Source organism: Tiliqua scincoides, chromosome 1 (genome assembly GCF_035046505.1).
Source record: "Tiliqua scincoides isolate rTilSci1 chromosome 1, rTilSci1.hap2, whole genome shotgun sequence".
NCBI classification, from domain to species: Eukaryota; Metazoa; Chordata; class Lepidosauria; order Squamata; family Scincidae; genus Tiliqua; species Tiliqua scincoides.
Window position 1 is genome coordinate 15,990,061 of NC_089821.1, and position 57,864 is coordinate 16,047,924.

General features: G+C 44.7%; 1 protein-coding gene across 1 annotated transcript; it reads right to left on the reverse strand.

The window, feature by feature from the left end:
- Positions 1–5,855: 5,855 nt before the first annotated feature.
- Positions 5,856–47,179, reverse strand: LOC136640522 (cytosolic phospholipase A2 epsilon-like). Its single transcript, XM_066615705.1, has 19 exons — positions 47,101–47,179; positions 45,178–45,314; positions 40,023–40,154; positions 33,524–33,564; positions 30,175–30,217; positions 26,857–26,914; positions 24,741–24,910; positions 24,542–24,628; positions 22,868–22,905; positions 21,731–21,866; positions 18,522–18,658; positions 17,439–17,661; positions 14,730–14,844; positions 13,812–13,949; positions 12,127–12,234; positions 10,770–10,961; positions 7,617–7,786; positions 6,862–7,048; positions 5,856–6,082 (listed from the first exon to the last, which is right to left on the reverse strand). The coding sequence occupies exons 1-19, from the start codon at positions 47,177–47,179 to the stop codon at positions 5,856–5,858; spliced, it is 2,418 nt and encodes an 805-aa protein (XP_066471802.1).
- Positions 47,180–57,864: the final 10,685 nt, after the last annotated feature.

Genomic DNA, 57,864 nt, shown 5'->3' on the forward strand with positions numbered 1-57,864 from the left:
TGGAGGCCAGGAAGCAGAGAGTGGGTGTCAATGGGCAATTTTCACAATGGAGAGAGGTGAAAAGCGGTGTGCCCCAAGGATCTGTCCTGGGACCGGTGCTTTTCAACCTCTTCATAAATGACCTGGAGACAGGGTTGAGCAGTGAGGTGGCAAAGTTTGCAGACGACACCAAACTTTTCCGAGTGGTAAAGACCAGAAGTGATTGTGAGGAGCTCCAGAAGGATCTCTCCAGACTGGCAGAATGGGCAGCAAAATGGCAGATGCGCTTCAATGTCAGTAAGTGTAAAGTCATGCACATTGGGGCAAAAAATCAAAACTTTAGATATAGGCTGATGGGTTCTGAACTGTCTGTGACAGATCAGGAGAGAGATCTTGGGGTGGTGGTGGACAGGTCGATGAAAGTGTCGACCCAATGTGCGGTGGCAGTGAAGAAGGCCAATTCTATGCTTGGGATCATTAGGAAGGGTATTGAGAACAAAACGGTTAGTATTATAATGCCGTTGTACAAATCTATGGTAAGGCCACACCTGGAGTATTGTGTCCAGTTCTGGTCGCCGCATCTCAAAAAAGACATAGTGGAAATGGAAAAGGTGCAAAAGAGAGCGACTAAGATGATTACGGGGCTGGGGCACCTTCCTTATGAGGAAAGGCTACGGCGTTTGGGCCTCTTCAGCCTAGAAAAGAGACGCCTGAGGGGGGACATGATTGAGACATACAAAATTATGCAGGGGATGGACAGAGTGGATAGGGAGATGCTCTTTACACTCTCACATAATACCAGAACCAGGGGACATCCACTAAAATTGAGTGTTGGGCGGGTTAGGACAGACAAAAGAAAATATTTCTTTACTCAGCGCGTGGTCGGTCTGTGGAATTCCTTGCCACAGGATGTGGTGATGGCATCTAGCCTAGACGCCTTTAAAAGGGGATTGGACGAGTTTCTGGAGGAAAAATCCATTATGGGGTACAAGCCATGATGTGTATGCGCAACCTCCTGATTTTAGGAATGGGTTAAGTCAGAATGCCAGATGTAGGGGAGAGCACCAGGATGAGGTCTCTTGTTATCTGGTGTGCTCCCTGGGGCATTTGGTGGGCCGCTGTGAGATACAGGAAGCTGGACTAGATGGGCCTATGGCCTGATCCAGTGGGGCTGTTCTTATGTTCTTATGTTCTTATGTTCTTATGTTCTCTGCCGGATGGCAGGAGGCATTCCAGGGAGGAGGGAGGTCAGGGGAAGGCAGGGAGGGGCTATTCCTGGGCAGGGGGGTAGACTGCCCACAGGCCTGGGGGAGGGGCAGGGGCAGGCTGCCCGCTGATCTTGTCCCCTTTCCCACACCTGAAAGCCCAACATGGGCTACTCAATTCTGCACCAGCTATTAACACACACACACCTCCACCCATTAAATAATAAATAAAAGCCAGATAAAATGGTTTTACTTTTTCACAGATTTTGGTTTTCTGTTTGTTTTTATCAAAACAAGAAGTGCAGAAAGCAGTGTTACGTGTTTTTATTTTGTTTTACCATTTCCACCCACCTCTACCTAAGTCATTTGAGAACCCAGTTCTGGGCTCTGTGCCCGGAGCCCGTTGCGTTCCCAAAAGGTGTCTCAAGATGGTCTTCCAGCACATGCATGGAGTCTTTGAGAGCCCCAGAGCTCTGGGATATGCACAGAGTGGCAAAGTACAGAGCCCAACACTGGCTTAACGCCAACACACACAAATGTCGGTGAGTAGACCCATAGGGGCACTGCATACAGTAAGTGAACTGGTGTTCCCTTACCCCATGAAAACCACTGGCTGCTTCTCCTGCCCTGTAGGATACAGCAGCTGCCATTTCAGTGCCGATGTACTGCGGGGTGAGCAGGCAGCATAAGATTGGCCCCTAAATGTTATCAGCTACACAGCTACCATTTTCCACGTGCGCTGTACATTATCAGAAAAATTTTTTGGGGGGTGGAGTTTACCTATTTCTTATTTTTTTTAATAAGGAGTAAACACTGTTACTAAGATACCAACCTTACAAAAGGGTGGTGAGAAGAACTGTAGTAAGAAAATCAGAACCACAACTAGATAGTAAACTCAAGATGAGATAGTAAAACAACTGTTTTACTAAACAAGGAGCTCAGGGAATCAGCTGCATACTTTAAGAGATATTAAACCATGCTAGAGGGATCAGAATCACAGCTGATTAGCAGATTCTCATCAAGGACAAAAAAACCGATCCTGAAGTAATTACAACCCAATCCTGGAGCTGGCGCTGAGCCTCAGTGATGGCTCCAGGTAACACAAATGTGCTGTAAAGCATATTTGTGGCACCTGGCAAGGAGTGATTGCCAGTGCTGGGCCAACGCATCAGTATCAGCCTCTCAAAGAGGATGCCATGCCATCTGCCATCGCCAAAGTCAAGCGAGACCACCAGGCAGTAGCGCGGCTTTTGGGGGCAAGGGAAGGCATGAGGAAGGCAGAAATGGGCATGGGGAGGGAAGGATCAGGCCTGCAAAGGAGGTGGAAACAGTGGCAGCATGTGCCGCCACATCTTGAACTTCCCCTCCATGAGCCAGATGACCTGACACAGGCCTCTTCAACTCTGTGCCTGTTATCACACAGGCACAGAGCTAAGGAGACCCATTGCTGCTGGGTGCTGTCTGCCTAGAGCAAACACTCCCATCTCACAAGGAGACCCTGGCACCCACAGGATCCTGCAGTTGCTATTTTGGCACCGCTAGAACCCTGGGTGCCACTGGCTTCAGGATTGGGCCCTTAATCCACAAGATCTATTACCTGCAATACACCCAGATTGATAAGAAAAAGGAATGGGAAAGAACGTGATACATTCTCAGCAAAACAGACAGATCGAAGAATTTTATCAAGAGGATTAGTTGGTTATAATATGACCAATAATAGATAAACTAACAAAGAAAAAAAAGAAACCCTAAAAGAAGGTCTTAGAAGAGAAAAAACAGAGTCTCATCTGCTTATTAGATTCTCTGCAAAAACACCAAGTCAGATCCAGAGGCTCATCTAATTTGTAAACTTCCAACAAGAACAATAAGGAAGTCAGAATCACATCTAGCTAATTAAAAAAAGTTGATTACAACTGCCTGTGTAACATATATAAAGGATGAAAAAAAAATTCATGTTGAATAAGTAAGATGAATGTGAGGGGTCGATTTCCCAGGTTTTAAGGCCACATTCACCAAGTCCAGGTTTTAACCCAATGTTTTGCCCTAAACTCTGTAGAGCAGAGGTTCTCAAACTCTGAGGGAGCTTTACTCCCTCAGTAAGTTCTTGCCGGGAGGGGCTGGGGCAGCGACGCGATGCCCAGGATTGCGCCACTAAGGGGGAACGAGGGGGGTGCTTGTGAAGGCAGGGCTACAGCAGGCTTCAGGAGCTGTGGGGAGCCCTGCGCAGCCTCCTTAGCACTCCCCGAGGCTTGGAACTTTCCCTGAAAGCGGGCACAAAACACCCCCTGCAAAACGGAAGTACTTTGCGCCCGCTTTCAGGGAAAGTTCCAGGCTTCAGGGAGCACTGCGGAGGGCAGCGCAGGGTTCCCTGCACTGCCTACAGCCTGCTGCAGCCCTGCCTTCACAAGCACAAGCAAGTCACAAGCACCCCCCTCGCCCCCATATGGAGGCGATCCAGGGGATCAATTCCCTGCCTCTCCCCTTCCCCTGCCCCTTAAAGGGACAAGGAAACTTCACACAAACTGGTGGGTCATGACCCACCAGTTTGAGAACCACTGCTGTAGAGCATTGTAGGGACTAAAAATAGAATGAAAATTAATTAGGCACAGGAATGTTAAAGCTCCACTAAGTGGAGACAAAAATTGAAACAAATGTCCCTGCCAGAAGTTCAATTAGACCCCAAGTCTAGACAATTGTGATCTGACTTCTGTAAAGCCAACTCCCATCTGAGTGTCAGGACAGTACAAGGGTATTGATAGCCAGGCTTTTCTGAGCCAAGAAATCACAGCTTATCAGCTTCCTAATTGATCTGGTCCCACCCCTAATCACCTTACCTGTTCCATCCACTTGTTGTTCAGTTCCCTTTTTCTTAAAGGCACCTGCTATTTCACCCTGCTCTCTATTGAATTTTAAAATTCAGATGTTTCAGGTGTCCAAGCATGGCTGAGGCTAAGGGTCTCCTCTTTCCTATTCATGTTCTTATAATGCTTTTGGGTTTCTATGGCCACTTTATAGATCTGTGTCTGGCAGTGTGCTCTCTAACCAATACCTCTAACCAATACATCAGATATCGCAAAGCAAATCTGATGTCCAGTCCTGAGAGCATGCTCAGCTGCTGTGGATCTATCAGCCTGCTCCAGCTGGCAATATCTTTGATGTTCTTTGAGTCTGGTGTTGAAACACAGGAAAAGAACCTCTCACTATGTGATAGTTAAATGTTAAATACCTATGTTAAATAAGGTATCTGACTAGCAAACTCCTAACATCAGCACCTTTAGTAGAGTGTCAGCAAGATAACAGCCACTCCTGGCAAGGCTGATCACACAGAGATGGATAAATTAGGGGTTATTGGTGAGAGTTCTTAAACCACAGTCATAGTATCTTCTACATGTTCCAATAGTTAAAATATAATTTCTGGCAGGTGGCAAGCAATCAAGAGAGTAGTGTTGCTTAATTATTTTATTTAAATACTTGATATGTGATAGTGGTGCTGGGTGCCTGCCAGGAGATTATGGCCCAGGCAAGTAAAATGACTTTGGAGCAGGACTGATGGCGAGACACCTCAATTTGCACACACCTCAAGAAGGCCATACTTTTAATTTGTCAGAGCAATCATACCTCCCCCCCCCCCCCCCACACACACCCTGAAGTAGGTTAACTTGAGAAAATCTTGCCTGGCTTTCATTTTGGAAGATTCCATTTGCAGTAGCACCTTGCTTGCATGAACAGAATGACATCCTGGAAACTTCCTGACTTGGAGCAAACAAAGTTGTTAGCAACATGAAAGGAGGGTCCCCTACTTTAATCAACTCCATGGCTAAATTCAGTAAAGGAGTCCATGCTAATGGAGCCATTGGGCTCTAGCTGCCGCACCCTTGGCAGGGTGCAGAATAGAAGCACCCATTTAGGACTGGGAATGAGTAATTAAGGGCTAGCAAGTCACAAAAGAAGGTTCCTTGATGGGCCCACCCCATAAAAGATCCTATAGATTTCTATGATAGAAAAGGGGTATACAAGCTGGGACCCCTCATCTTTGTTTTTGGTTCCTCCTTCCGCTGTCTTGCTGTTGGCATTGTTGTTTGTTGACCTGTTGGTGCTATGTGAAGCACCCTGCCATTCCATCCTGATGAGCAAGAGTATCTCTGACACTCCAGCCCACCATAGTCTTCTCCTCTGTCTTCAGCACTGTCTCCCTCTTCATTATTTAGGAGGGCAATGAGAAGCAGTGGAGGTGAGTGGGTGGATAGAGCTGGGCACCCAAAGCCAATCCGTTCCCTGAGGTGATTGCCTCAGTCATCCTCATAGATGAGCTGGGTCTTGGTTGAAATTCTTTATATAATGGATTTTGCATGGCAACTGCTGTTCCCCTGAGCAAATCTAGTGGATACAGGTGGACTTGCAGTGATCAGCAAGATGGAGTTGGCAGAGCTAGTGTCTGGATCACAAGTGTCTGACTTGCTGGCTCAATACCAGTCAGTCACAAAAGCACAACAACTTTTGTTGTTGTGCACAACTTTGATTTTTGTCAAAGCACAACTTTGACTTTTGTTGGTGGTTTAAGTTGGATTCCTCGGATTATGAGGTACAGTTCCTTATGCTAAGTAAAAGCGGAATTCAGTTAGCATTCAGGAGCATTCATCAAGTCCACATGCAAACATCTTGTTCTATAGTTCAAGATGCTTGGTAAGAAGGATTATTTCTTCGTATTTTCCGTTCTACTGCTGTACGCAAGGCCTGGAGGATCAGATGCTCATTATTCAGAATATTGTATTCGCTCAGTTCCACCAGTTTATCATACTCTTCGCTGCTGAATGTCAGTGAGTAGGTAGAGTAAGGGGTGCAGTTACTGGAGGTGTCAACTTCGCCATCTTTCATTTCTGATGGAGACCGCTTCACACCTAACATTGCAAGAGGCAAAGCTATTAGAATGGGATCTGAAAAAATAAAGTTCATGTATGCACCTTTAATAATGGCATGTACACATGTACCTTGTTCTTGTGAAATTTTTAGAATTAACAGAAGAAAGCTTTAAAGATGAAATTCCCAAGTTTAGGGTTCAGTAACCCATGTGGAACCATTCAAACTCATGGATTAGGATTATAGGTTTATGCCACAGAATAGCCAAGTATCTCTTTGCCACTCATGGATTAGGACGGTGATGAGTGGCAAAGAGATACATGGCTATTCTGTGGCATAAACCCATGAGATAAGGAAACTCATGTGAGCTCTGACCTGTTCTTCCTAACATGCGCTCATTCCATGGAAAGTGCCCATTACCAACATGGATTTCTGCATGTGTGATTTGGATCTCAGGCTCTACATGCTTTTCTGGGAGCAAGCTCCATTGAACACCATGAGACTTGCATAGGATTGCACTGTAAGTGGTGAATCCCCAGTTCAAACCTTGCTTCTGCCTTGAATTTTCACAAGGTGACTTTAGGCAAGCCGTTCCTTCTCAACCTCAGCTGCAATATGAAGACAGTAATAACCTTACTGAATTGTAAAGACAATATCAAGATAATACATGTAAAGGCATTTGCATACTCAGGCTGCAATCCTAGACATGCTTACCTTGGGGTAAGTCATACTGAACTCCATAGGAGTTACTCCTGAGTACACATGCATAGGAAAGTGCTATAGGGTGATGATAATGAACAGAATAATATTAACAGCATACCAGGTGCTTTGTAATAGCGAAAGGTGTCATTCACTTGTGGAAAAAACAGCAGTATAGGTGCCTCTGGACTCTCTGCCCCTTTGCATACATAACATTCCTTCAGATGTTCCTTCTCATTGTCACTCAGCTCAAAGCTGGGGAATGGGATTCCTTGTTCTCTGCAGTACTTGCACATTTGCTCCAGGGGCTAGATGAAAACACAGCGGTCAATACGAAGATGAGATGGCCAAGTATGGTAGTGCTGGAGTTTCAGTAGGACAGAATAGCATGGGGGACACACACGAGGGACTGAGTGCTAATATTGAATCTGGGCAGAAAACCAGGTTATGGGGATAGCTTTGTAAAGGGAATGCTAATTTAGAATGAAGAAATCAAAATCAGGTCTGTACCTTCTACAGATCCTAGTTATTAAAGTAATTTGTGAAAGTGAGAGACAAACTACAAGTTACCGCAAACTTGAGAGTTTGGTCCTTTGTTGCTGTGTTTCAGAGCATGTGCAAAATGCTGTGAAACCACAGCAGAAGAGAGGAAGGCTTTTGCTCTTAAACCACATCACAGTCTGTACCTGTGAGTTTGTCCAACTAACTTCCAGAGTTTGTCCAAATTCATGTTCATTGCCTCCGTGACACTATCTAACCATCTCATCCACTGCCTTTCCCTTCTCCTTTTGCCTTCAATTTTTCCCAGCATCAGGGTCTTTTCTAAAGAGTCCTCCCTTCTCATGAGATGACCAAAAGGAAGACTCAATTTCTCACCTCTGTCTGTGATCCAGAGTTGTAATTTAAATGTAGGATAACATCCACTTTCCTCTCTTGCCTCAGGAGGGGTGCACAGCTTGAATTGATGAAGAATCCAGTGTCTTCTAGAATCAAATATTCTTCCGATTGGGTCAGCTGGTTGGGAGATGAAGAGTCTAGTACAGTATCTTAAAAGGCAAACAGAAACTGGGTAAGTGGATCCAAGTAAGTCTTCATAACCATCACGTATATGTTGGCTTCTTGAAACTGCTGTGTTGGCTCTGGTGCTATGTTGGCTCTTTCATGCACCAGGTCAATTCTCATGTCATGCAAAACAATCCCACATGTCCCTTTATTTTTTTGATTGGTGGGCGAATGCAACCAGCTCTCTCCAAGCAGAAAAATGATTTGTGCAACCTTTTCAAACTGCTGCATTGCACTTGATGGATGTGATGTTCATCTCCAAAAGCATGCAGATTTGAGAGTAACTGGCTGGAAAGAGTGCTGCAGGATATTATTTTTATATATTCACATTTCTCATTTCATTGAGGAATTCTTACCCACTGCATCAAGAATGATATAGATCCTGTTTCCCTCTAATTGCTGATCTACCTGAACTTAATTGTTAAATGAATAGAATGGAACGGAATGTGCATTAATCTCCTTGTGCTGTTAAATTGGAAGCTCACTGAGATAATCTATGTAAAGTGTTTTCAATACTAAGTGCTAAGAGTATTCAGTTGCACCATACATCTGAATAAGCAAGGCTGTACTTGTTATATGCCTTTACATTTGTACCGTATTTTTTGATCCATAAGACGCACTTCCCCCCCCCCCCCAAAAAAAAGTGGGTGTGTGTGTGTGTGCGTCTTATGGAGCAAATACTGCAAAGCTGCAGGCGTTCTCAGGGCAGCAGAGCCTCCTTGGCAGGTGCTTCTGCCCCTGACCAGGGTCCTGCCTGTGCTCAATGGCAATGCAAATGCAAATTGTAATGCAAATGCAGGCGCTCAAAGGTAATGCAAATGTTCAGCGCTTAGTGACAATGCACTTGCAGAAAAATACTACAGTACCTCATTCTACCAGTGCAAGGATGATAAAGCAGAAAAGGCTAGCATATAAAATTCCTTTTAAACTAGAGGTAGTAAAATATCCTAAGGAGCATGGAAACAGAGCATCGGAGAGACATATTTTATTACACTATTTGGTTCAGAATATTTTTTTTTCCTGTTTTCCTCCTCTAAAAACTAGGTGCGTCTTATGGTCAGGTGCGTCTTATAGAGCGAAAAATACGGTAAATAACATTGAGGCACTTCATATAAGTCACTTGAAAGTCAGTTCAGTGTAAGAAAGTTGATCTTTTATGAAGTGGCAGCTTGTCTTTCCTTCTTCTGGTTCTTTCAAAACTTCAAACACTATCAGGTATGTGGTAGTTAAGCTCAAAAAAAGAATAGTATACACAGTCCCATCTGATGGACTGTGAACATGCCCCTGATTAGCAGGACAATTCCAGGATGGACTGGACCCTGAAATACAGAACCTTGCAACCCTACTTAGAGAGGAATCAACAGAAAATTTTATGAAGAACTGGAAATCAATCATTGACATTGAGAGAGAATAATGACTTTTGGATTCGAAGATTAGATTGAAAGGAATAGAGAACATTAATCTGAAATAATAATCTGAAATTGAATACTTACAATGAGTAGATAAGAGGGGCCGTTGGAGATATAATGTATATATGGATGGAAATTTAGATTATTAAGATATAAAACTGCAATTAGAACATTCGACTTCACCTGTGCTACATAATTAGAAGTATTCTTTGTATTTTTTAATGTTTTGATATACCTTTAATGTTGTTGTTTTTAATTTTTTCTCTTTTACTGGGTTTTTTCCTTTCTTTTTCCTTTATTATTATAAATAAATTAAATTTTAAAAAAGGAATACAGAAGCTTTGGGGCTCCTGTGTGAGTTCACCCCTCCAGGCCTCAGCCAGATCCCCAGTTCCTACTCCATCTGGTCTACCAGGCCACTGGCAGTGGCTGATGGCAGGTGGAAGAGCAGAAGCTGCCCCTGTTTGCTAAAGTTTGCTCCCAAGCTATGGTCATTGTGATAAATGTAAGGCACTGCATTCTCCTTGCCCCCCACATCCTCCTGGCCATTTAGGCCTGTTTCAAAGATGTCCTATGCACTTATTCCGATAGCCTAGTTTTAAAAAAGGATCACATATAGAGGGATGAAAATATGGTCACTCACTCCATAATGTTGCATATTTTTCACTAGACTTCTAGGCTGCCACAACTCATATAGCAGTTCACTGTAGAGGTGGATTGTGCCTGTGTGTACCTTTGTGTGACCTTGGCTCATGGACACTTCCCAAGAAGGCCCCATATGTGGATTTACCCCTGCAGATCAGTCTTGCTGAAGAACAAACCCTCTGTTCCCTCCCTGTTCTTCCCAAAGAAATCTAAACATTAAAACATAGACCCTCCAAGGCCTCATTACTATGTCACTGTTGAAAACCAATGAATTAAAACAGGTATCAATGATGGAAAACTCTGCACTAATATCTACCTCACAAATACTACACGTTTTTATTTTTTTTTTGTTCCTGATATTCTTAGGGTCCAATCCTATGCAACTTTCCAGCGCTGATAAAGCCATGCCAACAGGGTGTGCACTATATCCTGCGGAGCGGGTGTAGTCATGGAGGCCTCCTCAAGGAAAGGGAATGTTTATTCTCTTACCTCGGGGCTGTGTTTTGACAGCATCGGTGCTGGAAAGTGGGATTTAACTGGGCCCTTAATCTTTCATTGTATTTTATTACATTTTTACATTATCTTAGTCTTTATTTCACTGATCCTCATAGAATTGTCACTTACCCTGAAAATGTATGTATCGAAGGATGGTATATAGCTTACAGAGCAATCCTATGCTTGTCTCCTCAGAATGGAGGCCTATGCTTGCGGTCAAGGGTACTTACTCCCAGGTACGTGTGTACAAGATTCCGGCCTGGGTCGTGCACACTAACAACACATGTTATATACCCACAGATTTGCCATTCTGGTGGAAAAGTAGAATGGGGAACCTTTGCAGGCTTTTTGTAGCCTGAGAATCATATCACAGCTATTCTTATGCTAAAAGGTTCATTCAAAGAACAAATGAAAATACCTTTCCATCTACGAAACATGTCGTTCTCTAGATAGCTATTGTCCAGCTGGAGGCCCCTGAGAAAATTGTGGTACTGGGCAACGGAGAAGCGATCTATAAGCATATCTCTAAAAGCACTAGAGAAAGGTCCGGCAGGGGTATACAGCTGCGTTTTTAGCTCGTGTGGCCTTGAAGGTAGTGGAGGCTCTTCATCTATAAAGGAAAGGAGCAAGAGTGAAATGCTTTTTTGGTCTAGACTAGACTCCAGATCTAGTGTAGCCAGAGAGGGAGCCTCATCGTGGCGTGGAAGCAGACCCTCCCCCTCCCCTTTGGAGCCATTTTGGGTCGCTAGAGCAAAACGGAGGCAAAATCTGTAGCTACTGGCAATAAAGATGCTACTTCTTCAGGATCCAGTAAAACACACTTTGTTCTTATATCTTTCCCGATTCTTAAATTCACTCAGTGAATTCTGTCAGCCTGCATCTTACGCAAATTCAACAACATGCTCAGTAGACAAGAAGGTAGCAAACAAAAACCCAGAGAAAACAACACTTTACATAGTGCAGGCAATTCTGCCAGCCCTTCCACTTACTAAATACATGCCCCAGAGTGAGCCTGAGACCAGAGAGAGAATCTGCAGTTCACTCACCTCAGTTGCTCTCAGTTTCCTTCTGTCTCTTATAGTTGGTAAAGAGTCTGTACAGCAAGTCCTCATTTAAAGTCATTTTGTTGTTATAAAGTTGTTGAGAAAACAAAAAAATTGATTCCTAGTCAGGGCCACTGTCTGCGTAGAGCTTATGCATTGTTCCCATGTCAGTGTGGGTTTTCTTTGGCTCACATTTTTTTCAGTGTTTAATATTAGAAGTGTTTTGGGTTTTTATTTAGAAGTTTGGTGATTTTTTTGTAACCAGAAACATGCTGTAGGAACATAACTCTTGTTTATGCATACCAACTAGCCAACAGTGAAATTGGTTTCATTATAAGTCATTTCACTTAAAGTTGCAGTTCCAAGAACCTATTGACAATTTTCAGTGAGGACTTGATGTACTCATTTTCTTGGATGTAAGGGATTTTCAAGGTAACTTTAAATATACTGTACTTGATTTTAGCTTTACACGCCGACTCTAGAATGCAAATCTTGCATAAGATGCAAGCTAATTGCACTCCAAAGCATAATGCACAAGAACTTGACTACAACTATAATCTTAAACACACTTATATGGAAGTAACTGTACAATCCTATGCATGTCCATTCAGAAGTAAGCACCACTGAGATCAATGGGGCTTACTCCCAGATAAGTGTGTAGACAACTGCAGTCTAAATGCCTCTGTTAATAATGAGGAAAAGTCCAAGTCTGAGGACTAACCAACAACTAACCAATGTCAACTATATGGTCTCGAGTCCACTTGTGCCAGAAGTCCTCTGAACCATGAGACAAATTCCAGAAATACAGCAGATTGAAGGAGAGTATACTACTCCACATGCCTATAAAAGGAGAGAAAATTTGACAGGAGTTAACAGTACAATCAAGACTTGGTGAAAAGATGTCTCATCATTGTTCTAGTTAAATAATTTTTATTTCTATTTTTATTTTCTATTATACTTAGTAAACACACATGACCTGCTTCAGTGCATGCAGCATGTGCGTATTTTGAGGGATCAGGGACCACAGATACCCACAATCCTATAGTGCAGCTGCGCTGGTGGAGTGACTGTTGGATCGTTGGGGGGGAGGGGCAGGTAGCAGCAGTGAATGCTGTATCCTATCTCCCTTCCCAGGCCAGATCTGTCAACACAGATCCACTTGGACTAGTGCCAGCAATCAAGCAGGCACAGATCCAAGTAGAACTGTTGCCACAGCTGGGGCTTACGCGGGGCAAGGGAACAAATGTCCCCTTACCTCAAGAAGTCTGCCAGTGTTCCAACATCCCCCATAGGATGCAGCGGAGCCCAAGCTGGTGCCCTTGCATCAGTGTGGGCGAGGTTGGATAGGACTGGGCTATGAGATAAATAATGAGAAGCATTCTGAACATTCTAACATGCCATATAAATACTAGTTATAATTAAATTCATAAATAACAATAGGCTGAACTGCTGTATGAAGGCTGTTCTCCTTAATATTAAAAACAGTTTCCCTTTTGTTTCTCATGGCTAAACAGAGATCTAATAATACAGAGGGGTCTACAGTATCCATGAAATCCGTGATGAAATCTATGATTTTGGCCCCTTTAAGCCCTCTGGAGTCCTCAGAATGCCTTATAAGACATAAAAACATCACTTCCTGGAAGTTGCTTTTCATGGCCGTTCTGAAGCCTGCAAAGGCCGAGACAGACGTGTGCAGCTTCTGCGGGCTTTAGAAAGCTCTCTGGAGGCTACCGGAGCATAGCTCTGGTCGCCTTCTATGGGCCCAGGCTGGGCCAAGTCTGACTCAGCGTGGGTCCTGGGGACCCACATTGAACCAGATCTGCAGATACAGACTCTGCAGATACAGAGGCCCCTCCTGTACTGAAGAATTTCTGTGGGGCTGACTGAGAGAAGTCAATAAGAGCTGAGGGCAAAGTGCACTAAGACGTCCAACCATCATTTTCCTGTTTGAATCCAATCCATTCATATGAAAATTCTTTAGTAATGCTTCTTGTTTGGGTCTGACACACTCTATTTGCTCACATATGACATGAATGTGATCTCTGGCAGATAACTCTGCTGTCTTACTACCAATCATACAAATAGGGCTTGATTGTGAAATCAGTTATCTTGTTGCAAGTTTAATAACAGACCATAAGAACATAAGAAGAGGCAGAGTTTCCAGCCCTATGGGATGAGATGGAGAAACAGAACAGAATGGCCTATATGTAAAACTGTGTTTTATGGTGATAACGAAATAAAAACTCATAAAACCAAGAACATAAGAACAGCCCCACTGGATCAGGCCATAGGCCCATCTAGTCCAGCTTCCTGTATCTCACCGTGGCCCACCAAATGCCCAGGGAGCACAGAAGACAACAAGAGACCTGAATCCTGGGGCCCTCCCATGCTTCTTGCATTGACCAAAAGGACATCACCTTGCAGGTAACAGATTCGAGATTCTGGAATCCTCTTCATCAGGCGTCCCATAAAGAATTCACTTCCAAAATCCTCAGTCCGAACAAAAACTCCATATTTTAGTATTCCCACTTCATAGGGTGTAAATTCTGCCCATTCTGCAGATTGAATCATATTTTTGCACATATGTGAAACAAACTCTCACTGTGCTTCTTTAAGATGCACACATTTATATAGTCTTTATAGATTGGTAATTATGTTATACCTTTTACAAATGTTACTTATTACAACAATTGTGCATTAACAGGTGGGTGCCTTTGACCTAGTACTAAGAACATAAGAACATAAGAACAGCCCCACTGGATCAGGCCATAGGCCCATCTAGTCCAGCTTCCTGTATCTCACAGCGGCCCACCAAATGCCCCAGGGAGCACACCAGATAACAAGAGACCTCATCCTGGTGCCCTCCCTTGCATCTGGCATTCTGACATAACCCATTTCTAAAATCAGGAGGTTGCGCATACACATCATGGCTTGTACCCCGTAATGGATTTTTCCTCCAGAAACTTGTCCAATCCCCTTTTAAAGGCATCCAGGCCAGACACCATCACCATATCCTGTACTTTGGCACTAGCTACCTGATTCTTGAGGGGGATGCCAAAGATGGTTTCCCCTTTCCTGGTGATGGGCCACCCCCTGCCCCTTCCACTCCCTGGATTGGACAAGCAAGAGGGGCAGAGTGAAAGTGGAAGGATGGAGAAGAGAATGGTGGGCTGAAGTGGAGCGCTCAAATTTGTATCTCAAGTTCCATGATGGCATTTGAAGTGTAAGACCTCACACCGCTATTATTGATTCAGTTCTCCTACTCCATGAAGGCATCAGGACATGAGAATCTGGCCACAGTTTTATAACCAGACATGTCTATGAATTACCACTACCTTTGAAATCCAGAGTGCTGTACTTCTTTTTCACATTGATTGCAGAGTAGATTGGCAAAGGATTCTGACCTTCATTCACTGCTTGCTGTTGATCAGAGAGTTTATGGCTGTCTTTCTGTATTTAATTAAAAAAAACAAAACATTATTTATTTATTTATTTATTTATTTTATTTAGCGTATGGCATAAAATACATGGACTTATGGTAAATAAATATTTTTAACGTATGTGTTTTTGAGATATGTGCTGATTTTCAAGAACATAACCCCCATGTAAAATCGATCGTATTCATCTCAACTTGGATGCCACATTGACAATGTCTGACGATGTCCCCTTGGCAACTGCTTGTCCAGTGTTGTGGGATTCTTTTCAGTTTGTACAGCCTGAGGATGTGGACAGACTCCTTTGGAGTGTGAGGCCGTCTGCCTGCCTGTTTGACCCTTGCCCAGCTTGGCTAATAACAGCTGCCTGGAGTGGACTGGCTGAGTGGACGGGGAGGGTGGTTAATTCTTCCTTGATGGAGGGGACGTTGCCACTCGCTTTGAAATGGGCGGTGGTTCACCCCCTCCTGAAGAAGCCCTCCCTGGATTCCACGGTGTTGGATAACTACCGGCCAGTCTCCAACATCCCGTTTCTGGGCAAGGTAATTGAGCGGGTGGTGGCGGCCCAACTCCAGAGGGTCTTGAATAAAACGGATTATCTGGATCCTTTTCAATCTGGTTTCAGGCTGGGCTTTGGGACGGAATTTGCCTTGGTTGCCTTGGTGGACGACCTAAGCCGGGGACTGGACAGGGGGAGTGTGCCCCTGTTGGTCCTGCTGGACCTCTCGGCGGCATTCGTTACCATCAACCATGGTATCCTTCTGGGCCAATTGGCTGAGTTGGGAGTTGGAGGCACTGTTTTGCGGTGGTTCCGCTCCTACTTGGAGGGTCGGTCCCAGATGGTGGTGCTGGGGGATGCCTGTTTGACACCCTGGCCTTTGAGGTGCGGGGTGCCACAGGGTTCAATTCTGTCCCCCATGCTATTTAATATCTACATGAAACCGCTGGGAGAGGTCATCTGGGGGTTTGGAGTGGGGTGTCATCAATATGCTGATGACACCCAGCTCTATCTCTCCTTTCCTCCAGACTCCAGGGTGGCAGTTGAGGGCCTGGAGCACTGTCTGGAAGCAATGAGGATCTGGACGGGGGCTAATAAGCTGAAATTAAATCCGGATAAGACAGAGGCTCTCCTGGTTCGGAAATCCTCGATGGAGGTGCTGGACTATCGGCTTCCTCTGAATGGGGTTGCACTCCCTCTGAAGGAGCAGATCCGCAGCTTGGGGGTCCACCTGGATTCGCAGCTGCTCCTGGATTCCCAGGTGGCGGCTGTGGCTAGGGGGGCCTTCGCTCAGCTTCGGCTGGTGCGCCAGCTGCGGCCATACTTAGATCGTGCAGACCTGGCCACGGTGATCCATGCCACGGTGACATCGAGGTTAGATTATTGTAATGCGCTTTATGTGGGGCTGCCCCTGAAGACGGTTCGGAAACTGCAATTAGTGCAGAATGCGGCGGCCCGTGTGGTCACTGGAGCTAGGCGGTTTGACTCTGTCAGCCCGCTTCTCCGGGGGCTGCATTGGCTGCCCATTCGTTTCCGGGCCCAATTCAAGGTGCTGGTTTTGACCTTTAAAGCCCTATACTGCTCTGGGCCAGGGTATCTCAGAGATTGCCTACTTCCGTACAATCCGGCTCGTCCTCTTAGGTAATCAGAGAAGGCTTTTTTACAAGTGCCGCCGCCTAAGGAGGTACGTGGGGCGGCGGCAAGAAATAGGGCCTTCTCAGTAGTGGCACCAACATTATGGAACTCCCTTCCCCTTGACTTGAGAATGGCTCCCTCTCTTGAGATTTTTCGGCGAGGCCTAAAGACATTTTTGTTTAAAGAAGCCTTCTGAGTGCATGGCCTTTTTAAACATCTTTTCTGTATCTTTTAGTATTTTTACAGGCTTGATTCCTCTGATTTGCTACGTTTTGCTCTTTTTATCTGACTTTTTATCTGACTATGGTTTTTATGGGTATATGTTAATGTGTTTTTAATATGTTTTTATTTGTGGTTAAATTATGTTTTTAATCTGTTTTTAATATGTTGTGAGCCGCCCTGGGTCCCTTTGGGGAGAAGGGCGGGATATAAATAAAGTTTATTATTATTTATTATTATTAAAACAAGAAGTGTCTGTATTGTCAGAATAACATACATGGTATCCAGAGGGTGTTCTGAGTCCTTTGGGTGGCCTTAGAAGGTCATGTCCGTTGTTGTTTTTTTTAAAACTGGTAGTGACATTTAAAGGCCTTAAAAGAACTTCAGAGAGCTGGGGGAACCCTCCAAAGGCCTTTTAAGGTTTTTAAACATCACTTCCACATTTTTCTGAAGAGCCAAAAGTGACCTTCTAAGGCCTTCCAAAGGCCTCAGAATACCCTCTAGATTTGGTCTGATATAAATACCCTCTGGAGGTGACCAGAGGTGGATGATCAAATCTGCAGGTCCAGAATCTGCAGGTAATGTATACAGCCTATATACAGTATATACACACTAGTCCTCCCCACAAGGTATGCATGTTTAAAAAATGTCTAATTTCCATTTTGCCTGGATAACAATTGTTCATGCATGATGTAAGGACATTGATGTATCCCATTTAATGGGCTTAATGAATACAGGAAATAGTAAAAGTACTGTACCCCATCATTCAGCAAATATTCAATAACAAGTCCCCATAGATCTATACAGGATGTCTTTTGTCCTTCTTGTTTTCGCTGATGCAGTTGCCTGCTATAATATTTTAAACGCTCTATGGAAAAGCAGTCCAATTTGCTTTTGGTCACATGTCTCTTAGTCTCATTGATTTGTTCATTCAGATCCTTTCTTGACCAATAAGCATCTTTGTACAAATTTCCCATAGTCCTGCAGCAGGAAATATGTAGAAGAAAAACATAAGAACACAAGCAGAGCCCTGCTGGATCAGACCAAGTGTCCATCTAGTCCTGTTTACAAATCTCTGACTGGCAGTGCAATCCTATAGAGGGTGACACAATGGATGACCCATTGAGTTTAACAGAACCTACTCCCATGTATACATTTCACTTTCTCATATACACATGCTCAAGTTTCACACTCCTCTGAAAATACAGCATGAGAGATATGGGGAAACCGTAGCCCTGAGTAGAGGACTACAACAAGGTTGTATTCTAACCATTCATACTTTGGTGCTCTGTGGCTGGGAGCTCATTCCATGAATGGAATGCAAACACAAGGACTATTCTGGCTCATTTTTTAAAAATTAATTTGGAAGGGTTTTTAAAACATCTTTTAAAACATAGCAGACAGCCTTGGTCTAGAACAGGGGTCTCCAAACTTTTTGGCCAGAGGGTCGCATCAAATATCTGGCATGGTGTGGAGGACCGGAAAAAAGACTTAAATATAAAATTTAAATAAATAAATTAGAGATGGAACTTAGATGAGTGAATAAATGAATGAATGGGCTCATTCATTCAACCTCTCTGACCCTCAGAACACCCTCCAGACACAATCAGAGCCCAGTTCTGGTCATGTTCAGCTGAGTGGGCCAGAGGCTTTCAGGAGATAAGAGGTTGGCTGCGGGCCGCATCTGGCCCCTGGGCCAGGGTTTGGAGACCCCTGGTCTAGAAGAGGATGAGCCCAGTTTTCCATTTTCTACAGTATTTAGTGAAACCATTTGGCAACCTACAGATAGATCAAAACTAAACATCTTAACTACACATTTTACCTAATGTCCTTTTCATTACCATGTTGTTCCAGACAAACCAGACAGGTATGAAGCACAATCTATGAGATTTAACTTCTGAAGTCCCCGTAGGCTTCCATAGAATGCAGTCAGTGATCTTGTACTGCCCCCGGTTGTTACAATTGCCACGACTGGGATCTGAAATAGAAGCAAGCTGAAATAGAAACAAGCTAAGAACACAAAGAGGTGAGACACAGGGGTGGGACAGAAGACAAGTTCAAGCTATATAGTTCAGCTGGCACTTGTCCTTCCCTCTCCCACTTCCTTTTGCAAATGCCTCCTAGTACCAAGAAGATAGGAAATTGTATACTTCAGTGAGTAATTTGAGTGTGATGGGGGAGTGTTCTACATACTCTGTGATGCTCCTTGTGCAGATGGCCGTGATCTAATGAGGCATTTAGCTGCCCGAGTAGTGCAGCAAGCAAGGGCAGGGGTGGTCCACTTGGGTAAGAGGCCAGAAGGGGATGCTGTGTGAGGCCCAGCCAAGATGGTGGCACTTCAGAACAGATTTAAAGAGAAGTGCCTAAGGCTGAGTCATGGAATTGGAAGGGCTGAAGGCGGCCAATGCTGCAGAAGGGCAACACTCCTCCCTATGAGGGGTCACTCTAGCTTGGCCTCAGACACCTTTGGCTGCGCTGCTTCCTGTTTTCACAAGCACAGCTCAGCCAAGCTTGAAATGGCTGCTTCTTCATTCCACTCCGAGTTCTGCAGTGGTTCTGAGTAGTTCTGAGGCTACTGCAGAACTCAGAGCAGAAGCGGCTATTCCAAGCCACAGCTCGCAAGCTGGAAGCAATTGGTGACAACAGCTTGTGAGCTAGAAGTCACTGGCAGTGACGTTAACACATCACCGCATCACTGCCAATTATATCCACATCTGTGCACCGAGAGCCCAGCCTGAGTTCAGCGCGCTGGCTTACCACTGGTGTTCACTGTGCACCATAAGGCACAGTTGCGAGCACTGACACTGGGCAAGTGCCCGTGCTAGCCCAGCTCTGGCTGGCACTGGACTAGCAACGGGCAGGCACCCAGCCTCTGCCAACCATGGACCGCCAAGCTGTGAAGAGGAAAGCGGGGTCGTGGGGGGAGGCAGGGAGGAGGCGTTCCGGGGAGGGGGGAGGTGGGTGGAGGGCAGGGAGAGGGCAGGGGGAAGGCGTGATGGAAAGGCAGGAGGCAGGGAGAGGGTGGGGAGAGGCATGCTGGGGGAGGGAGGAAGGCGGGACCAGTGGAGGAATGCTCCACCAGATCCCAAACCTTCATGTCAGGCATGGCACCTGACATGGAGGCTTTTTCCATTTTGGGCCTACACCCTTCTCCCGAGATGCCGCCTGCAGCTGCCTTGGGTGCGCAGGATGTGGCGGCAGCCATTTTCGGTGCCGCTGCAGCCACATGCCCCGGGAACTCAGGCTTGGGCTCTGAGTGGGGTGACACCATGACTCACTCCCCCAGGTCAAAGAACAGGTAGCGACGCCGCTGAGCTGCCCTGCTGCGGTGCAAACTACCACAGCATGTGGCAAAATCAACCTGCAACAAATCTATTACTGGGACCAAAACACGGACAGCACAGAAACATGCTGAGAAGGCATTGGTAGAAAAGGAGCAACAACACACTGGAGCAACATGCTAATTGTCAAAGGCTGAAATTCTTTGTTGAGGAAAGGAAAAAACAGGAGGCATCGCACATGATGATTTAGGGTGGAGAGTGGATTTGCAGTATTATAATGTCACTGTTGATCTTGGATATGATACTGCACCTTGTTTTTGGGTGCTTCAGAAATAATACTTACAGATATAATTATTAGATAAACAATATTACAAATAAATAACAAACTGTAGACAATGAATCAGCAGTTCTTTGTAGTGACTAGTACAGGCCACACAGAAGTATTATCAGTACAGTGTTGTCTCAAACCTAATTGCACAGCTGTCCTACACACCACAACTTTCCATTATCAGGGCCTTGAAATTTCCATTATCAGCTTTCCAGTACAGTGTCCCATTCTGTCATTTCCGTGCTGGCACAGATCCAAGAAGCCCCACTAGGCAGGCTCGGGCTTTACACAGTGTAAGGGGACAAGAGTCCTCTACCCAAAGTAGACCTCCAGCCTGTTTTTTACCTGCACTGGATACAGCGTAGGCCATGCAGCCTCCCTGCGCCAGCACAGGTTAGCATTGGGCTGTGAAAGAAATACGTGTGTGTGTGTGTGTGTGTGTGTGTGTGTGTGTTTTTACTGTGGTGGGAACATTAGAGCTGATTAATAAGTTGGGTACTGAATATGTTAGATAACTACAAATGACTAAATGAAGCATGTTAGTGGCACAAAGCAGCTGAAATCAACCACTTTAATTAGGAAGGTCAACCCATTAAAGAATTTGTAGATAAGGAACCATCTATCTATTAACCAATTAATCAGTTCAGGTCAAATGTGTTTACATATTTAAAGAATCCTCAGTATGGGTGCCTTTTTGAGATAACAAAGGAAGTATAAGATAATTTCGTAAACGAAAGCTACAGTTCATTAGATACGAGTAGATCGTAATTAATAGTTGTAATAATTAGCAGATCGTAATTATTAGTTGTAATAATTATTATATGTAATCATTATTAGATTATAGTTCATTATTAGAGGTTAAAAGAGAAGATGTTTCAGACCTAATTGATAAATTAAAGATCAATAAGTCACCAGGCCCTGATGGCATCCACCCAAGAGTTATTAAGGAATTGAAGAATGAAGTTGCTGATCTCTTAACTAAATCTTGACTTAAGTTGCTGATCTCTTGACTAATCTTGCCAGCCTGGCTGGGCCAATGCATGGACTGAAGGTTCGAGGAGACCCATAGGAGCCAGCGGCCCTTACACAGGGGTAAGGGGGAAAGTTTCCCCGTGCCTCTGGCTAAGCCAATTCTAGCCCCTATCCTGCGCTAGATACAGCACAAGCCTCTTGGCTTGCCTGTTCCAGCGCAGGATAGGATTGTGCCCTAAAGCTTTAGGTAACTGATCTGCTAATTTCAACCAGTCACACTTGCAGCTTTGATACATTTTGTGGATTTCCATGGTTGAGTTGAGATGCTCAAACAACTACAATACCCATTACTTAACTGCTTAACCAAATACTTGGGTCTCAAACCTGCTAAGCACTACCTTATTAAGGCAATTATGATAAACAACGTTGATCTTGCAGGGCTCAGCAGGGCCCATTTTGCATCACGCACCTCATGCTCTTGCAGATCCTTTTCTAGTCTAAGAACTTTCTTCAAAGCCCCAGCCACAATGTTCTTCCTTTTGCGCAGGAAATCTTGCTCCTGTGGACAAAGGTCGTACCCCAAGCGCACATCAAGGTTATTCTGACTGGAAAACCAAGAAAGAGAAATACCGGCATGCAGAATGTCATTCAGCAATTTGAATTCTGTTTCAGAAATAACTGAAGCGGTGCATCCTATATTCATTTTCCTGGGAGTAAGCTGCACTGAACACAATGGGATGTACTTCTGGCTTGCACTGTGAGCAATCGGATAGAGACATCTTTTCAACAGTTCTGCGTAACGAACTAATAGTGCATGATAGCATAGGAAGAATAATGCACCATATCATAATATCTTCTTTAAGCAGGAGACATTGTACTGTAATTTGACACAGCATCTCTTTTGAATTATAGACAGCTCTAAACAGACACCATGGAAGTGTGACTGATTACAACTCTTCAGTTATTAGGTGCATCAGTTCTCGCTCTTGCTCTCTTTCTCTCTCCCCCAAATGTATCTTGTTAAATTTAGGCAAACATCCAATGAACACTATTGGTAATGGCAGCAGTTCTCAAAGTGTGTGTCACGATGCCTATAGCTGTTGTGAGGCACTCAATGGGGCACTGCCCAGCAGCGAGACCATGGTGTGTCTCCAAACTGTACCAGGAGGTTCAACACGGTTTGCAAGTCTTCATCATACAAAAACCATGTCATGGGAAAAGCCTTCCCATCCATCCTAACCCTCTCATTGCTATTTTGAGGCTCGCATCTTGCCTCTGACCCTGGAAGTGACTTCATTGCATTACATGTTTTGCATCATCGCCACTTACTTCCAGGTTCTGAGGGCATCCCAGGGTAGGATTGCTCCCTGACACTGTTACAGCACAAGCCTATGCATGTCTACTCTGAAGTAAATCTCACTGAGGTTATTGGAACTTACTCCCAGGTAAATGTGCACAGGATTGTGACTTTGGTTTTCACTAGAAATTCTTTGAACAGACACACACATAGCTGACCTCCATTGGATACATCTCCCCCATAGACAGACAAGGAAAGGAATAGCTCAAAATTATGACCATTACTATCTAAGAAAAAGATATCTCTTACCAGTCTTCCGTCTTCACGTGCAAAGCAAATTTATTATTCTGAAAAGTCCGGAGAAGAAATAAAAGTTTGTGTTAATTGTGTTACTGATGTATTTCACTCTAGAATCCATTGCATATGATCTTCCCTAAGGCCTGTCCAAAGGTGCCTTGATCCATCTAAGGAGATCCACGTACACGGAAAGTTTGTGTGCACATATCTCTTCCTGGATGGAGAAACACAGGTATAAATTACAGCCCAATCTTATTCAACTTTCCAGCACTGATGCAACTGTAATGCAGCCCCAAAGTAACGCTGCTTTGGCACTTGAAAGGTGGTTAGGATTGGTCTGTTAGAATCTGAAATGCAGATTCAGGTATGCCACCAAAGGAAGGTTCGGTATGTACAGCATGTATTGCTTTGAATGGGGTACACATTTGAATAGGGTACAAATGGGGTATGCACCTCTCCAGGCATAATGTCCTGTGCCTTGGCAAATGTTACCACCTTCCTTTGGTATGACTTATTTATTCTGCTGCAGCAGACAAAACAACAAAGTAAATATATAACAAAACAACTGATTAAATATATACACATTTGCATAACCAATTCAGGGTCCAGTCCTACCCAACTTTCCAGTGCCAATGCAGCCATGACAACAGGGCATGCACTGCATTCGGAATTCTAGCAAGGGAAGATCAGCCTGCCTTCAATTTAGTGTCTGTTGCTTCCCAAAGGCAACTGATTGACCATTGTAGGAAACAGGATGCTGGAGTAGATGGCAGTGGTGATCCTGCCCTCTGTGCCACCTAGGACCAGGATTGCAAAATGCCCCCCCCCCCACTGGTTGTGTCTGGAGGCCTCCTGAGAGCCAGAAAGACTGTGCGTGGCCTCCCCAGTCCTCAGAAGGTCTTGTAAGGCCTACAGTATGCCTTAACATGTCACATCTGGGCAGGAGGTCTGGTCTAGAGGGTTGAGCCTCTGTTTGCCTGAAGATAACATCCACAAGGTCGCCAGTTCGAGGCCACCGGCACTGTGCGACCTTGAAGCAGCTGACAAGCTGAGCAGAGTTATTCCATCTGCTCTGAGCGTGGGAGGATGGAGGCCAGGATGGAGGTCAGATCAGAACGAAACATCTGAATTGTTGTAGCTCTTGAAAGATAGTCTTCTTTCAATCGTAAAAATCCCTACGGGGATTTAAATTAGCCTGCCTATGTAAACCGCCTTGAATAAAGTCTGAGGAAAAATCTGAGGACCTAGAAAAGGCGGTATATAAATACCTGTATTATTATTATTATTATTATTATTATTATTATTATTATTATTATTATTATTATTATTATTATTATTATTATTATTATTATTATTCAGTGGGGGGGAGGGTGGGCAATCATGGAAGCTTCCTCAAGGTTAAGGGAACATTTATTCACTTACCTCAGGGCTGGATTGCGGCTGCATTGGTGCCAGAAAGTTGGATCAGACTGGGCCCGCAGACTGCCAAATCTGCTTTACAATGGTGAACATCATAAATGGTGTATATACAGCATTGTCCAAATCATTACTACCACAGTCACAGTGACAAATCTTCCTTCATTGGCCCTTGTTCTACAGATGATGGGTGAAAACCATTTAGGCCATTTCTCTTCCAGTTGAAGCAGTCCAAAGGCAGTGCAGAAAACGACACCAGGATTTTCTTACCTCTGCTAGTGTTATTTTCTTGCTGTTCGGAAGTGAATTGATTTCCACATTTAGGGATCCTTCTTCTTGATTATGGGAACATGGGCCCTAAAACAATAAATATTGTTTCCTTGTAATAGAAAGAGTGAAAGTTGACACCTCTGTGAAGATATGAGTACATTTTTACAGTTGATGTTAAGAAGGCTGATGAACAACTTACAAAAACATAATCGAGACCCTTCTTTGGTAGTTTTACTTCCAGAATTGGGTGTTTATATTTGGCATAGTGGAATATAGATTGACACAAGGGTCTAACACAATTGTCAGAGTCAAAATCAAACTCCTGGTGTGCTTCATGGGATCCTTTCACCATCAGGGATAGTCCTTTCTCTAAAAGAAAGAAGGGGTAAGTGAACACAAAATATTTATTTAAAATAATTATATCACCCTTTAAAAAACATTCTTTACAAGGATCATCACTAAAGAACTAGAAGTACTAGTGGTGATAAATGCCCTGGTTTTTTTTTTTTCTGGAACATCCCACCCCCTTGGGGCTACTAGTCTGGCTTGGCCAAAGACTGCAGAGGTTGGAGGCCCTTTCAGATGACTTCAAAGGGCGAGAAACCCTAAGCAACTACCTAGTTCCCTCTGCTGAGCATTGCTAGTGACTGCATCTAATTTGGTCCAGCAGTCTTCTGGGTCCATCCAGTCAAACGCAGGTATTTTTCATTGTTTGCTTATTGCACCGTTTCTGTCCCCCATTTCTATTTTGTTTAATCTATGTTTGGGTGGATTTTAACAGACCAGGTAAAATCTGGATTACGTATATGAGTTATAACCAGTTTATTAAAATCCATGCCAAAAAACAAAATGGGAAAGGAGGGTAGAAACTGTACAATAACCGGTTACTGACTGTACGGTAACTGCTAATATATTGACTCCCTACCTGCCTTAGTCCATGTTCGTGCCTAATTCTGTGGTTGTCCTGTCTGTTTGCCTGCATGTGCTACTGCAATTTGATTTAAAACCAGAACCTCTGGGTATTGGCTTCTCCTGTGAGGGGAGGCTTTTCCCAGACAACTGCTCCTGCCTGGTTTTCTTATGGGCCAATCTCTCCAAACTCCCCACGCAGTGATGTGGCTGTGTCAATGTGGCAACTGCCGAATCCTGGGGAGCAGTTTTGGCCTTGGAAGGGCTCCCCAGTGGAAAAGAACGTTTGTTCCCTTCCCTCAGAGTAAACCCCTGCCAGTCCGGTGGGTCTACTCGGGCCTCACCAGCAATAATTATGCAAGTTCGTGTTGACTCATGAAGGCGGATCAGGCCTGAGAAAGGGGTGAGGATTCAGTGGCTGCTGCCGCTACTGAAGCTGCTCCCTTTGCCCCCTTTGCAGGCTATCCACCCCCTTTTCCAGTCACCTCCCTGTTCCGTCCACCCCATCCCACCTTCCCCATCATCCTACCTCTGTTGGCAGGCCTCCTCCAGTGGCACTGGCACATGTGAGGAGACTTCTGCTGGTGCTCTCCGTGTGCTGCTGGAAGGCTTTTTGTGACTGCTGTAAGGCAGTTTACACTGGCAGAACAAGGGGCAGCCTCATAGGACTGGGCTGTAAGCCTAGGATGGTGGAAGCAGATAGATCTACTGGGACCTACCCCCACACACACATTCAGCTGCTGACCCACTAAATCTAGGAAATTAAAGACAGAAAGGGGTGTACTGGGTGCTAACTCCAAGATACTATTCCCCGGGCAGCCCAATCCTATGCTTCTTGGTGCTTGGAGGAACAGCGGCACCAAAATAGTGACTGCTGTATCCTGTGGGTGCTGGGAAGCCGCCAAAGGTCTCCTCAGGGGAAAGGGGCATTCATTCTCTTCCCCCATGTAATGGAGAAGCCCTGCAATGGGACTTCTCAAGTCTGTGCCAGCTATTTTGCTAGTGTAGACTGTAGTAGTGTACACCAGCTATTTTGCTAGTGTAGTGTAGAATCTCCATGTTGGGCTTTTCAGCCCAACTCGGAGGATAGGATCTGGCGGACGCCTCTGCCAATCCCACTTCCTTGGCCCCTCCCCCATTTCTGCCTTCCCCCACCCCCGCCCTGAACAGCCACCTGGTCAACCAACATCAGCTGGTGGTTTCACTCATCTCCAGCTGGCTTCCTTACGGTGCTGGCCCAGTGCTGGCGCTCCTTCCTCCCATGGTGCCATAAACATGCTTTACCGCACATTGACCTGGCACTGGAATTTAGCACTGGCACTATGGCCCAATAGGACTAGATGCTTAGTCAGCCTCCAGCTATTCCTTGATAACAGCGTATCCATTTATTGAAATAATAATCTTACTCATTTTTTTTGCCTTTTTCTTCTGCACTTCAAAATTCAAACAGCAAATTTGGCGAGACTAAAGAAGACAAGAAACCACAATCAAAAGTTAAGAATCTAATCCAAATCCTGTGTTATCGTTCTCTGCACTACCTGAACTGGATATAGCCCAGTTTTGCTCAGGTAGTAAAAGATATTATCTGTAAAACCAAGTTGTTGAATGCAATAACTTCTTGGCCTAATCCTGCAGTTTTCAAATTCTCCAGGAGTTTTTCCTCCAGAAACATGTCCAATCCCCTTTTAAAGGCATCCAGGCCAGATGCTGTCAGCACATCATGTGGCAAGGAGTTCCACAGACCGACCACACGCTGAGTAAAGAAATATTTTCTTTTGTCTGTCCTAACTCTCCCAACACTCAATTTTAGTGGATGTCCCCTGGTTCTGGAGTTATGTGAGAGTGTAAAGAGCATCTCTCTATCCACTTTATCCTTCCCATGCATAATTTTGTATGTCTCAATCATGTCCTCCCTCAGGCGTCTCCTTTCTAGACTGAAGAGGCCCAAACACCGTAGCCTTTCCTCATAAGGAAGGTGCCCCAGCCCAGGAATCATCTTAGTCGCTCTCTTTTGCACCTTTTCCATTTCCACTATATCCTTTTTGAGATGTGGCGACCAGAACTGGACACAATACTCCACGTGTGGCCTTACCATCGATTTGTACAACGGCATTATAATATTAGCCGTTTCGTTCTCAATACCTTTTCTAATGATCCCAAGCATAGAATTGGCCTTCTTCACTCCCGCCACACATTGGGTCGACACTTCATCGACCTGTCCACCACCACCCCAAGATCTCTCTCCTGATCTGTCACAGACAGCTCAGAACCCATCAGCCTATATCTAAAGTTTTGATTTTTTGCCCCAATGTGCATGACTTTACACTTACTTACATTGAAGCGCATCTGCCATTTTGCTGCCCATTCTGCCAATCGTGCCACTCAGCGGGGGATCCTACCAGTCCCCGCAGCATCATCCTGGGGGTGCGGGGAGCCCTGTGTGACTGCCTACAGGGCTCCCCAGCTGGTTCAAAGTGAAAGTAGAATGACTGCGCTCCATTTCCAGTTTTGCCCCTGAATGGGGCAGAGGCCAGGGCTTCAGGCTGGGGTGTCGGAATGCCCCAGTCTGATAACCTCTGGCCAAATCTGTACTGAAAAATTAAGAGTTCTATAAACATGCTATATGCTCTTTTAAAACAGTATTTTTTAAGAGTACATATTTTAGATTCTAGATGAAAAAAGAACAGAAAGAAGGAAGGGAACACCCTGAGACTTGCTCATAATGTTTAGTGGATTGCTTATATTTCAGAAGCTCCATCCATCAAAACTAGAAACTGTATTATGAATTGAATTTGCCTAGATTTTTCATTATTCTGAGTGTAAGTTTACAAGTGCAGAGTGGAAAAGAATAAACGCCACATGAATGATAACTCACAATATACATCCCAGTTTCATTAGATAAATAGATATGTCCTCTACCTTTATATTGCCAAATTAGTGACTGTTTTTCAGCTTCACAGTAATCAATAATTGGCACATTCCTATGCATGTCTACTCAGAAGTAAGCCTTGTGTTCAGTGGTGCTTACCTTCAGGTAGTATGTATAGGAGCGCAGCTTCAAAAAGTTAAAATGATGTCACTAAGGACCAAATATCAAGAGCTTTCAAATCATATCAAAGTCCACAATTCAACATATCTTTTGTGAGAGAGGGATGGAATATACACAGCATGGTTACTGTATGGGGAGAAACTTGTAAACTACTAATTCTTTCTTATGCCTGAAAGATCCTACCAGATGTACAAAGAAAGAACTAGATAAATATCAAAATTAAAAATATGCAGAACACCCACAAAAACTGTTATCCATGGCTCAAAAGATGTTTCTTTGTTCTGTTTTGAAACAGAATGGAGAAGAAAGTACTTTGGAGAGGCTTACAGAGCAAACCTAGGCATGTCTACCCAGGCGTAAGACCTCTTGAGTTCAGTGGAACATATTCTCAACTAAATATTTATAGAATTCTAGCACTAGTTCTCCTACAGTGCAATCCAATGCATATCTACTTAGAAATAATCACCATTAAATTTAACAAGGCTTACTCCTTAGAAAGCATATGCAAGATTGCAGTTTTAGTTTCTGCATGGAATCGTGATATGTCTACAGGAAATGGAACTGCTCATAAGAAAATTCTAAAAGGCTGTTCAATTATTCATCCCATCCCTACAGAGAACATGTCAGGGTAAAATGTGACCATGTTCATTGGCCATGCCTACTAACCACAGAGTGTGTGTTGGCCGCATCCGCTGCTAGTCATATATCAGTCATTAATTGGAAAGGGTTGTAGAGGACACACCCTGATTGGGGGGGGGAATGACCAACAGGAAATGGTCCAATTTCTGCTCTCCTCACATGGAAGGGATATGAATGATCAGCTTTAAAGCCTTAGAAACACCTAATGCAGAAAGTAGGGTGGAAACCTAGTTATGAAAGTGATAAAATTTAATCATTTGTATTCCTGTATTAATTTGTCCAACGATTGTTATGGTTACTTCACTTGTGGCTTCAGACAATTATGTATCCTGTGTAGGAGACAAATGAGATGGTTCAATAGTTTCATTTTGTACTCACAGCTATTTCTGCCAGCTCATAGCATGTGGTGCTACTGATGGAGCATGTGCTGCATGCTGATGGAGGGGAAATGGACAACCCAGAGAAATAAGTAAAAAAAACATTTTTTATTTACCTCCACGTAGGTGCCTGGTCTCCAATGGTACAACTACAATGGGCCTCCTTAGACCTATGCCAGCTATTTAGCTGGTGTAGGTCTTAGGAGAGTTAGGAGGCATGCTGGGCTGGGTAAAGGGGGACAGGATCTTAGTGTGTGCTGCTGCCACTGAGGTCCTCCCCCTCCCTCCCCTTCCTGCCCCTGCTCACCCGGCTCCCTCCCATGATCCTCCCCTGCTTTACCCCTTGCTAACTTGCCAGTGGCAGCACATGACAGAGGAAGTTCAGAGCAGGGAGGCCTATGCGTGGTCTCTTTCTGTTTGCCCTGGTAGCTATGGCCCACAGAATGGCAGAGCAACTCTCGCACCATCTTTCTGAACTTGTACTGATGGGTTGTGAGATCCATCAGCAAAAACTCTGGACAGGATTGGGTTGTCATTCCATTTCCCCTCTCTTGCAAAATGTAAAATGCTAGTTGCTGACTCATAGAATTTATAAGCTCTCAATTTAGATGACACTAGGTACCAGAAGTGTAAGAAAGCATATCGGAAATGAACTTTACCAGGAGAACTCCATTGGTCATGATGGTTTCAGGAGCACTTGAACTAAAAACAAATAGAATACAGATTGAGTCTCCTTAGTCAGGAGGGTTCCATTCCCAGAACTCATGTGGGTGGCAAAAACTGCATTAAAGCAAATCCATTTAAAAAACAATGTCCCTTTGCTAAGCGATTTAAAAACTGCCTTGCTGACCTTTGTGAAGTAAGACAGAGTCATTAGGCAGACAATCCATCAATCAGTCTCCTTCTAGGCACTTAGAAAGGCTTCAAGAAACCCCTCCCTTCACCCAGAGCAAAAAGAATGCAAAGTGATTATCGTTCTTTCATGTGCTCTGGGGGGGGGGGGAGGGTCACTTGCCTTGAAGTGAAGCTGTTCTAAGTGCTTGGAGAGAGAATGATGGATTGTCAGCATTAACCTCTCTCGCATTAATGAGGCTTTTGTTAAATGACTTTTCCCCCTTTAATTTAAAGGGCCCTTCTCATCACATTGATAATAATAATAATAACAGGTATTTATATACCGCCTTTCTTGGTCTTTATTCAAGACTTTATTCAAGGCGGTTTACATAGGCAGGCTTTATTTAAATCCCTTATTAAATAGGGATTTTTACAATTTGAAAGGAGGTTCTTTCTTTCAAGAACCACTACATTCAGGTGTTTCACTCAGATCTGGTTTCACATTCTGGCCTCCATCCTCCCACGCTCAGAGCAGATGGAATAGCTCGGCTTCAGCTTGTCAGCTGCTTCAAGGTCGCACGGTGCCGGTGGCCTCGAACTGGCGACCTTGTGGATGTTATCTTCAGGCAGACGGAGGCTCTACCCTCTAGACCAGACCTCCTGCCCATGATAAAACCATGAGTGAAAAAATCCACGGATAATTAGGTTATACCTGTATAGTATATGCCTTTTAAGATGCATAAACATAACACAGTAAGAGATTACTGTAACTTTTTCATGGGCTTTCTGATCAGAGTTTCAGGGCCACTTCTGGAAATGTTGAGAAAGACATCAACCAGTTAGTTTGGGAAATCTAAAAGATAAGCCTTCTTGTATTTGACAAGTGCAGTCCTGAAGTATTTATTTACACTAAGAATGTTCATGCTTCTTTTCATTGAGAAGAGGTCCCACAAAGCAGTGCACAATATAATAAAATGGCTCTCTAAACCAAATGTAAGCAGTAAAGACAAAACATTAAACATCAATTTGTTCCTCCCTTTGTCATTGGAAAAGGTTTATGGTGTCTGCCAAACTCTCACAATTAAATCCATTTCATGGATCAACATTCTGAGTGTCTAGGAGCAGCACTGCCTCCCCCAGTCTTTCACCCATCAGCTCCCCCCCCCCCAGGAGTCAACCACCCTCCCATACGTAGCCATTGAGCACACTACTCAATGCGGTGATGCAGGTAACCAAATAGTACACGATCAACTAGCCTGCATTCAATTTCACTGCCAGTGCTTCAGCCATGGAGAAAGCCACAGTCAGATCCTGTAACTACTTACACCTCTACAGGGGCTTCTAATGCAGGCTTCCTGGTTGCTTGGGGCAATAAGAGCACTGGGAAGCGGGCTTTGAATTGAAAAATGAGTGGACCAACACATTCCCATAAGGCAGGCTTCAGGACAAAAGCTTCAGCCATGCCAGTATTGATGCTCTAGTGATGGTATACAAGACTGAGGACTCTGCCTCGAAAGTCACTGGGAGCAATTCAGGGAAGCTGTCTTGCAAGAGGAGAAAGAGGACACAGCAAGTGGTGTATAACTCTCTCTGCTCTCATAAGAGCATGCTGGATCAGGTCAAGAGTCCATCTAATCCAGCTTCCTGTATCTCACAGTGGCCCATCAGATTGCTGTAGGAAGCACTCAAGATACCTGTATCTTAATGCTACTCCCTTGTGTTCAGCATTCTTGAAAAGACTGGGTGATGTTGATTTAGAGATTCTGTGATACCTTAGCATTTGACAGCATTGGGCAGGAGGGTTGGTCTAGAGGGTAGAGCCTCCATTTGCCTGAAGATAATATCCACAAGGTCACCAGTTCGAGGCCACCGGCACCATGCGACCTTGAAGCAGCTGACAAGCTGAGCCAAGTTATTCCATCTGCTCTGAGCGTGGGAGGTTGGAGGCCAGAACATGAAACCAGATCAAGAAAGAAACATCTTGAATGTTGTGGTTCTTGAAAGATAGAACCTTCTTTCAATTGTAAAAATCCCTATGGGGATTTAAATCGCCTGAATATGTAAACCGCCTTGAATAAAGTCTTGAACAAAGACCAAGAAAGGCGGTATATAAATACCTGTATTATTATTATTATTATCAGTGCTTTTTTGTGAAAAAAAAGGTGCAGGAACTCACAACTTGTTAATCTTTTATTAATTTATTTATTTATAAACCATTTTTTATTGGAGAAATAAAATATTTTTATGTGCTTCCCCCCTAAAGATGAACTTACTTCTGAGTAGACATGCATAGGATTGGGCTGTCAATCTCCACATCCCCTTCCCCCTAGCTGTTTTTTCTACACATGGGGAAAAATACTATACAGGTGCACTTGTAGCATGTAGTATGTAGTGTGGCACTACTTCGAGGAGAGGAAGCAGTGAATGGATTCCAAAAAATGGCTTACATGAGTTTCATGTAGTAAAATTACTCTAAGCAACTGTGGGAGTAAGAACAAAAAAGGAATTCTTACACGAGAGGGGTCCTTAGGTGCACATAGAAACAGCTACGTTTGCAAACAAGCGATTAAATATGGTTTAATTCAGGTATCAGAATACTGTGTCTTTGGGAAGGTGCTTGGCATGCAATTGTATCTTCTCTGCTGCCCTGAGAAGCTGCTGTGCATTGCTGGAGAGGAGCTGCAAACGCTGGCTGGCTGAGGGCATGCTTGTGGGGGAAGGACGAGGAAGATCTCTGGCAAGGCTGGACAGCACGTTGTACACACGTAGAAACCCTTTTCACCTGCCCTTAGCATGTGAAAATGGGTGCAGATATATATCTCTGCCAGGATTAAGAGCCCAGTCCTAGGTATGTCTACTCTGAAGTAAGTCTTGTTCTAGTCAATGGAGCTTACTCCCAGGAAAGTGCCTAGGATTGCAGCATAAGAGCCCAATCCTATGCATGTCTACTCAGAAGTCCACTTTAGTGAATGGGGCTTACTGTGGATAGGATGGCAGCCTTAGAGTCCAATCCTGTGCCTGTCTATTCTGCCTCTGTTTTGCTCCCCGCCCTCCTGGAATGCCTCCGAAAGGGAGGGGCCCCTGCAAAAAGGTGCCGGAACTCCGTCCCCCCGCGTTCCATTAGAAAAAAAGCCCTGATTATTATTATTATTATTATTATTTGACGTTACTCACCTGTTATGTAACTGGAACTCTACCTCCAACTCCTCATGATACTGAAATGAAAGAAAGTTCAGAAGTTGACGCCCCTTTACCAAAGGATTTGGAACATCCGAATACAAAGCATTGCTCTTTATTACTGCTCTGCAAAATATGAGACTGAAGTCTATGAAGGTACATCAGGTTGCACATGCCACATACTCATCTTTGCTGTCATGGCAAAAATGAACTGGAATGGGAAATTAGAAGTAGAAATGAATGAATAGGGGAAAAGACAGGATTTCTTTTCTTTACCCCAAAACAGCCAACCTTTCTGCTGACAATGTTTTCCAAGTCATTAGCTTATTCAATGCAATCTGGATTCATTCAAATACGGAGCACCTGCCACAGATTTCACTGTAAAGAGGTTATAGAAATGAATTGCTTTGGTCTAAAGCAGGGGTGCCCAAACCCCGGCCCTGGGGCCACTTGCGGCCCTCAAGGACTCCCAATCTGGCCCTCAGGGAGCCCCCAGTCTCCAATGATACTCTGGCCCTTTGGAGACCTGCTGGAGCCCGTGCTGGCCTGATGCAACTGCTCTCAGTGTGACAACCAACTGTGCCCAGTCACTGGAGGAGAGATCATCGTACCCAGAGCGTGGGAGTTGCCAATTGCTTTTCTCCTGATTCAAGCCCCTTGGTGCTGCCTTGTGCTAATGAGTTAAGGTCTGCAGCTGACTCTCTTGGAAATGCTTTGCTTCACTTGAAGTCTTCACTGCACAAGCCACAGGCTTTTGCTTTCTCCCAGCCAGTTAATTCAACAATTGGCTGTTCAACTGGTGCAGCTTCTAATAGCAAATGGCAGGTCCAGCCTTCTGGCACTGGCACCGAACCTCAAGCACCAGACCAGGCACATTCTTCGTTGATTTCTGAGATGATGGGAGCTCAGTCACCCTCTGTCTGCATACCCCCCCTAACTGGAGCAGATGAGTCTATGGATAGCTCTCCTTCTGAAGCCTTTAAGCCTGTGCTGATGAATGAATCAGCCAGTGAGGTGGACTATCTCAATGGAGTGGGTTTGCAGTGCCATTCAACTAACACGGAGGAGGTCCTGCATCATGTTGTGGCTATCCAACAATTGCCTAGAGACTCAGCCCAGGTCTTGTCATCTTCCCCAAGCTCATCACAGCCTAATATGAACTCCTTATCTAAAGCCCTGGATGGGGTACCATCAGGGGCAACATCTGCTGCTCCCTGCGATGAGGAATTGGAATCAGCTCTTGTGTCCTGTAAAGCTTTGCCAAAGATTCCTGGCTCCCACCTACCCTCCAGGTTCCTTGGGGACATAGAAGTGAATGACCAAAATTCAGGTTCAGCTAACGCAATTACTACTGCCCTCCCAATGCATTTACCTACTGACGACCATTCACTCATTGCAAGGGCGCTCCCAGCCCCCAAAGGCCCCTTGTCAACGGAACAAGGCCCTAGGGCAGATCCTCCTGCATTGTTGGCTAAAGATCTGATAATGGAATTACAGCTGGAGGGGGATGACATTGTGGAGGGTGCCATCAGCGCCTTTAAGGAACTCACAAGACCAGAACAAATAAATATTATCAGATCCCTGGACAGGGTTAAAGCAGAACTTCTCAATTATAATACGGAAACTTCGACCTATGAAATCCATTCTCTGACCCTTCCAGTGCCAGCATCTGCTCATCAATCTGCTTTAGAAGTAGCCACTGAGGCAATTCCCGTCCCTTATTCCAGGGATTCTACACCTTCTCCGGTGACCAACTTAGCCCTGAGTAGCTGCATGTCTCATCATCCTTCTGGTGCTGAGTGTCCATCAGGAAGCAAAGATTGACTAATTAATGCTTCTCCAGCCCCTGCTACTTCTTCCCAACTAAAAATTCTTTCCTGGAACATTGCAGGGTGGAAGAATAAGAAAAATGACAGTGGTTTCTTAAGCTATCTTAGAACCTTTGACATTATTCTGTTGCAGGAGACATGGGCTTTGGACCATCTGTATATCCCTGGCTACAAGGCTTTTGTAGTACCTGCAACTAAATCCACCTCTAATGGTCGTCCTTTGGTGGGCTTAGCCAGCTTTGTACTGAAGCAGTTTAAGTCATGCCCTCTAGACATCATTCCAGGCTGTTGCAAGATACAAGCACTGAGGGTGTCTTTTGCAGACATTGACTTAATTTGCGTCAACACTTATATCCCTCCTTTGCTTAATAGTTTACAAAGGACCCAGCTCTGGAATGATCTATCATCATGTATGAATGACCTCAAGAGGGCCCACCCCCATGCTGAAATTCTTTTGCAGGGCGATTTAAATGCCAGGGTGGGAAATTCAGCAGATATCTTTCGCAGAGCCTGGGATGTGGTTGATGACAGCTCCCTCCCCCCCATTTGCGCATTAAGCAGGCGGTCCAAAGATGCATACTATAATGCTAATGGTATGGCCCTTGCTAAGTTTTCCATCAGCTCTAACATGATCTGGCTCAATGGTCTAAGAGAGTTCCCCAACGCTGATGAATTTACTTTTGTATCCTCTCGTGGTGCCAGCGTTGTGGATTACATTTTAGTTTCCACTAAAATGAAACATCATGTGAAAGATTTTGCCATTGGGGACCTAACCCTTAGTGACCATCTACCTTTAATCTTGGTCCTTGACCTCCATTCTGGGAGTGTTCCATCACAAGCTGAGATGGATACAAATCCAGAGGGTAGGTATAAAATTGTGGCTAATAGCGCCCTTTCCCCTAATTTCCATCGTCTAAGTACGGAACCAGCAAGCAGAGATTTTTTATCAGCCATTCTACAGGATCCGGATCCCCTTGTTCAAATCAAATCCTTTGAAGGTTTTATTGGTCACGTTTTTAAGGTTTTGAGTACGAAGCCTAAGTTGGTTGAATCCTGTGGTGCATTTGACAAAAAGGATTGGTTTGACAGTGAATGTAGGAATCTTAAGGTGTGTATTAGGGCTTCTTATTTAGATTTTAGAAAATACAATGACTCCAAGTGTTTGGTTAAATACTCTATCCTTAAAAAACAACTAAGTGTTTTATTGACAGAGAAAAAGAAAAGGTTTGTTTTAACTCAGTGGAACAAGCTGCATCAAGCAATTCAACAAAAAAATAATAAACAATTTTGGGCAGTTGTAGCAGGTTCGTGTAGATCAGAAACATACGACCCTGCTATTATTCCATCATCTACATGGGTTCAACACTTCACAGACATTTTTTACGATAAGAGCAAATCCCCAGACGCCTACCCTGACTTTACCTCTGTGGATCTGCCTATCTGGCCTCCTGTGACCCCTGAGGAAATTAAAGAACTAATTATGCAATTGAAGCCAGGGAAGGCTGCAGGTCCAGATGAAATACCACCTGAGCTTTTAAAAGGCGATCCGGAATGGTGGGCCCAGTTACTTGCCCACGTCTTTACAGTGATTGACAGTTCTGGCCTATTGCCCAATGTCTGGCTTACAGCGACAGTTATTCCTATCCATAAAAAGGGTGACCCTACCACACCAGGAAATTTTCGGCCCGTTAGTTTGCTTTCTGTAATAGGTAAGATTTATGCTAAATATCTATGCAATAAACTTACTCTCTGGGTTACTTCGCAAGGCATCTTAGGCCCCGAGCAATCTGGCTTCTGTCGGGGCAAATCAACTTTGGACAATTGTTTGATCCTATCTCATTTGGCCCATAAGCAGGTTAGGATATGCAAGGCTCGCCTTTATGTAGCCTTCCTTGATCTGAAAGGTGCCTTCGATTCTGTGGATAGGGAGCTTCTTTGGTCCAAGTTGGAAAACATGGGGATTGATAAAAGATTGTTGCTACTGATTAGGTCCCTCCATCTAAATACTTCATGCAGGGTTAGACGCTCCTGGAGTGGGAATCTAACTCATTCCATCGCTACCAACAAAGGGGTCAAACAGGGCTGTGTCTTGGCCCCCATGCTTTTCAATCTGTTTCTAAACGACCTTGCCCCATCCCTGAAGGAAATAGATAGCCATTGCCCGAAGCTTGGCGCAAGCCAAGTGCCGCTACTTCTGTATGCGGATGATGCAGTACTGATATCCCGTACTAGGATTGGCCTAAAACGTCTGCTGAATCGCACTGAAGAGTATCTTCTGTCCAACAAATTGCAAATCAACTATGCTAAATCTAAGATAATGATATTTGCCAATAGATGGAAGGCTTTTAAGTGGTCTTGTAATGGCAATAAAATGGAGCAGGTTAAGCATTTCAAGTACCTGGGAATCAACTTCCATTACAGGCTCACTTGGGCTTTTCATCGTAAGGCAGTGCAGAACGCATCCAAACTGGCGTCCTCAGCTATTTCCCGTTTCTTTTTTACCTGCGGCAATGGTTATGTTCCAGCTGCTCTGGAGGCATTTAAGGGAAAGATTCTTTCCCTGGTCCTTTATGGCTCTCCCATCTGGTATAAGGCTATTACCCAACCATTAGAACGCATTCAAGCCTCCTTTCTGCGGAAGATTTTGGGTTTACCCAGGTGCGTTCCCTACTCGGTTCTGTGTCTTGAGGTGGGGTTAATTCGGCTAAAGACGACTGCTTGGCTTAGATTATTGAAATTTTGGTTTAGGACTTTATTTAACCCTACCCCCTCTGGTCTAATGCTCCAATTATTGTCGGATTCAGTCCTGCCATTAGAGATCACTGATCTTCTAACCAAGCTCAAGTCAATAGGGCTGGACACTGCAGAGCTAGGCATGATTGGGTGTGATGCTGCTTACAGAATCGTCAAAGAAAGAATTCTTGACATCGAACAACAAGAGCTGTTTAGTGCCGCCAGAACCACATGCTCTCCACTCTATCTCCATGTTCCAATCAGTTTTGGGAAACTGGCCTCCTTCTTTTATCACTTGGAGTGCCCACAGGCTCGGAGAGCATTCACACTTGCAAGATGTAATGCTCTTCCATCAGCCGTGTTATCGGGCAGGTTCAGTGGTATTCCCTACTCGGAGAGGAAATGCAAGTGTGGTAGGGATTGTATTGAGACCATAACACATACCCTTTTCTACTGCCCACTTCATGATGTCTCACGCAAGAAATATCTAGGCCCTTTGCTAACTAGGATGCAGGGCTGGGAGGACTCAATCATGCTTCAGTCTCTCCTTTCCACATCTGACTCTGAGACCCTTGATAGGGTCGCTGCCTTTTTATCTGGGGTAATTGCCAGGCAGAGCTCTGGAACTCTGGGCAGTATGTGAGGAAAAGACTGATGTCTATGTTGTGGTGTCTTTGTATATTTTTGTTTTGTTTTGTTCTTTCTCTGTATTTTATGCCAATAAAGGTCTACTGAACTGAACTGAACTGAGCCCCCAGTCTCCAATGATACTCTGGCCCTTTGGAGACCTGCTGGAGCCCGTGCTGGCCTGATGCAACTGCTCTCAGTGTGACAACCAACTGTTCAACCTCTCGTGTGAGCTGTGGGACGAGGGCTCCCTCCACTGCTTGCTGTTTCACATGTGCGATGCAGCAGCAGCAGCAAAGGAAAGGCTGGCCTTGCTTTGTGCAAGGCTTTTTATAGGCCTTGAGCTATTGCAAGACCATTCATTCATTCATATAAGTTCCATCTCTAATGTATTCATTTATGTAAATTTATTCAAATTTGAAATGTAAATTAATTCTTTTTTTTTCCTGGCCCCCAACATGGTGTCAGAGAGTTGATGTGGCCCTCCTGCCAGAAAGTTTGGACACCCCTGGTCTAAAGGAATATGCAGGAAGAAGCTAGGCAGTGGCGTAGCTAGTGGGGGTGCAAAGCACTAAGTTTTGCAAGGAGCCTCACTGCAGTGTGCAAGTATACCACCTCCGTTTTGCTCCCACTGCCTGGAATGGCTCCAAAGGGAAGGGGGAGAGACCCCTTGCATGCTGCAGTGAGGCTGCCTACAAAACTAAGTGCTTTGTACCCCCTCTAGCTATGCCACTGGAGCTAGGACTGGGACCATAGGCTATTTTTAAAAAGCTAAAATATCACCATTAAAGGAAAAATTTTTTAAGGAAGAGGATGAGAACTCAGCTTTCCAGTTCTCTGTGAAATATCCAATAGTTGGCATTTTTGCCTTTAAAATGGCCTCTATGTTTGCTGCACCACCTGCTGGATTGGAAAGGAAAACAGCATTTGGTTGTACAGTTGACACAATCCAGTCAGAAAAGTCTTCTTCCAGATGCCTAGTTCTGCTTTTGGATTGGAGAGATTGATGTTCATGGGGAAGAATGTACTGAGAAAGCAAGCTACGAAACGTGGCATTCAAGGCTTCCTTTGCTTAATTGTCCATTAAAGTGATGGATTTAAGGGACCTGGATACCATAAGCAACAAGTATGACTTTAAAACCTGCACTTGTTTATTCAGATCTCACCTCTGGATTGGGCTTGAAGCTCATGAGGACTTTTTCATTTAATGGGAGTCTGGCTACATCAAAGTCTACATCAGGGACCTGAGTACCATAAGCAACAAGTATGACTTTAAAACCTGCACTTGTCTGTTGTTCAGATCTCACCTCTGGATTGAGCTTGAAGCTCATGAGGACTTTTTCGTTTAATGGTAGTCCGGCTACATCAAAGCGCACAGTGAAAAGTTGGTCATCTTGACTGCAAACATCCTTATCATAAATGCTCAGCTCCAGCATGTTCTGAAAGGAGAAGGAGAAAGATCTGTAAATAAAACAAGAGTTCTGTACAGTGCTGCTCTCCCCCTGATTTTCATTTAATTATATTCCATTTTTAGGAATCTATATAGGTAAGCTTACCAGTGCCAGGTTGCTGGAGACCCTGGGGGAAAACTGTGTCTCCCTGCTTTCCTCCAGATGTGCCCTGGACATTATTAGCACCACCTGTCTTGAAGGTGCATGGATCTGCCTAGTAAGATGGGCTCTCTGATGGGCACAGGCCTTTGGCTATTGCTCAACCTGGCCAATCCCAGACAAAACCCCTGAAACTTCCAAACAAGACCAATTGTTCCATAGCACTCCAAGTCAGTGGTTCCGAAATTTTTTAGCACCAAGACCCACTTTTTAAAACAACATTCTGTTGGGACCCACCTAGATTTATGAGAAAAAAAGGTTTCACTTGACCAGCCATTCAAGCCTCCTTTTTACTATGGGGGGGGGGGCCTCCTTCTTGAGCATTTGTTGAGCTCCATGTTCATCAGGTTGGGACCATTCTGGTGGTCTTGCATTCCCCTTCACCTGGCCTTCAATAAGAGCCAAAGCACATTTGCCTACTGACAAGTAAATGCACACAAGCGGCTCAGTTTCATTTTCCACAGGGCTCAATACATTTTTCTTGTCATTTTGGAGAGGGAGCAACTTCCTTGTCAAATGTTCTTGGGGGCTTGTGTTGATCGGATCAGGACCATTCTGATCACATTGCTTTCCCCTTGGCCTGCCTTCCAAATGGACTGAGGCTTGTTCATCTACTCAGATTCAGGAGCCTTTTATTGGCATAAAATAAACATAAAAACATAGAACAATACACTTAAACCATACCTAAAACAGCCCCCATAAATCAAGCCAAGACATCGCCCTTACTCACTTATACTGCGCCTCCGCAAAATTAAATAAAGAAATTTCGCCACCTGGCGTGTACATTCTTCATCCCTTCCTAATAGCAAATGATGTAGCACAAGGTCCTCTGACCTACATACAGAGGACAAAAGCGGCTTCAACAACTGCAAAGGCAGATCGTGAAACCATTTGCAAGTTAGGATCATATGTGGAAGAGATTCAATGTCCAGAGAGTTACAACAACACACCCTTGCTTGCACACTCAGGCCACTGTATCTCCCCGATGTAAAATTAGATGGCATAACATTGCAATGCGCCAGGGAAAAGGCTCTCCGTTCCTGTGAGTTAAGTAGGAAGTATAAGTAAGCGGGCTGTTTATCCAGGATTGGAAAAAGCGACAACTGAAGGGGTGGTGGATGCGGCTGCAAACAGCTCTTGCAGCTCTATATCCTCGAAAGAGATTTTCAAAGTTTTAAATGCCACCTTTGGAGAAATGGCTCCTGACAGATCTGCTGAGAGACCTATGGCCTGAACCTTTTTTTAGAAACAGTGACAGGCCTGGGGAGCGTGTTGGATCAGTTAATAAGCCTCTTAGCAGAGTGTCCTGCTCAGACACGTAGCAAACCCTTAACCAGAATTTGCTGAAACTAACCCAGGCCATGGTTTCTAATTTGAGTTGGCCCGCTTCCAAACATAATACTGTGTATGGCACGCAGCGTGGTACAGCAGATATTTTATATAAAAGCCATGACTGGATCCTCTCAACGCTGGCACCAAATGCAGACATCCAAATTGGTATTCCATACAAAATTGGGGCTTTAAACCTGGCATTAAAGAATTGCAGGGCAGAAGGGATATAAGAATTGCCCCATGCATAGAAAAAGCGTACAATGGCCTGTGTAGACAATTTTGCAGCCTGAATCCTCGCCTGCCGGTGCGGACTCCAAGAGAGTGCAATGCAACAGAATACCCAATACTTGAATTCCTTGACTTGCCTGATCACTTTGCCATTAAAAGTCCAAAGTCGGGGTTTTCATGATCTACCAAATACCATGATTTTCACAGTTTAAAGAGAGCTTGTTCTGTTCAGAATAGGTAAAACTAGATTGAACCAGGCGCCGTAAACCAATTCTGGTTCGAGAGAGCAGAAACATATCATCTGCATAGAGCAGTACAGGAACTTTTATGGAGCCACCTTTAGGGCAGTGAGCATCAACCTTGCGCAAGTGGGTGGCGAAATCATTGACATACAAATTAAACAGTGTGGGGGCAAGCACACAACCCTGCTTGACTCCCTTGTTCAGGGAGACCTCCCTAGAGTGTTCATCTACTCATGAGTAAACATGCAGCTGTGGCTCAGATTCACTTTCCATAGGGCTCAATACATTTTGTCAGTTGTATGCTTGTCAGTTTCAGTTTCAGGACCCACCAACAATCAGGTGGTGAATCACTGGTGGGTCCTGACCCACAGTTTGGAAAACACTGCTCCAAAGTTATACCAAAACTCCTTCTGACATGTGTCTTTAGTCACTACTAACAACGCATGTTATCCAAACCAAAACTGTGTACCTTTTGTCCAAGGATGATGCTAGAAATGAATAATGCCCAAGCTGGGTTTTAAAAGTCAACTTTTTCCTTACCCTATTTCCTCACCCCACCACCCCACTTATTTGGAGAAGGAAGCGTGGAAGGCATAATTGCAGTGCTGAGGTATACAAGGCATAACACACCCAATGAGGCATCCTGACAGTGTAGAGAAACCAGGTCATTGAGGCCAACAGGATAACAATGGGCTAACACTTGTACCCATTAAATTCCAATTCAGCTTCAGTAGCTTCAGTTAAATTCCAATTTATTGGCCACCTTGGGTATCAAAAAGGGGTACTGCAATCAAGCCCCTTTAAAAAGCCTGAAGTTTATAACCATCTCCCAAATTCTTAAAACAAGTATATTATTCTGATTCAAAACAGTCCATTAATTCTTATATAAGTATTGTAAGGAAGTTGGCCAATCAGGAGCAAACTGACTATAAACAATCAGATGGCTGTCTGAAATGACTTTGATAGCCCCAGATAAGACACTGTCTTTCCTTGGCTTTGAATGGTATAAAATGCCCTTCCACAGCATTTCTCAGCTCTGATCTAACTGTGGCAGCAGTCACATGGAGGACCCACAAAGCCCTTTATCCACGTTAGGTGCTCCTGGAGGCAGCAAAATATAACTGAATATGTTGGCAACCTTCAGTCTCGAAAGACTATGGTATCGCGCTCTGAAAGGTGGTTCTGGAACAGCGTCTAGTGTGACAATCCCTTCCACACTGGGAGCAAGTGCAGTCTGTCCCTGGTCTGTCTCCCTGGCTATGGGCCTTCCTTCTTTGCCTCTTAGCCTCAGACTGTTGGCTAAGTGTCTCTTCAAACTGGGAAAGGCCATGCTGCATAGCCTGCCTCCAAGCGGGCCGCTCAGAGGCCAGGGTTTCCCACTTGTTGAGGTCCACTCCTAAGGCCTTCGGATCCCTCTTGCAGATGTCCTTGTATCGCAGCTGTGGTCTACCTGTAGGGCACTTTCCTTGCACGAGTTCTCCATAGAGGAGATCCTTTGGGATCCGGCCATCGTCCATTCTCACGACATGACCGAGCCAACGCAGGCGTCTCTGTTTCAGCAGTGCATACATGCTAGGGATTCCAGCACGTTCCAGGACTGTGTTGTTTGAAACTTTGTCCTGCCAGGTGATGCCGAGAATGTGCCGGAGGCAGCGCATGTGGAAAGCGTTCAGTTTCCTCTCCTGTTGTGAGCGAAGAGTCTATGACTCGCTGCAGTACAGAAGTGTACTCAGGATGCAAGCTCTGTAGACCTGGATCTTGGTATGTTCCGTCAGCTTCTTGTTGGACCAGACTCTCTTTGTGAGTCTGGAAAACGTGGTAGCTGCTTTACCGATGCGTTTGTTTAGCTCGGTATTGAGAGAAGGAGTGTCGGAGATCGTTGAGCCAAGGTACACAAAGTCATGGACAATCTCCAGTTCATGTGCAGAGATTGTAATGCAGGGAGGTGAGTCCACATCCTGAACGATGACCTGTGTTTTCTTCAGGCTGATCGTCAGTCCAAAATCTTGGCAGGCCTTGCTAAAATGATCCATGAGCTGCTGGAGATCTTTGGCAGAGTGGGTAGTGACAGCTGCATCGTCGGCAAAGAGGAAGTCACGCGGACATTTCAACTGGACTTTGGAATTTGCTCTCAATCTGGAGAGGTTGAAGAGCTTTCTGTCTGATCTGGTCCAGAGATAGATGCCTTCTGAATATATAACTGAATATATAACTGAATATAAAATATTCAGAAGCCTCATAGTTCATGTGCAGTGTTCATATACAAGCAATGTACGGTCCAGGCAGTGACTGCCCTGGTGTTCGGACGTGACATACAGACAGCCAGCACATGGGCTTTCTGGTCTTTTTCAGTCTGAAAAACATTCTTTTTCAAAGGAATGTTTTCAGCTGCACAACACAGTGTTCATTATAAAATTCAGGTTTACTTTACTTCATAATATGAAGTATTATGGAGGAATAATCAAAAACCAGCACTTAAGAACATAAGAACAGCCCCACTGGATCAGGCCATAGGCTCATCTAGTCCAGCTTCCTGTATCTCACAGCAGCCCACCAAATGCCTCAGGGAGCACACCCGATAACAAGAGACCTGCACCCTGGTGCCCACCCTTGCACTGGCATTCTGACATAGCCCATTTCTAAAATCAGGAGGTTGCACATACGCATCATGGCTTGTAAACCGTAATGGATTTTTCCTCCAGAAACTTGTCCAATCCCCTTTTAAAGGCATCCGGGCCAGATGCTGTCACCACATCCTGTGGCAAGGAGTTCCACAGACCAACCACACACTGAGTAAAGAAATATTTTCTTTTGTCTGTCCTAACTCTCCCAACACTCAATTTTAGTGGATATCCCCTGGTTCTGGTGTTATGTGAGAGAGTAAAAAGCATCTCCCTATCCACTCTGTCCATCCCCTGCATAATTTTGTATGTCTCAATCATGTCCCCCCTCAGGCGTCTCTTTTCTAGACTGAAGAGGCCCAAACGTCGTAGCCTTTCCTCATAAGGAAGGTGCCCCAGCCCACTTAGAACAGATGATCAATTTCATACCTTTACTTTGCGCTGAACCATGAAATGAAAGGTTTCATTCCAGACCGGGTCTTTGGAATTTTGAACAGTCTTTGTTTGGAACCGTGTTGATGAAGCAGTTGGCAGCCATAGGCTTATATAGCAATCTGAATGGCTTACTGTGGAAAACACAAAATGAAAACTAATCACTACAGATGACAACAGGCATAATATGCCTTGCAGCTGAACATAGTAGGTGGGAATATCTGATACTATCTTCTTTGCTGTTAGAACATTCTTACTTAGCAAATCCCATGATTTGCTATTATATTGTGAATTCTGACAACTAGCTAAATCTATGGTCTGCATGACACATTCTCTCTCTCTCTCTCTCTCTCTCTCTCTCTCTCTCTCTCTCTCTCTCTCTCTCTCTCTCTGTGAGTATATCTATGATATCTAAATGAAATAATACACAGTTTCCAGATGATATAGCAATATCAAAGGTGAAATTCCTAAAATATGTTATGTTTTATGACTTCCTCAAGATCTCGTGGAAAAGTCTTGCCCACATGACTTGGGCTTATGGCCTGATCCAGTGGGGATGTTCTTATGTTCTTATGAGCAAGCCATTCCATAATTCCATTGAGGGAATGTCACTCTTCAAGACTAACTGAAAAGAAGCAGAGTGGCTTTTTTTGCATCCAGTTGAATAATGAGCTTCTAATGCCCCCCCCCCCAACACATAAGCTAATAGAAAAATCCTAGACCTATAGTAGGAATTTGGCTCTAGGATAGGGCTCTACAAACCCCAGCCCGAGGGCCAGATCTGGAGTTTGGAGATAGCCCTTCCCTGTGTGAGCAGCACTTACAGTTCTGCTGTGCTGCCACTCCTGGCACCTGATCTCATCACAAGGATGCTCTGGGCAGTCGCGTCAGTCGCAAAACCTGTGGAGGCTATTGGCAATAGACACAACTGCCTAGAGTGTCCTTGTGATGGGTGCCAGGAGCAGTGGCAGCACAGTGGAACTGCGAGCATTGGCTGTGACAGGGAGGGCTTTTCAGCTGCTCTCGGACAACGTTTTCCAAATTTCACTCATTTTTCTGAACCAGAATTGGAGTTGCTTGTCACATTGACATGACGGTCTATAAATAGCAATGGATGGTCTCATCTGAAGACAGATAATTGTGTTGTATTTCTGCCTCAGGAGTGGTTGAATGTTCTAGTGAGACACAATGCAGAGATGTTGCAGTATGACCTGCATCAGGGAGGGCTGATTGGAAAGAGGCCAGGTCAGGGACAGAACAAGGGTGCTTCCTATGCTTTGGGCTCATAGGACCCTTTCATCATTTCAGTTCTCTTCCCTTTTCAGGAGACATGTGGTGAAGGTGACAGGACCTCCACTTCACCTCCCTCCCAAACCACTGTGGGCCAAGGAATGCACAGTCCCTCTTGGCAACAGGGAATCCTGCTGTACCAATTTGCATGGTTCACCTGCTGGAAGTATCATCAGAAGTAACTGGCGATGATGTCATTGCCAGTTTCTTCCAGGTTGGGAGGCCAAAAACACTCCAAACCCTGGTAAGAGGCTCAGGGTGGATGGGAGAGCTTTTTTGAGCATGCAAAAGCATGTGCTGGAACTCTGCCCACTGAGCTGAACCTCCTAGAGCTGTTTGTGTCACTGGTCTTACTACTGGGCGGGAGGTTTTTGGGGGTCCCACTTGTACCACAGGACACATACCGGTGATATACATACCACTGGTTGAGAAATGTTACCCTAAGTCAAATCCTCTTTAAGCGGTATGGGGGGGTGCCTCCTTGCAGCTTAAAGGATGATAGGGGTGGAAGATGGGCTTCCTTCTTCATTAGGAAATCAAGCAACAATTCCTTGATACCCAACAAATATGGCGCAGCGAGCCCACACTGCCAAATCAGCCCTTTAGCAAAAGAATAAGAAAGATACTTACTGATATCTGCTTGTCGGAGATTCTTTGCTCCAATCACTCTTACACTCAACAAGTTACAAGGTGATTCTTCTACCTGCATAATAATGACATACAAAAACAACACTAAGATGCAAGTAGGAAATGAAACTGTAGGATCAGAGAAGCACTGAGCAGGGAAGATCAAAACCACTTTTAGCAGAGCACAGAAAGTTTACAGGGACTGCAGCATGGTGGAAACTACCTCAGCAAACTTTAGGAATATATTTCATGATGCTTAATACTGCAGGGATGCTGTTCCCAGTAAGTTTGGGAACCCCTGACTTACACCCTTAATAAAGTTGCCGTATATTTTTGCAAAGAAAGGTAACCATGGACTTTCTGGATTCTCCATAATATTACCAGTCCTGAATGAGTCTCAGTCTCTGTCCTAAATTGCATAGCAACATGGGCTCCACCAGTTGCACAATTCTTGATAGCATAAAACTCCTTGTGCTGCACATAGCCAACTTTAACCTGGGTAAATGTGCCATCCAAAGCTGTCAGACCAGAAATATACTTGGTAGGGTGAACAGGGATGACAACCGCAGGCCCTGTGATTTGGGTGGCCTCATGAAGAAGATTGGAGAGATGGTGGACCCCTATGGACTTCTCCAGCACCTCTGCTGCAGCTGGAGAAGCTGGTAAGGAACTGCTATGACCTTGTGCCAATCTTCTGGAGCGATTGGATCTAATCAACTACTGTTGCAGCCACCTTCTCCATCACTTGGCTCCTCCTTAAAATCAGAATCTCTCTGCTCCCAGCATTCTCCAGCACCTGCCTGTTTTGATGAAGTGGCAAGGCTGTGAAAGGAGATGGTGGAAGAGATCAGGAGAGGGTGTGCTTCAGAAAAGGTGGGACAGAACTGAGGCATTGCTTTAGGTGGCAATCTGGCTGTGGCCAGGCCTAAATTGCCCAATGTCCTGTATCCCTCCCTGTCCTGGGAGGGGGATACCTGAGATCACTCGGAACTGCCCATCTTCCCACTGGCGTAGAAATTTGACCAGCTTGTAGCTGTCCAGATTGTGCAGATGCTGGCTTTGAGTCAACACCTTGTTACAGATCAGTTTTGGTCTCAATGGAAACACCATGCTCACTGCTCTTCTCAGCTAGGGTAGAACTAGCTGGGTTAGAAACTCACTCCCCAGGTCCCTGCTACACTTGACATGAGTACACATTTTCCTACACAGCCGGGAACTTAGTGCAAAATTGCCCAGGCAGCAAAGCTTGTGCTAGCATTGAACATTCACACTCTGCCCATGATATCTTCACAAAAATCAGTAGTTACAGTTCTTGTTGCTATAAATGCTCCAGTTCAGAGTAATGATCAAAATGCAGCTTTCACACAGCAGACCATTGATCATTTGTGAATCATCCTCTTGAAGTAAGACACAGGCGTGGCAGAAGCAATTCATATCTTAGTCTTTCCTTAAGAATCTGTCCCTCGGCAGACTTCTGAGATCGGTGTTGCTGTTTAGACCGTCATCAGCACAAATCAAATTCACATTTTAGACATATTTTTGCCCAAGGAAAAGCAAGTGACACAACAACAGCTTGATCTGAATTCTTGGCATTAGCACATCTTTCACTTTCACATAGATGATAATTACAGTGTATGTTTATGTAGAATTTATAATTATATGTTTGTAAAGGGTATATTTGTCAGCAAGCCAACAGTGTCTCCAATAGCAATCTGGCCTGTCCAGCCATCCTTGTTAGAAGGAGGAGACTATTAAGAAGAACCTTGACTGGTTCCCTCCTGCATCGCCACAAATGGCAGTGACCCAGAACAGATCTCAATCTTGAGATCCAGTCTAAAAACCTCAAAAAAGGGAGGGTGGAAAGGCATATATGGGAGGAGATGCTGTTAGCCTAGGCTCAGACCATTCAAGAAAACAGGTCATAATCAAAACCAGCACTTCACATTGAACATGGCCACTCACCAGAAACCATTGTTGTGCTGCACGTTGCATCTGCTGCAAATAATACATGAGATAGAACATTAGTCCTGATTGGCTCCTGACTGCCAAAAGTCAGGTTGCAATTCCCATTATCACTGTAAATACCTTGAGTCTTGGGGCGTCCTCATTGTAGTACAGTGACTTTACCTACTCAGTGGATTGCAGCTGGTTGAACAAGCATTTATTCTTTCTAAGAGAGGTCTAAGAGAGTTCCCATACTGGGAACTGTAGTATGGGACAGTGGGGAAGGAATCTCTAACAGAATTATTGGTTATTTTTCTAAACTCTAACACCCAGCTTTCTTTAGGGGAAACCATAACGATTAAACTGAACTAACACCAATAAGTCTATAGTGTAGATACACACATACAAAACACCGCAGAGAATATGATAAAATAATATAACAAAAGAAAAGAACACACTACCACCCCTGTTTCCCCCATACCCCGCTGGAGTATCCTTGATGCTTACCAGGCATGATAATCGTCCACGTGCTTCCATTTATATTTTCTGTGCAAGTTTCAGCAGAGCAAATGTACCTGTTGGCCGCCACGGATAACACTGTAAACCTCCAGATACATTTACAGTCTTTAAACCAGTAGAGGTGGATGCATAGCTTTTTCAGAAGTGATTCAGAGCTACACGCCCACTAATTTCTGAAATGAAAGGAATTCTTCCTCCTTCTTAAATGTTTATTGGGAGCAAGTATCTGGTAATGAAATATCTTTGGGCTTTATATTTGTTCCATAACATACAGAGCACAAAACAATAAATACACATTAAAACACAGACACTGTAAATTACACATAAAACTAGGTTTGCCAACTCTGAGTTATTCCTGAATATTTTTTTTCACTAACGTGACGCAATGTTGGAATTCCTTGGAGGCTTTCAGATGTCAGCTGGAGACTGATGCTGATTACTAGAGAATCCAGGCCAATCCTGGAAGGTTGGCATAATTAAAGGTAAAATTAAGACTATAAAAGAACAAATTTTGGTGAAGAATGTGTGTCATTACTGTGAAGGTAGGTCCTGACTCCTGACACACTAACCTCTGAGAGTTGTTTGAGAGTGTCATCAGGCATAAGGATAAAGGTGACATTATATAGTAGGGTCTTCTGTGTAAATTTAGCAGTCATGGAATAAAAAGGACAAGTTCTTTTATATTTGGTAACTGGTAAAGATGGTAAGTGGAGCGTATCAATTGGGAATTTTCACAGTGGAGGGAAGTAAGAAGTGGGGTCCCCCAAGGATATCTTTTGGGACTGGTACTTTTTAACTTGTTCAAAAATGTTTCAAAAATGATCCGGAATAGCAAAGTGGTCAAGTTTGTAGATGACACTGAACTATGTTGTGCGGTTAAAAAAAAAAAAAAAGCAGATTGTGGAAGGCTCTGAAAAGACCTCTCCAAGTTGGGTCAATGGGCAACCAAATGTATTTATTTATTTATTGCAAGTGAAAATGGAAAATGCAGTTCAACATCAACTTGCGTAAAGAGATTTTTTGTGCATTGGGGCAAAAATTCCAACTTCACAAATATGCTGATGGAATCTCAGATGTCCGTGATGAATCAGAAAAAAGATCTTCGACTCATGATGGATATGAAAATGTTGGCTGAGTATCAACATTTGAAAATATTGAAATGAAATGAAATGTTGAATGAATGAAAATGTTGACTGAGCGTGTGGCTCTGAAAATGGCAATTACAAGGCAAGGAAGGAAACAAGGAAAAGTTTGTGGCCTATTAGTTTCAGAAAACAGGGGACATGCTTGATGACCCAATCCTATCAGGGCCTTATGCTGATCTAGTAAACCAGTCAAAGTAAGTTCTGAACCAATGGTGGAAATGTTGCTCCAGTATTCACTGGGCCGCAGCCACCAGAGCAAACAGTTGGAGGCGGCATGTGGGCCGCCAAACCTTCTCGGTCCCCCATTTTCAGGGCCTAAGAGAGCAGGGTAAAGGGGGTAATTTGTACCCAGGCCCAGGGTCAGAAAGGGGGCCCAGGAGCCAAAGGAGGGGGCCCAGAAATTTCTTGGGATCTTACATTTTCCAATCTCACCCAGGCTCACTGCCCATGCAGAATGCTGCGGGCATTACTGTGGGCACATGGCAGCAACTACTGCCACAAGGCCCTGGAATGCATACATTCCTTAACAGTGTCACATCTGGAGGGAAACTGACCTGCTACAGTATCTCTTTGGCTTGTGGATCCACTTACCAGGAAGAAGTGTAGAGCAACTGCAGCTGCTGCAGAAGTCAATGTTGGCGTACATATGACACTCTCCATTCTAGTGTGAGCCTGAATACAATGATACTAATCTCCTGCAAAGATTTTCTATATTTGAAAGGTTTTAGAAAGACTTAGGAGTGTGTTTGGTTTTCTGTGTTACTGAATCTAGCTGCCAACACTGGGGAGGCAGGTAGGCCTCAGCTCTGCATTGGGAAGACTGGTAGATTGGTCTTCGAAGACTATTCTGGTTGTTGCCACTTTCACCCTGCCTGTTTTGCCCCCATTCCGCCCACCCCCACTGCCACTCCCACTCCGTTCCATCCCCTCCCTCCCAAAAGACACTTTGTACCCCTTGATAAAATTCCTCTCAGAAGCCCTGCCCATTGTCATCAGAAAGTCGGTGGCAGGAGAGGAACAAGGGAGAGTTGTGGGCAGATTGGGGCAGACGTGGGCCAGACTGGTGGCGGTTTGGGGGGTGAGAGTGGGCAGGATCTTGGTAGCAGCCATGAATGTCAAGATCCTATCCCCATTTCCCAGCCTAGATCTTGTCTGAGGAGTTCTACCAGCAAAAGATCTGGTGTAAAGTCTGAGGAGCCCCATTGGAGACAAGATGGCCTATAGAAATGTAAGTAAATATAAGTAAAAAAGTTTTTTTTTACTTACTCTCCTTGGCTATCTGTTGCCCCCATCCACCCGAGGCATGTAGTGTCAGTAGTGCTGCAAGCTCTAGGATGGCGGAGGATAGTATTGGACCTTGAGCAGTTGCAGAGCCAGGGGATGGAGCTGTAAGTGCTGCATGCCTCTGAAACTCACTGTGAAAACTGCCCCCCCCTTGCTCTTGGAGTCTGTCCAGGGGCAAAAGCAATGCAGAGGAGACACCTCCACTTTGCTTTTGCTCCTCAGAATAGCCCCAAGAGTGTAGGGCAGCTTACACTGGTGAGTTTCAGAGCTATGTGGCACTTACAGCTCTGCCCCCCCCTCGCCTATTGTCCCCAAGACTTATAAAACCATGTCTGGTGTGGAGAGAGTGGAGAGAGAAAACTTTTCTCTCTCAAGCAATACTAGAACCAGGGGTTATCCAATGACAATGGCTGACCAGTGATTTAGGACAGACAAAAGAAGATCCTTGTTTACCCAGCACAAAACTAATCTGTGTGATTGCTGCAGGATGTAGTGATGGCCATTAGCTGGATAGCTCAAAACAGGGATTGGCCAAATTCTCGGAGGAGAGAATTTATCAGTGGCTCATGATGGCTATGATCCTCTGGATTTAGCTGTAGTATGTGTCTGAATACCTGATGCAGGGGAACAATGGTGGGTGAAAGATAAAGTTGGCCCATATCTTGATTATGATAGACTTAGGGCGCAGTCCTAACCCCTTATGTCAGTGCTTTCCAGCACTGATATAAGGGCAATGCAGCTTTGAGGTAAGGGAACAAACATTCCCTTACTTTGAGGAGGCCTCTGTGAGTGACACCCAACTGCAAGATGCAGCACATGCCCCACTGGCACTGCTATGCCAGTGCTGGAAAGCAGTGACATAAGGGGTTAGGATTGCACCCTTAGACAAATTCAACTTGGCAGACCAAAAACAAAACAAGAATTTTAAATACAGCAGCCAATTCCACAAGCCATTCTATTTACTATTACATGCCCTGGAGGGATTCTGAAATTGGAGGATGAAGTTCTCAGTCTCAATACCCTCCTGTTATCTTGTTATTTTAAAAGAGACAGTACAAATTTTCCGGATGTCCGGGATTTTCAAGGCAATTTTAAGTATATGTGATTTTAGATTTACTCACTGACAGCCCAATCCTGGCTTCCGTGGCACGCGGCTGCGGGGGCACCGAAAATGGCTGCCGTCACATCCAGCATGCCCATGGCAGCCGCGGGCGGCACCTCAAGAGAAGGGGACTTTTGTCCCCTGCTCCCAGGTAAGGGAAGTAGCCCTGCAATGGGGCTACTCAATTCACTGCTGACCAAAAGGCATTTACCTCCCTCCCTCCCCACTCCCTCCCCCTGGCACACCTCCCGCCCGCCCTCTCCTCGCCTCCCCCCGCCCCAGCTTACCTTACTACGGCTTGGTGGTCTGTGCAACCGCTGAGCGGCAGAGGCCCGGTACCTGCCCGGTACCCATCCGGCGCTAGCCCAGTGCCGGCCAGTGCTGGGCTAGCATGGGCACTTGCCTAGTGGTAAGCCTCGTAAATGTGCCTTAAGGCATGTTTGCAACAGTGCGTGCCGGTGATAAGCCAGCGCATCGAGCCCAGAATTTGGCTCTGACTCTGTCACATAGCCCTCATGCAACATGGAGGTTGACTGTATGCCTTTTTCTCCTTTTTGTGAGATTTCAAAAGTAAATCACTTTGGGAAACAGGATGCTGGACTTCATGGGTCTGACCTGATCTAGCAGGATTTTATGTTTTTATGGCAATCATACATCTTATACATTAAGATTTAATTAACCAAATATAAAACATGAAAGTAGAAAAAGGGGCTACAGCAAAGGTCAAGGATCACCTTTAACCAAATATTGCTGCACATTTCTGAAGACCTTATAAAATTTTCACTCTTCCTCAAATGCATTGATCTCAGTTTTACTGTGTTATTACAGGTTAAGAGGTAGCTATTGTAGCCAATAGGAACAGCACATTTTGGTCAATCAGTGCCATTTTCCTTCAGTATTAATCAAGCAAAGAAAAAGCATCTTGCCTTTCTGGCCGCTCCTTTCTTTTCCAGCAATCAGTGAACTAAACAGCACACAACCCACATAGGAAGGGTGCTAGTAGCCAGTTGGCTGAAATTATGGCTGGCTTCCAATGGAAAAAAAAAAGACAGGGCATCTGCATCAGCAATCGCTGGGGAGGCTGCAGGCAGAACTACCTCAGCAGGTTAGGCTGCAGTCATGGATGGTGTCTAATCACAAAAAGGTAGGGTGTTTGCAAGCTCTGGGGAGGCAGCAGGCAGTGTTGCCTCAGGTCTGTTAACTTGAAAACAGCGGGGAGCTTGCATGAAGGAACCTGGCTCTTCAAAGCAGTAGGGGAGGCAGCTATTGAGCTGCCTCGGGGGGGGGCATGTTGCTGAGCTCTCCCTAGTGGGGGAAGAAGAGGTGAGGGTTGTTTTTTAAAAGTTTATTTCCAGAGAGAATGAGAGAGAGAGAGCGAATGAGCTTGAAGATAAGATCCACTGAGAGAGAGAGAGAGAGAGAGAGAGAGAGAGAGAGAGAGAGTGTGGCTGTGTATCTCCAAGCCTGGGCGTCACTGCACATCACCGCTGCCAAACTCTGCTTATTTCATTACTTGTTCCTTTTAAGCTGGAACAGTAATCGGTTTACAATTCATCTGATAACATCTGTATAACAAATGTGGGATCTCAGACTTGGTTTTCTAGAATTACTCCTTCCAGGCGTGTGTAGTAATTAGTATCACATCTCAGGTGTGACACTAGACCAGAATATGAATGTTTTCTCCAGGAAGGTGAGCTCATAGTTACAACCTGACTTAATTTGAAGACTGGCTACATCAAGGCCGTTATGAGTCACAGGAACTGGTGGGGTGGGTTTCTATTTTAGATGAAGATGAATGGGTCTGATCCAGCCAGTGTATGCCTAACATTTGTTTCTGGAGGGACATATTGCAGTCAGGATTGGGATCAGATTTTGGCATTGCCTTCAGCTTATTAAGCAACATTCCAGCTGGCTAAAGTATCTGAGGATGAAAATGCAACATAGATTGACCTTGAAACACAAAACCCTGCGAAAGCCAACATTTGCTTACTTCTAGATCTTGCTGTAACTGTAGTAGGCATACCAAGTACAGGGTCTCTGAGAGGAATTTTATCAGGCGGTACAAAGTTTCTTTTGGGACCCTTCCCAAGAGCAAGGGGAGGGGTAAAACAGAGTGGGGGAGGGTGGTGACAGGGATTGGCAGAACGGGGCAGAGAGGAGGCAAAACACGGCAGAAGATGGTGGGGACAGCCTGAAAAGTCTTTGAAGTCTACCAGGCTTCCCAACACAGAGCTCAGGTCTACCCACCCATGCAGATCAGCAGCTATATACAGTAATATGGAACCAAACACACTCCAAGTATTTAGGCTCACACTAGAATGAAAAGTATCCAAGGTGTGTACCAAAACCTACTTCTGCAGCAGCTGTAGTCCCATAGCTGTGTCCCTGAGCTCCTATACACTCCTTCATAGTTAGCGGATCCACAAATCAAAGAGCTACTGTAGCAGGCAGTTTCTTCCCAGATTTGACACTGTGTTAAGGAGTGTCATATATGCATTCCTTGGCCTGGGGCTTATGGTTTGCAGCAGCCTCTAGCATCCCATGTGGGAAGCGAGTCCAGGGGAGACTGGAAAATGTAAGACCCCAGGAAATTTCTGGGCCTTTTGGCTCCTGGGCCCCCTTTTTGACCCTGTGCCCAGGTACAAATTACCCCCTTTACCCCCCTCTCATGGGCCCTGACCAAGTAAATTCTACATATCTTAAAATCAGCATTGGTGCAACTTCATTTTACCTCTTCATTACTTTTTAAAGTAACTGCTATAGTTACCTGTAGTTTAAGCTTCTCTCTGGAGGTGACTAGAGATAGTTTTAGTGGCGGTAAGATCTTTGTTAAATAAATCCTTCTTTGGACCCACCGTAGTAGACAATCACAAGGCTGTATCAATTATTCTTGGGTAAGGGTTTTGCCCAGAAAATGCCAGCCAGTCCCAGGTTTTCCTGGATGGTAAAGATTATTTTAATTCTTTCCTGTCTAGATTCTGGCTTGGTTGGGGATTGAAACAGCCTTGATTGTCCCGGTGGGTGACCTATGCTGGGAACTGGACAGGGGGAGTACATCTAGTTCTGTTGAACCTCTCCGTGTTTTTTTTAAATACTACCGACCGTGGCACTGAGCATAATATGACTGGGATGGGACTAGGAGGGATTAGGGATTGAAACTGTTTATAAAATCATAGTTAAACAGCAACAGAGTTTGGGTGATTTTATGAATTGTTATTTAACCAACCTCAGCAGAGACAGCTCAAGTTCTGCCTGTGCCTGAAATTTCACTTGGTGATATGCTGCACTTTGCCAAAGCAGATGCCATCCCCTTACCCAGCAGTGTGCCATGGCTCACTCTCTACCACTCTTCCCATGTCCCCGTGCCACTCAGCACCTTACCTTTCTGCACCGGAATCCGGAGGCTTTGAATGCAGTGTTGGCGTGATGATGCAGGCGTCCGCACTGGCTCAACCTACTCTCCTGGTGCCACGAATGTGCTTTATGGCATGTTCACAACACCCTTGGCCAATGCAGCCGCTGTGTCAGCTAAACACTCTGATGGCACAATCCTAACCCCTTATGTCAGTGCTTTCCAGCACTGACATAAGGGCAATGCAGCTCTGAGGTAAGGGAAGAAACATTCTCTTACTTTGAGGAGGCCTCCGTGAGTGACACCCAACTGCAAGATGCAGCACATGTCCCATTGGCACCACTAAGCCAGTGATGGAAAGCACTGACATAAGGGGTTAGTATTGCGCCCTCAGTTGTATAATATTTACCCCACGTTACAAGAGACAATTTCATAACTCAGATGCAATCATTATAATAATGCATATGCAACATTAGGCTACGCAGATTAGACTGTGTGCACCAAGGGTTAAACAACCTGCTGCTTGGGTTTTGCTGCCCAATCACCATTCTAGCCACAGAGGCTTGAGCAGATGGTAAAGTGGAACTTTTTTTTTTAGGAGGGTCTCGATGCTAAAACGTTTGGGAACTATTGCATTAGAATAATGCGTAATAATGCATAATGCAATCTTGATTATAACTGCCAAAGTTTCACAACCAAAAATCAGTGATGCTGAACCTACTCATATCTAGATTGGTTGGGCAAGTCACCCTGAAAGTGATTCACACTGTAACTTTATGCTAGCCGTACCACTGGTGTTACTAGGTTTGCATCATCCAGTGCAGGAGGCCTGTGCATCACCCTCATGACTGACTTCCTCCCATGCAGTGGGTGGGTTAACGATCCAGGTGGTGAGCATGGTGATGTACCCTCACCCCGCCCCTGCTGGGTTTTTGGCTATACGTTTTGATAGAACACGCAGGTATTTCAACACGGTTAGTTTCATTGCATTCTGCATGAAATTACGCATTGATTGATATATAACATGATATTCTGGTTCCTACACACTGTGAATTTAGCAATTTTAGTCACTAATGGTGTCATCCCCTCCCCAAGGGTGTCACCTTACTAACACCATGCTGTGTCATAATACCATGTCATGGACTGTCTGAACAATCAGTCTCATTGGTCCATTCTGAATTAAGGAAATGTACTTTTTTGTTACATAAGACGATTGCATTTTTATTTTCTGGTTTTTTGGCCACAACTTTTGGAGATATTTCATTCCAGTTTCTTTCATTGCAATCTGTAAATTATGCATCAAATGGTATGTAACATGATGGTATTATTCCTAGAAACTGCAATTTTAGCGATTTTGATCACTAGTGATGTCACCCCCCCTTTCGCGCATCACCCCACTTTCTGCGTCACCCAGTGCAGCC

Bases quoted from the DNA above. Each gene is read 5' to 3' on its own strand.
- LOC136640522 (XM_066615705.1), bottom strand. From the start codon at position 47,179: ATGCAGGTAGAAGAATCACCTTGTAACTTGTTGAGTGTAAGAGTGATT. The intron at 26,915-30,174 runs GTAAAGTTCATT...TGTCTTCTTTAG, and splicing joins TGACCAATGGAGTTCTCCTG to TCTCGCCAAATTTGCTGTTT. The intron at 7,049-7,616 runs GTGAGAAATTGA...GTTTTCATCTAG, and splicing joins ACTCTGGATCACAGACAGAG to CCCCTGGAGCAAATGTGCAA.